This window comes from Lactuca virosa, chromosome 2 (assembly GCF_052849685.1).
Source record: "Lactuca virosa cultivar CGN04683 chromosome 2, Lactuca_virosa_CGN04683_v6, whole genome shotgun sequence".
NCBI classification, from domain to species: Eukaryota; Viridiplantae; Streptophyta; class Magnoliopsida; order Asterales; family Asteraceae; genus Lactuca; species Lactuca virosa.
This window is the reverse complement of record NC_136427.1, coordinates 201,270,498-201,342,586: the sequence shown is the minus strand read 5'-3', so window position 1 is coordinate 201,342,586 and position 72,089 is coordinate 201,270,498. Positions and strand designations below refer to the sequence as shown.

The following is a 72,089-nucleotide window of genomic DNA, read 5'->3' as shown; positions in this document are numbered from 1 at the left end:
CTCAGAGATACGGGCCCCACACACACTCAAGGAGATACGGCCCCACCCACACTCGGCTAACTAGGAGATACGGGCATCGCCCACACTCCGCTAACTATGAGATACGAGACCCACCTATACTCAGCTAAAAATGAGATACGGGCCTCGCCCACACTCAGCTATCTATGAGATACGGGCCTCGCCCACACTCATCTTTCTATAAGGCACATACCAGTATCACACAGACAACAAGTATAATCAAATCTATCAATCCATATCTATACTCACATAATGCTATGAGTTACGGGCCTTGCCCACATTCAGCTACTACTCAACACACATAACATACACAGGTTGGCCTTGGTGCATTCGACCCGTTCAAACCAAGAGGAAACTCACCTCACTGTCGGATGATAGCTGAAATGTCTCTTCCCGGGATCAGCTCTACTCACTCCTTGAATCAAAACAACCCCTTAGACACCATTCCATACTCATAACCCTTAAGGGTCAACGATGGTCAAGTCAAAGTAAAAGTCAAGTCAAATTCAACGCTTCGAGTTGACTCAACTCGTCGAGTTCACCAATCAACTCGTCGAGTTCTCATGAATCACATAATCGTGAAATCGCGATGCAACTCGTCGAGTTTTCCTCCAACTCGCCAGGTTCTTCCCTTTAACAGAATCGAGACTGTTCGACCAAACTCGTCGAGTTCCTCTATGAACTCGCAGAGTTCCTCACATTTCTAGTCTATTCAGCCCTTTCCTCAGATCTAAGGTTCCAGAGTATAGATCTACCTCATTTCCATGGTAATACATCTGGAAAGTCGACAACTTGATGGATTTGCATGCCTCAAATGGACCCAATCTCGAGATATAGCAACCTAATTCTTTGGATATGGTCTTTTCTTGGACATGAACGAGTTTAGGAGCCTTTTTATGAATCTAAGGACCAAATAATACCGAGAAGGGGAGTTTTTAGCATCAGTACAATGAAGGTTTATCATGCTGCAATAATTGGGTCAAAAAGATTTATAAAACAACACTAAGATAGATCTAAGCCATTAGTCATCAAGTTTGAGACTTTTTACCTCAAAAAGTTGCCTAATACAGACGAGATCCCAGATCTAGTGCTTCTCCTCAAGCTCAATGACCTTCTAGTTCTTCCAAGTCCTTCACCAAGCAGAAGAACACACAAAAATCCACTCAAAACCTCTATTTTCTCAACAAGGAGCTCACAATACGATTTAGGGTTTTTGGGAGGATGAAGAGGGGCTGGTGGGGAGATTAAGTCCTTTAAATAGGGTGTAGAACCCTAGAAATTAGGGTATCTCCTCTGCCAACCTACTCGTCGAGTTGAGGCCTCTCAACTCGTCGAGTAGGTTACTTAAATCATGCAGCCCATATGATCTCCACTCGATGAGTTTGGGGCTTCCAAATCGTCGAGTTGCTCTTATAAATTGAATAATTAATAAATTAAATACGTACCACGAACCAGGCGTTACAAGGAGGGGAGTATTCTTTATTCCAAAGCTCTCAAACAGAGGTTAAAAGTATAATTTTCATAGAGATTTGCCTAACACTCTAGAATTCAAGATACAAAATGACTTAGCATGCATCCCTATTTATACTTGAGGGATCAAACCTAAAACCCTAATGGTCCAAGCCCATTGGCCCATAGGCCCATGAAAGGTGTCAACCAATCATAATCTACCATGCAACATCTTCTGGAACATTCATCCTTGCATGAGCATCAGCAACACACATGATGGAGCATCATGATCCATAGTGGCATATAATGATGCAAGAGTGGCATATCAGGATCACCATGGCATACCAACCATCATGGTGGCACATCAAGCAATAATCCTAGAGCATTTTGAACTTCTGAGTTTCCTTGAACAATCCTGAGCAACATAGGGGACTTCATATCATACAGATCATCAAGTGATACCTTGGCATATCAAGGAACCAAGTGGCGCATCCTTGCATCAAGATGGCGCATCAGGCATGAGGATGACACATTTAGATCAAGGGATGACACATCCTCTCCATGGTTGGCATATCTAGACATCCTCTCTATAATGGTGCATCCACCTTATGAATGGCATATCTAGTCACTTGGTGGCATATCCTGTCACTTGATGGCATATCAAGTTAGTTGGTGGCATATCGTATCACTTTATGGTATATCATGTCACTCGGTGGCATATGAAGTCACTTCGTGGCATATCAAGTGCCAATAGTGTCACACCTTGACTTCTAAGTGAGCATCCAAGCATAGGATGCTCCATTCTATTTGTAGGTGCTCTATACCTCCTTTTAGAAGATCTGTTACTTTGTCGCTTAATCTCTTCCTTTGTCAGGAGATCCATCCCTTACTCAAATGATCGGTTCCTTTGTTACATGCTCCATAAACCCCAAGTGCTCCATTGAGTTTCAAGTGCTCCATTGAACTCAAATGCTCTATACGAATGCTCCAAATGCTCAAGTCACATTTAACAAACATAAATTCTAACAATTTTGAGAGAATGACATATTGATTTTTGGGTTTCCCTTTGAGTTATATTTAAAATGAAAAACATTTAAAAAAAAAAGAAATAAACCAGTTTCTATACAAACACCAAGTCCAAACACATTTCTATTCTTTATGCATGCCATGTTTCTGTAACTTTTTAGTCAAAATTTGAAAAACGTGAAAGATTTGCAAATGCAAAATATTTCACAAGTGCTTGAAAACAAAAGTATTTAATCATCTAAGTATTACTATTTAAGTATTTAACAAGGTTCTAAATAATGTTAGGCGTGATTCGTGGCAATGTCAAACGTCAAGATTTTACTAGCTGCGTCGTTTGTAAGGCGTGACTTATGTTATATATAATTATTAATTATATATATATATATATATATATATATATATATATATATATATATATGTGTGTGTGTGTGTGTGTGTGTGTATGTGTGTGTGTGTGTGTGGAAAAGTGACTATGTGGTTGTTATGTACTTAAGCTTAAGTACAAAACCTTTTAAACGACGTACTTTTAAACAAAACAAAACCAATCCAATTTTATTTTCTCTTGAATTTTGTTTTAATATAATATCATTGAATTGAGTTAAATTATGTAATGAAATAGAGAAATTATATATCTTTTTTTTTTTGCAAAAAATCATTGAAGTTTATAGGGATAGTAAAAATCGAATATTTTTTTAACGAATATAACTCAAACGTTTGGTTCTTCAATTGAAAAACAATATCGAATGAATTATAAAAACCTTGATTGAGTTATCTTTATGTTCTTCTTTTAACTTTATTCAATTACTTTTCATTTAAAATTTTGTAGGGTTGAGTAAATAGTCACGTGATTAAGGTGGTATAGTAAACAAAATATCATTATTAGTTTGGATATATATGGATCAAAACTATATAGTTTGGGGGGTTCTATATATAAGCTTAGGTACATAACAACCACGTATTTCCTAACTATATATATATATATATATATATATATATATATATATATATATATATATATATATATATATACACGTTCAATCTTACATAACTATTGTCATTAACACACATATCACTAACTAAATCGTCTATAAGGTTATTATACACTTATTATTTTTATTCTCATTTCTGTCAGAATGTTTATTGGGTCATATTCTGTTAGAATGAAAAATAAGTGAAAAACGATGTGTGAGAACCAAAATAAATAATAATTAGTGAGAATACATGAAAATGACGATATTTTTGTAAGGTTGAACGTATTCACATTGTTAAACAACTTATTCTCTTAGGTGGTGTTTGTTTTTTTTTTGCAGATCTGCGTGGCCTCTTCTGTCTACGCCGCGCAGATCACGCGCAGACATTAGCTTTCGCAGACTGTTTGTTTTTTTGAAGACTGCAGACCTAAAAATGTATGTGCGCCCTCTTCTTGGCGCAGATGTGGACCAAAGTCTTCTAACATCTTCAGACATCTTCTAGCCTAAAAAAACACATATATCTTTATTTTTTTTTAAGTTTTTTTTTTAATTTATATTTTTTCCAACTTTATTAATGATAAACAATTTGAAAAAAAAATTACAAAACTTAAAAAAAACGTTCGACGATACAAACATGATATTTTTGAAAAATTTATAAATAAATATTTATTACAATAATAGACGTTGAAGTTGTTTATATGAATATGGAAAAAAAAATATAATGTATATTCTTATATTTTTTTTGCCAAATTTTGTAAAACATTATTTAATACAGTATCGTCAATTTTCCCGAGAAAATATTTATGGTACATTTTAATCGATTTAATTGAAAAAATCGAAGTTTATTTCCATCCATTTATGTATCAAATTCTTTGATCCCTAATTATAATGTTTATTTATAACTTTGCAACCAAAGTTGTTGGTTTTTTTTATCAAATATATACGTTAATTCATACCATTTTTATTTTTATTTTTTATACAATAGTACATAAAAGTTGATGTAGATTTGTTGATTATTTATAACAAAGTCATAAAAATATTAAAAAATCACTTTGAAGTTTAAAAAAATCAGTTTATTTAGATTTTAGTTTGATTTAGTAGCCCGCAGATGTTAAAAAAACAAACAGTCTTTTTTTTTTCAGACTGTAGACGTTTGGTCCACCTCTTCTACTACAGAGGTCTACAGATGTGGTCCGCAAACTGCAGACATATTGCTTCAGAAAAAACAAACAGCACCTTAGTAATTCTCATAGCATACGATATCCGCACAATAAGACGTCATTTTGTTAAAATATAACGTCAAATACAAACTTTGAAGCCATGACTAACAATAACGGACTTTTTTAGAATCTTGCTTTTCAGCAACAACCGATTTTTGTGAAGACCTTACTATATTTTATTTTTAAACCATTTTCTTAATATAGAAATTTTGTAAAAAATGCATACTGTTTAGTCCGACTATGTTGGCGTCATTAAAGTTTTAATTATTAATCTAGTTTTATTATTATATCTTAGGGAAAATTTTGTTAGTACTATATACTTGGGCTATTATCTTAAAAAGTGCACATGATATGAATCGCACATGGCTCCATTGGTTTAATTGGTAGTGAGGAGCCCAACTCGACCAAAATTTAGTAGTTTACTTGCATATTGAATACACATCATAATGCATAACTATGTTAGGTCCTAATCGACGTGATGCCTAGCCCGGTCGTCCAGCTTGTCTCTAAATGGGCCGGGTCATTTGGTATATGTCATAATAAAATTGTCTTGCAGTTAAAAAATCAAATTTTACCTTTCACTTTTTTCTATTTTCATTCGGTGTTTGACGACTTAAGGTGTGTTTGACAAAGATAGTTGTTAGTTGGAAGCGGGTAGCGGTTAGCTGGTAGCGGGTAGGTGGTAGCGTGTATCAGGTAGCTGGTAGCAGGAAGCTGTAACTTTTATTTGTTATATGAATGTTTGGCAAAAGTAGTTTGAAGCTTTTGAAATGTATAAAATTACATAAAAGGACAATTGATTAAAAATAAATGAATATATAAATATATTTTTAAGAGTAATTATGGAAATTAATTTCAAAAGCTCAGTAGCGTTTTGTTAAACGCTACATGAAGTAGCTTTTAGAATTGGAGTGTTTTATTTAACCTAAAAGTTAAACTCTCGTACTGCCAAATGAAACTTTTTGTTTAAACTTGAGTGTTTTGTCAAAAGCTAAAAGGTAGAAGCTCTCAAACGCTTCCAAAAGCTTTGTGCCAAACACACCCTTAATGGTGAAGTTTTTATACCATCTTTGTCATTTTGCTTGGTTTCGTCATTGTCTTTTTCTCTATGTTTATTTATTTATTTATTTTTTATTTTTTTTAAATAATGGAAAATCATTTTGAGGGTGTTTTGCAAAATTGTAGGAAAATAATTAGTTGCAGTAGAAACAAACATAGAATACAATATTTGGACATGATATATATTGTATGATATATTTCTGTAATAAAATACGAAGAACACAAACTCAACACTTTCCCAACATCATCAATCCATTCATTATGAATTAGATGGTTTACATCAAACATATTACAATAGTCACTACAATCACACTCAATCACTCATTTTACACAAGCTTTACAACAGAAAGGAAGAAACCCTAACCTGAAACCCTAACTCATATATGAAGAACGAGAGAGAAAGAAATAACCGTGAAAGTAAAAATGAGATCTAAATGAGATAATCATCGGCTGCTTTCAATATGTAGTCGTGTCATGAGAATAAAAGATCTAAAGAGTTTGACTTATGAATAAAAACTCCTTTTCCAGGACTCAATTTTAAAAACCTTAATAACCTAAAAGCAATATTTAAATATGTTTTTCTAGGTTTGTGCATATGCTGACTGAGAACTTGAACTGCATAGACAATATCTGGCCTAGTAACAGTTAGATAAATGAGTTTACCGATTAGCTTCTAAAATTCAGTAATGTTAACAAAGTTATCAAAACTATGAAGATCACTATATTTAGGAACAACAAGATTACATGTTTACATGCCCGACCCTAAGGGTGTATAAGAGGTGCAACCGCACATGGCCCCGAAAAAAATAGGGCCCGAGTTGTAATAAAATTATATAGTTAATTAGTCATTATATACTATGTTTTTCAAGAAATTGCACGTTAGTTGATTAACACAACTGGCTTAAGTGCGCCCTTTTCTAGCATCAGCTTAGGTTCCTCGCTTGATAGCAATACTTACTATTTTAATTCATTTTTACATTTTTAGCCATTAGTTTATGCCACATATTTCATAAGCAACCCTTCCTTCCAACCTTTTTAAACAAATCAGTTTGACAGTTTCTAGAGGTTACATGATTAACCCCTGAACTTTTATAAAATTTATAAAAGTTAACAACAATTAGTAATAAATTTATTTTCTTTATATATTTAAAAATTATATTAAGGGGCCCATTTTTGTTTTTCGTATAGGGCCCTTAAAATCAAAGGCCCGACCTTGCATGTTTACAAACAATCATTCCAAACTCATGAAGTAGCTCTAAAGAGTATTTCCTTTGATTCAAAAAAATACCACCATTAACAGATAAAACCTTAATTCCTAGAAAATATTTTAATCATCCTAAGTCTTTTATCAAAGATTGAGATTTAAGAAAATTTTTAACACTACTGATTTCAGAAATACAATTACCTGTTAAAATAAAATCATCGATGTATACTAGCAAGACAACAAAAGTTTCACTTTTTGATCTAACAAATAAAGAATAATCATTTAAGCTTTGAATAAATCCAAAATTTGACAAAGAAGTACATAACTTCTCATTCCATTTCCAAGAGCCTGTTTAAGCCTATATAAAGATTTGATAAGTTTACGAACCTTTTTATCATTATTTGAGTGATATCCCTCAAGCATAGTCATATACGCATCTTCAATTAAATCACCATAAAGATAAAACATTGTTCATATCAAGCTGTTAAAGAGGCCAAAATTTATTAACAGCTAACCCAATAATAATCCTAACAGTAACTATTTTTGCCATGGGAGAAAATGTCTGCTCACAGTCCATTCCTTCTCTTTGACTATACTCTTTAACAACCAATCTTGCTTTATACCTTTCTATTTCGCCATTAGATTTATATTTAATTTTATAAATCCAACGACATCCAATGACATTTCTATCTTTAGGAAGATCGGTAATCTCCCAAGTATCATTCCTATACAATGCCTCCATTTCATCATTCATAACATTTTTACCCAAATAGGATCTAATGTAACCTCATTATAAGTTTTAGGTTCAAGAGTTTTATTAAGATTAGACACAAAAAAAATTCATTATTAAGAGCAGAATAGTTAACAGACCTTTCTATTCCATACTTATGTCTTCCCTCCACAACATAGTCATTAAATCTAACTGGCATGTGAACATCACAACTAGACCTAGTAACCCTGCTAGACTGACCAGAATGATTAGAAATAAGTTGGCCACTTCCTCAGTCAATGTAGATGAACAAGGAACCGTCTCATCAAGAGGAGGCACATGTGCCTCACCAGTCTGGTTGCTGACATCAAAGGGACTAGTCTCATCCAGGTTATAGACTGCACTAGCACCATCGAAATGATGGCCACCTCTCAAGTCACCTAAACTAGAAGTATCATGTAAAGAACTAGACATCAATGTCTCATCATAGGAAAAAGGATCACTAGTATTCTCGGGAACATTGAAAATATCAGTCATAGAGGAAGACTTAAGCTTAAAAGGAAACACAGATTCATAAAATATTACATCCCTTGAAACAAAAACAAGATTTGAATCAAGATTGAGAAACTTATAACCTTTCATATCAGAAGAATAACTAAGACAAATGCATTTATCGGCCCTTTCAGAAAATTTATCAGAATTGTTTAGCTTTGTAGCAAAACACAAATAACCAAACACTCTAAGTTTATCAAATTTTGGAGAAGTTTTGTAAGCAAGTTCATAAGGAGAAGCACATTTAAAATAGAAGTAGGAGTTCTATTAATCAAAAAAACAGAAGTTAACACAGTTTCTCCCCAACATTTAAGAGAGAAACCATACTGAAAAATCTAAGACCTGGTAACATTTTAAATATGTTTGTGTTTTCTCTCCACAACACCATGTTGTTATGGAGTATAAACACAAGAAGTTTGATGCAAAATTCCTTTAGACTCAAACAAATGTTTCATTTTATGATTTAAAAATTCAGTTCCATTGTTTGACCTAACACTCTTAATTTTGACTTCAAACTAATTAAAAAGAATGTTAAAGAAAATAGAAACACAATCAAAAAATCATCTTTGGACCTTAACAAATAAACCCAAGTAGCTCTAGTGTAATCATCCACAATAGTAAAAAAATATCTAAATCCTTCTAAGGTAGTCACTCTATAAGGATACCTAACATCTAGATGGACCAACTCACCAAGTTTAGAAGTTACATGTTGACTTGTGGGAAATGAATATATAGTTTGTTTAGCCTTATGACATATGTCACAAGGATGAAGAACTTCATTTTCTAAGTTTATTTTTTAAAGAAAACAAAGCTTGATGAGAAGGATGACCAACTCTGTTGTGCCAAGTAAGTTTGGAAATACAAAACAGAAAAGAGGAGCTATTATTAACCCTAGATATATTACCGGAAGGCACATTATCTATATAATAGAGACCTCCAGTTTCTGTACCATTCCCCACTATCTCCTTGGATTGTAAACCCCAAATTTTACAACAATGTTCATTAAAGACAACCTCACAATTACTATCTTTACTGGCCTTATGAACAGCCATCATATTTACATTAAAATTAGGCACAACAAATACATCAAACATAGTTAAGGAATTTGATAAATTTATATTTCCAATTTTCTCAATTTTGGCAGAAGTACCATTAGGATGACTAACAAGAAGATCTAACTTAGACACATCCACAATGTCATGAAGAAAAGATTCAGAAGCAATCATATGTTGATTGGCTCCTAAATCCACATTCCATTTTTGAAAATTAACATAAGAATTAAAAACTTTAAATAGGGAAGTACCTGTTATATTAGCACTAGCAGATGCTTCCTCATTAGACTGCTTATCACTGATGAGTTGCAAGAACTTAATGTATTGATCCTTAGTGAGATGATGAAATTCAGAGTCTCTAGAAGACTCAGTCACAAGGAAGTAGTACAACTTCAAGAGGAAGTAGTAACAGAATTCACAAAGAAACTTTTATTAAAGTTGTTTTGAATATTAGGTTCACTTCTTGGTTTTAAATCCTTAGGATACCCAATGATTTTATAACATTTCTCTATGGAATGACCATAAATACCATAGTTTCTACATTGAACAACTTGATTCTTATTCTTATTAGAATTATTGAACTTATTATTAAACCTACTATTAAAAGTAGCAGGTTGAGATTTAGAAGTGACCAGAGAAGACTGAGAAGTGGACAAAGAACCATTTCTTTGAAGTGACTCTTCCCTAGAAACTATAGGAAAAGTAGTTTTGACACGATGTAAAAGTTCCATAAGCAAAATATGACTCTTAACCTGACAATAGGAAGCATGAAGGCCACTAAGAATCTGCATAAGTTTCATGGGATTAGAATAATCCTTGAGTTTAATTGTAACACCTCAAATTTTAGCCCAAATTTTTCATTATTAATTTACCAAAATTAAGGTTTCACAAGCCAAGTTATCAAATACATAATTATCCAAAAGAAACAGTATCATAAATATCAGAGTTCATAAACAGTCCCAGTAGTAAATCTCCCAGTGAGTGTGTACAATCAGACCGTCGCTTTCCTGCAATCCTCAGAAGTACCTGCCACATATAAATCAAGAGTTGTAAGCACAAAGCTTAGTGAGTCACCCAAGAACCACATACAACAAAACATAAATAAATAACTATGGGTTATCAGTAATACTAGGCTATCAGCAGTCCCAGTGGGCTAACAACATGCCCTGGGGGTTATCAGCAACCCTGGAGACTATCAGCAGTCTCAGTCACACAAAAACAACATAACATAATCATAACAGCTAGACCTAGCTGGTCATTACAGATATAACTATTTTACCATGTAGGTAAGGATCAACGATGAGACTCACTTGATACTGACAACAAGTAAATCTTACACACGAACTGCCGGATCTAGACTCAACCTAATGAACATAATAATTATCCCTAATTAATAATTAAGGTCCAAAACTCAACTCGCGAGTCCAAATCCCAAAAATAAATCTTCTAAGGGAAAAAAAGACTATTTTGCCCTTCTCATGGTCCAAAACCCTACATCTTCACCAAAGGTCAAAAGTTACCAAAAGTTAACTGCCCAGCGAGTACGCTGGGCGTACCTTTTCTTATCCGGGACGTACTAGTCGAACAACATATGGTCGGGGTCGGAACCGGCTACGCGGGGCGTAGCCAGGACTACGCTGGGCGAACTCCGTCTTTTCCCACTTTTACCAACTTTGTGTCTTAGGGCCCGTTAGTTTACCTCTTAATTGAAAAATTAAGAGGTAACCTCTTAAAAATTTAGCTTTGGCATGTTTGGTAACCTCTTATTTTCTACCTCTGAATTTGTTAAATGGCTCTTAAAATTTCAGACTTGAAGGCGCGTCTGAAAAAAAAATAAAGACACAAATGCCAGCCCTAGTAGTCTCGCCTTTTCTATTCTTATCAATACCTCGCCTCCTCCGACGTTCCCTCTTATCGACGCACAACAACGACATCGCCTCCAGCTGCGTCTTTTGTCCCCGCCATAACAGTCGGCGACGTCTTCTTCTCCGGTGACAGCTCCGACGTAGTGCCATAGCACTCCGGCTCCACCTTGACAGCGGCGATTTCTGAAACTCCACCTCAGACAACAACGATTTCTGCAGGTAAACCCCTCCATTACTTTCTTCTGAAATCCATGTTGAAATCATTACAAGTTCTCATCATTTTTCTTCTTAAACAACTTATGAAATCAGTTTTTATACAAAGCTTATTGTGAAATCGGGAAACAATTTTTGCTGAAATTAAATGTTATTTTTTTTCCTGAAATCAAACTTGGTTAAATCTGAAATCAAACTCTTGATATGGTGAAATTTGGAATATGATGTTTTAATGTTATGAACGATGATGTTAAATGTGCAGAATTTTGCCATGAAATGTGGTTCTATGAAATCTTATGTTAAATGAAATATCTTGTCAAATGTTGCTGAATTGTGCACTTTTTGTTGAAATTGTTTCTGAATTGCATTTTTTTGTTAAAATTGTTGCTAAATTATGCATTTTTTTTTGTTGAATTTGTTGCTGAATTATGCATTTTTTTGTTGAGTTTGTTGCTGAAAATGTGCCTTTGTGTTGCTTAAATTGTGGCTGAAAATATGCATTTGCAATGCTTAAATTGTTGCTAAAACATGCATTTGTTTGTTGAATTGATCATAGAAATGAGAGAAAAGAATGATAGGATTAGTTGAAAGGTTGAAGGTGTAGAGAAAACGTTTCTAGAAGCTTGTTTACATGAAGTTCCAATCAAAGGACGGGAAGGGAGCAGTTTGAAAGCACTATCTTGGAGGAATGTAGCTGGAAAAATGAAAATTGAACATAACTTCATTGCTGACCAAAAACAAATGAAGAACCGCTATTTGGATTTTATTAAATTTTGTAGGATTTTATTTGGATTTAAGTATGATTTTGTGGATTTAAAAATATTTATGTTTGATTTGGAGTTGTGTTTAATTTTGATTTATGCTAAATTTGGATTTTATATGGTGTTTATATTTTTTTAATACGTATTTAAGTAATTTATTAGGTTATTTTCTAAACAAACACTTGAATTCAATAAAAAATAAAACAGAAGGGTAAAATGGTCATTTTAATAATTCAGCACAACAATTCAGAGGTCCCTACCAAACAACATGTTAAACATTCAACTCTTAAAATTTCAGACCCTCTTAGAAATCCAGATCGCTTAAAAATCCAGATCTTAAAAATTCAGATCCTGCCAAACAGCCCCTTAATCCCTTAAGATAACTATCCAAACCACATATATGACCATTCCAAGATGTCTTAACCCATAAAGTCGTTGGCTTTAAGCCTTTGCATGGCTAAGAAGGACCCAATGCAACAATCTTTAACTTCTAACACACTCTAAGCTACTTTACTCATGCATGAGCCAAAGGGAATGATCAAGCATCCATTTTTATGAATCTATACGTCCTAAAACGGATGAAAGGACATACACAATTCCCTGGAGTGATCCAAACTGAAAAAGGTCCAATCTTGGGGACAAAAGTTCGTGAAACTTCAACCATAAAGATCTAATGAAAAGCTTGTCAATGTATAGAATTTATACCTAAAAATGATGCACAAAGAGGAATGGTTTCTGGATCTACAAGCTTGCTAGCACCTACCCCTTCTTTTCTAGTCTCCTCCTTCCACTATAAGCACTAAGAACACTTAAAAGCTTGCAAAAACTCATACAAGCAACTTAACTCGGGATTAGGGTTTTAAGGAGGGCTTGGTGGTTGATAAGGATGATCAAATAAGGACATCGTGTTCTTTAAATAGGGGCAACCCTTAGAATTATGGTTTGAAGTATGGACTAGTACGCCCGGTGTACCACACGTGTGCCCAATGTACTAGCTGATCATCCGTGATTCTCATGCCGCATGAGTATGATGTGTATACTCTTACGTACGCCCTGCGTATGACCAAAATCGTAAGCCTTTTTCTTCAAGGGACCAAACGTGACACGTTGACAAAGGTACAAGAAAAAATGAAAATAAGAAAACTCAGCCAACGGAAGATATGAGTCCCAACAACCACCAAAATCAATAACACAGGAACACAACATATCATCGACCACAACTGCCTCATCAGCTATACACTTCCTCAGCTGGGAAACATGGAAGGTATCATGAATATGTCTCAGATCCTTTGGTAGCTCTAACCGGTAAGCCATCTCGCCCACATGGGTCAATACTTGGAAAGGGCCAATGAACCTGGGCCCAGCCTGTCCCGCTTCCCGAAGTGGATAACACCCTTCCAGGGTGACACCTTCAGTAGCACTAGATCTCCCACCTGAAACTCTAGCTCAGAGCGATGTCGATCTGCATAACTATTATGGAGGATCTATGTTGTCAGTAATCTCTGTCGAACCTGCTGTATAAGCTTAGTCGTCTTGAGCACTACCTCCATGCTCCCCATGACCCTCTGTCCCACCTCTCCCCAACAAATAGGAGTTTGAAATCTCCTTCCATATAGGAGCTCGAATGGGGGCATACCGATACTGGCATGATGGATGTTGTTATAAGAAAACTCAGCCAACGGAAGATATGAGTCCCAACACCCACCAAAATCAATAACACAGGAACACAACATATCATCGAGCATCTGAATAGTCCGCTCACTCTTCCCGTCTGTATGTGGATGGTATGCGGTGCTGAAGTGTAGCCGGGTACCCAACTGCTCTTGAAATCTCTTCCAGAACCTGGAAGTAAAGCGCACATCCTGGTCCGACACAGTAGACGTCGGCACTCCATGCCGAGCCACCACATCTTGAACATAAATCTCAGCCAACTTATCTACAAAAGAGCTCTCACTAATGGCTAAGAAGTGAGCACTCTTCGTCAAACGATCCATTATAACCCAGATAGTGTCAACACCCCTCACAGTCCTCGGTAACTTTGTAATAAAATCAATGGTGATCTGCTCCCACTTCCATAGGGTAACCTCTAGAGGCTGCAACTTGCCATGATGGCACTGGTGCTCGGCCTTGACCTTCTGAAAGGTCAAACATCGCTCTACAAACCATGCCACGTCTTTCTTCATACATGGCCACCAGTAATTACGCTTCAGGTCAAGATACATCTTGGTAGTCCCTGGGTGGATAGAAAATATCGATTTGTGGGCCTTCTCCATCAAAATGCGTCGGTCCCCACCCGCATATGGTACCCAAAACCGCCCATGAAGGGTCAAAAGTCCTCTACTGTCAATATCAAAAGATTAAATATGGACGATCATCCGCTCACATTTCCGATTTTCCTCTTTTATGGCCTCTGACTGTGCTTCCTTGATGATCTCTAAGACTGGAGTCATCACGGTCATCCTCATGCACACATCGCGTATCGGGGAACTCGCCGCCCTCCGACTCAATGTGTCGGCCACCACATTGGCCTAGCCCAGGTGACACAAGATCTCACAGTCATAGTCTTTCACCACATCCAACCACATCCTTTGCCTCATATTCAGGTTAGGCTGATCCATAAGATGTATCAGGCTCTTATGGTCCTTGTATGTGGTACACCGAACACCTTAGAGATAGTGGCGTCAAATCTCGAGGGCAAAATCTGTTGGGTTTTAGTATACGACAACATCCTATGGTGCACATACAACCCTAAATGCTTTGGATCTATGTTTTCTGTAATTATACATGCAATAAATATCAAAAGCATAAGCCTACAACTAGCATATGATTTGATGCTTGAATCTTAAAATATAGTAAGAATAATTACCTCTTTGTTGTACCTTGATGTATTTGGCCTTTAAGAACTTAGCACCTCAAATGTGATGCCTCAAACGGTTCACAATACACCCTTGAACAATTGGATGACTTAAGAGAGATTACTAGGCACACAAATCGGTTATGAACTCCAAGAACACTTGTTGTAACCGATTTTAGCCATGGGTTTATGTATATATATATGTAGGAATCCAAAAGTCATGGGTAAACCCTAATCCATACACTTGGGGTTATGATCCATATTTTATGTGGGCTAACTCTTCATGGAAACTTACATAAACTTAGACCATTATGGATCATTAGCCCAAACAATATATACATCATTGATTTACATAATCAGTCCCCGTTAATTTAATTAGTCTCTTTTGATCAATAAATTAAATCTTGATCAATACCAATTAAATAATATGAGTTCATATTAATATAGTAGAACTTATAATATATTAATAAATCATAAATAACCTCTTACTCAAATATCCATCCTATCAAATTGTCCTGGTAATATGCAAACCGAAATGGACCATGCTACTCTCGGGTCAAGTACATACCAATTATAGTTATGAGCTTAGACACCTAATCCAACAAATTCTACCAACCCTAACTCCAAATAATGCATAGGATACTTCGCTTCGTGAGGCTTCAGCTGCCTCGAAGCGTATGCTATCACATGCCCTTTATTCATCAACACCACACCCAATCCTACAATGGATGCATCATAGTAGACTATAAATTCCTCAATTCCCTCAGGGAGGGCAAGTACCAACGCCTCACACAATCTTTGGCGAAGTGTCTCAAATGATGCCTGATGCTCAAGCCCCCAACTAAAAGTAACATCCTTCCTTGTCAACCTAGTGAGAGGAACATCAATCTTGGAGAAGTATCTGATTAATCTCCGATAATAATCTGCAGATCCAAGGAAGCTTTGAATCTCAGATCTAGATCTCAGCACTTCCCACTGCATCACCGCCTCTATCTTGGCTAGGTCGACCAAGATAGGTGTCCCAAAAACTAAACCCCACGCAACCAGAATTCACACTTGGAGAACTTGACATATAGCCTCTCCATCCTCAAAACCCCAAGAACCTCTCATAAATGCTCCTCATGCCATTTCCTAGTCATTGAATATACCAGAATGTCATCAATTTAAACAATCACTAATCGATCCAACATAGGCCTATACACCGGATTCATGAGGTCCATGAATGCCGCCGGTGCGTTGGTGAGCCCAAAAGGCATCACCACGAACTCGTGATGCCCATAGCAAGTTTGTAAGGTCGTCTTCTAAATATCCTCTTCTCGCACCCTCACCTGATGATAATCGAACCTCAAATCGATATTGGAAAACCAAGATACCCCCTAATGTGAACTATCCTTATTTCTGACAAAAAGGATCGGTGCTCCCAAAGGAGAACTGCTCGGCCGAATAAACCCCTTTCCTAACAGCTCCTGCAGCTGAGAGGATAACTTCTGCGTCTCAGGAGGTGCAAGTCGGTACGGTGCCTTGGATATCGACGCCACACCCAAAATTAGATTGATCCGGAACTCCACTTGCCTCTCAGGAGGCACACCCGGTAACACCTCGGAACATCCGAAACTCCACCTACCACTGGAACATCCGACATAGAGGTTGATCCTTTCTCCTCAATTTGAGTATCCACTACCTATGCCAGATAACCCATAAACCCATGCTGCAAACTCTTTCTTGCCCTGGCCGCAGAACAGAAGGCTAATTCTGATCTAGTACCCTCGTCGTAGATAGTCAGTACTCCCCCACTAGGGTCTCGAACCGTCACCAACTGACGCTGACAATCAATCAGCATGGTCTTGATAGAACCAAACATCTCCGGAATAGCCTCTCTGATTGGTACGACTACCTCCACGACAACAATCATGTGGATCTCATCATCGCTGGCACTCGGCCTCTCGGGGTCACTGGAGCCTGAACCTCGAGTAACCACCATACTGAAACACATAAGAAATTATCAGAAATCATGCTAAAGCGCATATAACGAAAGTCCCACCCCTACAAGCCCTTCAATTCCTTGAGGTTACTCCTCAAGCCGTGTACAAATCCAGTGTTTCTAGTAGTACGGGCCCAATACTACCTTCCACACCAACCCGTATTTATCTCGAGTCGTCCCCTCAAGACCCCAAGGACTCTATCTCCTCAAATCAACTATGGAATTGCCCTGCTAGTTTCTTAGAACCACAACAAAGCATCTAGACATTGACTCGAGACTGCTCCCAACATTGATTTTCCTCACAAGATCTCCGCTGCCCTCGGGATTTGCTTCGTGTATGCCAATTATACATAATACGAGACTCAGTAGACATTCGAATAAATGATCCTACCTCAGATCCACAACCAAACAAGGAATAGGAAGAAATGCTAAATCAGGCATTTCGAGGCTATAAAATCCTAACTATGTACAACTATGTAGCATACACTAAGAAAATATTAAATACATATTCAATCTCATAAGAATGACCTCCTAGGCTAAGGCATCACAAATTAGGCAGCATTACCACACTTTTCGTGCAAGTTTCCTTAGCCTATCACTAACTAACATGCAATTCTATCGGCTCATAATGTAGATATATCTGCTCTTCACTACTCATAATATAAATTAAGGTATTTTGGGGAACTACCTCTCGAGCGTTGATCGATTGTACACACTGCTTCTCTGGGTTTTTCTCCTGTAAAAGTCTTCATTTCCTTGTTAAGTTCTTAAATTTTTTTCAGATCCTTAGTTTGAGTTTGGAATCACCCAGAGCTTCATCCAAATCCCTCAAACCAGGGCTCTGATACCAAATTGTAAAACCTCAAATTTTAGTCCAAATTTTTCTTTTTTAATTTACCAAAATTAAGGTTTCACAAGCCAAGTTATCAAATACATAATTATCCAAAACAACCATTATCACAAATATCAGAGTTCATAAATTGTCCAAGTAGTAAATCTCCCAACGAGTGTGTACAATCAGACATTCGCCTTCCCACGGTCCTCGGAAGTACCTACCACATATAAATCAACAACTGTAAGCACGAAGCTTAGTGAGTCCCCGAAGATACTGTTGGATTAGTGTCTAAGCCCATAACTATTTTGGTATGTACTTGACCCGATTGCGAGCATGGTCCTTTTGGGTTGCCTTCACCAAAGCAACTTGATAGGATGATTTGTGGAGAAAGAGATTAATTATGATTTATTAATATATTAAATGAATAATATATTAAAGGAGAAATCATATTGTTTAATTAATATTAGTCAAGAATTAATCAGAATTAATTTTGTGGCTAAAAGACATTAATTAAATAGAGGGGACTGGAACTGTCAATTGTGTGATAGTTGGATATTGGGCTAATGGACTCCATAGAGGATGGAGTGGACGAAATCTATGGGGAAACCCATTAGAATTCGTCCAAGGCCTCTAAGGAGGGAGTCCATGGGCTGCTTAGGGCCTAAGCAGTCAAATTAGGGTTTCCTTGTTAGATAACCCTAATAGCCTCACTATTTAAGAATCGCTAGGGCACCAAAAACGTGGCTAAGAGTTTCCTTAGGGTTTCTAGACGTTTTTGGTGCCTCCTTCTCTTCTCCTAAGTCATCCTCTTGCTCTTGGTGTTTGTGAGCCATTAGAGGTGTGACATTTGTGACACTAAGCTTTCAGAAGTCAATTACAAGAAGGAATAGATTGTTATTACTACATAACAATCAAAGGTAAGATCTAAACCCTTTTCATATGTTAATATTGATTATCACATGCTCGATCTAGGGTTTATGGCTTTAGAAGATTATTGCATGTTCATTAGACAAACTAGATCCAAAGCTTTAGGGTTTGCATGTACACCATAGGAATGTTGTAGTGATTAAAATCCATCAGATACCACATACAACACATCATAAGTAAACAATTATGGGTTATCAGCACCTTGGGGACTATCAGCAGTCCCATTGGGCTAACAACACGCCCTGGGGGTTATTAGCAACCCTAGAGACTATCAGCAGTCTCAGTCACACATAACAACATAACATAATCATATAAGCTAGCCCCAACTGGTCATTACAGATACAACTATTCTATCACACAAGTAAGAATCAGTGAGGAGACTCACCTGATACTGACGACAAGTAAATCTCGCACCCGAACTGCCGGATTTAGACTCCGCCTAATCAACAAAATAATTAACCCTAATTAATAATTAAGGTCCAAAACTCAACTCGCGAGTCCAAATCCCACAACTAAATCTTCTAAAGGCAAAAAGACTATTTTGCCCTTCTCATGGTCGAAAACCCTACATCTTGACCAAAGTTCAAAAGTCAACAAAATTCAGCTACCCAGTGAGTATGCTTGGCGTGCCTCTTCTTACGTGGGGTGTACTACTCGAACAATGTATGTGTTAAAACCACTGTCGTGCACGGTTTAAACGAATAAAGATGCTCTATTGCACTAACATGTAGTATATGTAAGCAGGGTCGGATCCTTAGGGACACGTCCTAAAGTTTACACCTCTTTGCATAAGGCGTGAACTAATTCTTGATGAGTGCAATAAACATAAAAATGGGAGGGGGTTATTTCTTAAAATTGAACTAATAAAAATCGAAAATGTCAAAAGAATATCTAAGTTTAAAGTGATGAAAATTCAAATAAGAGAAAGCAATTCCAGTTTCACGGTGACTCCCTTGATCATATAATTAACCTTCAACACAATATTTGACTGTGCACTTGTTCAAACTGGTACTGAAGTTCATTAACAAGCTCTAATGACCTCTATTACAAAAATTATTTAATCAAAATAAGTTCTTTGAATTAAACCTAACTTTTTACCCAATTAACCAAACAAGCTCTTGATTAACAAAGAAAAGTTGCATTAAACACAATGTAATTTCCCAGTAAAGTTCAACGGATAACAAACAATAGAAAATAGAGTCTAAACGACAAATCTTACTAAACAATGAAAAGAAATTGAATCGTATCCTTTAGATCTGCATTCTTCACTTGAAACCCTCTGAAAATCGCCTGGGAATTGCCAATTAGGGTTACTGGATGAGTATGGGGCTCTATTTATACGTCTGGCTGTAAAAATGTCGTACCTACGATCGCATAGAGCTATACCTGTGATCGCATGTATCGCCCAAAACGTACCACGGGCCTTTTAAATGAAGTACATTAGCATTTCGAAGCATTTTGGCCAACCTGCGATCGCAAAGGCACAACCTGCGATCGCATGTATCTCTTTTTCCAAGACTAATGAATTTTTGGCACGAAAAAACTACGGAGTGAAGCTGCGACCCAACCTGCGATCGCAGGTTTTCATTTTTCGGCTCTTTTGATCGTCGTTCCTCCTTCCAAGCAGTTCTTGATCATTTGTCGGCATCCTTCCTCGGTCTAGACTCTAGTTAAGCTCCAAAGCATCCACTAACGCATCCCGAACTCGCGCAATCATCCATGTGCTCCAAGTACCCTGAAAAGTCATAACAAAAGTGAGCATTACGGGCATTCTACAAAATAATCACGAAGCACGAAATACATATGAATAATCAGGAGTTAGTTAGCTCTTTATAACGAAATACCAAGGAAATTGTGCTAAAAGATGCATATAAAATGCATCTAACAAACCTCCCCAAGCTTAGACCTTACTTGCCCTCGAGTAAGGAAATGGTAACTTTGGAAATGGAATATAGGCTAAGGGCAATAATGAAATATCTAAACACATTAACAACTTAAAAACGAAAACCTAACTAAAAAGAATTACAGATGGTAAACATAACAAAGAATAAAATATGCATGCAAAAATAAAGAAAATGAATAATGAACAAAAATAATATAAAAAGGAGAAACGAACAACTAAAATTAAACACGCTTCTTTTTTTATATTTTTTATTATACGATCAGACTTTACATCGAAAATGGGCTCCAATCACTAACACCAAAGCAGCCATCCTGCTACCTTTCATGTATCACAGACTCCCAAAGTGAGGAAGACCACAAAACGGTGTAACCCAATAATCCAACTCTAGTTTTATTTAAACTTTATACCTTAATTATCTTTATCAGCGAAAATAACACAGTCTGAATCTCATGTCCTTAAGACTAGATGGTCAAGAATTAGAATCGACGCATCCTTAAGAACCCGCATGACCAAATCAACTTTTGCCGAAGGAGCAAGGGCCAACCCCCGTAGGAGCCCGAGCTCTATGCTTTCACTTTTTCGAGAGCCACAAGTATCATATCACACAGTTCTTTATTCGCCAGATGTAACTTTGAAACGGCTTGTAACTTGATTGAACTTTGATTTGTACTTCGTTTTGAGCTTGAATTCTTCTATATATATATATATATATATATATATATATATATATATATATATTCTCCTTTTTTTCTTTTCTTTTTTTCTTGGAATTTCTCGAAATATCTTCAATTGAGCACTTGAAATTCTCGATTTGGGCACTAAATATAACGTTGTACCCTTTCTTCTTTCTTGACTGTGTGGGTCTGATACTTAAGCTCTCTGTTACCGCAGGGGTAACGCGTGTCGACAAATAGGGCCATGTTCTGTGGGTTCAGAGTTTCCTATAAAGATTATTTTTAAACATTCAGAAGCAAATCATCCTAAAGCTGTTATTACCGCCCACAAAACGTTTCAGTACGCCATTTTTTTATTATCTAAGGATGGGGTCTCGAATCACGGTGTATTGGGTCCCCTAGTTATGACAGCTGATTCTACACTTCCAATAAAAATCAGGTAGCTTCGGATATTTTCATATTTAATTCTCAATATCCACTTCATGGAGCTATAGTATGTAAAGAGTGTCATCATCTCGAATATTTTGTTTAATGAAAAATGACAAATAAAAACTTTTTACAAAAGGATATCCCCTCCCCAAGCGTAAAATTAAGCATTGTCCTCAATGCTTAGGGAGGAGTGGAAGACGACTACTCTGGCGAGGATGGAAAGCGACGGAAGAACTCGTCGCGGAAATCGGTAAAGTCCTCGCGATAACCAAAGACCTCGTCACAATACCCGAAAACCTGAGTGCTATAAAGCTGATAATCGAGGCGGAGACCAGTCATAGTCTGCTGAAGAGTAGCAATATCCTGACGGAGGTCAAGATATTGCTGGTAAGTAAAGGGGGAGTTGGGGTCAGGGTGAGGTGGGTGGGTGGGCTGAGGCTGATCTAGAAAGTCAGTCTGCATGGGATCAGGCTGGCTATAGGAGATCGGTGTGGCGTCCGTGGAATCTGGGTGCATAGTGGACGAAGATGGTCGATCAGAATGCGGTCGCGGGGCCTGTTGTGACCTACGTGGGCGAAGAGGTGGTGGAAGGTTTGACGGAAGAAGCCACACAGTCTCGCTAATGGGGTCAGCAAGGGCAATGTCATCAGGACTAGTGACCTTGAAATAAGTGGATCGGCCCTGCATCCAAACATACATACCCGGGGCGGAACGTAACATGTGCAAAGCCGGAAGGTTCTGCAGGGTCAAACAGAAGGATTCACCCGTTAAGAAGGTGTACTCCGGGGGAGACTGCTCTACGAGGGTACGAAAAATGACGGTGATCAGACCACCACAATGAATGACACCACCCGAGCGAAGGTTTAAAACTCTGTGTAATCTTTTGATGATTAAATCACCAAAATAAGGGTGGTATGATCCAGTGACCATGAACCATAAGATAAAAAGCTCGGCTTTGCCGGCTTTGGTAGTCTCAACCTGCGCGTAAATAATATTGCAAATAATTTACAAAGAGATTTTCAGGACAGGATGGACAATGCTGGTCTGAACAGATTGGGATGAATCGTAAAATTCCATTCCGGTAATGGAGTGCCAATAATCTTTCACGTCGAAAGCAGGGGAAGACTGAGATAAGTTGGTGGCGGGGGTATGGAAAAAGGTGCACAATTGGTAAACATGGATAGAGTGAGGGGTGCTATAAATGCAAAAAAGCGAAGTTTCTCTCCTGGTTGACCTCACTTAGTGTAGCTAGGAACTCTTGGGTCAATAAAGGACAAGTACCAAAATCTACACCTAAAAGACGTTCCCAACCAATGTTGGCGAAGAGTGCACGGACACCATCATAAATATGGAGTTCCCGCAGTAATGTGCGGCTGGGGGACCAGACCTGCGGTAGAATTTCTTGTTCCAGAAGCTGCTAAAAACAGTCTAAGGCAGCCTGGGAGCCTAAATCCAAGGTCACATTATCCACTTGGACGGTGTATGACGGGTATGAAGGGTCAACATTTCTGCGTGAACGGGAAGGTCTAAGAGGCGTTTTTTAGGTAAAAATCTGGGACAAATTTGGCACAATTTCCAAATAATTAATTATCAAGCAAAAATAAATTTTCTAACTACTCCCACAGCGGATACGCAAGCCCGCACAAATATACGACAAAAAAAAAATAAAAGAGTTCAGTTTCAGAACGAATATACCTGACTGCGCGCTGAGCAGCAATATATTTTTCGCGTCTGAAAAATGTTTGATTTTTGAAATTCCATCCGGATGAACCTCTTCTGAATTGCGTCCCGGGAAAACGTTTCAAATTTTCGTGACCTGCGAAGTGCTAACGGAGCGTAGATCTGAAAAAGAAACTCACAAAAATTCAAATTTCAAAATGAAGAAAAATAGATTTTTCGAGAATTTCAATCGTTAAAACATGATTTCGTTATCGTAGAGATGTTGTAGAAGTAAAAAAGAAGAGATTGATACCTTATTTGCTTGATTTGGATGAAAAATGAGTGATTTGAGTGATTTTTGGTAAAAGAACTCGGAAATAGATGGAATCCAGAGAGAATTTTGGAGTTGTGGTGGTTACAAATGAGGCATGCTACCAGTATATATAGGAAAAGGCCAACCTGCGACCGAATAGGGAGGACCTGCGATCACAGGTTTTTAAATTTATAGCTAATGTCTAGATGCAAGAAAAGTGATACATGCGATCGCATGTACACAACCTGCGATCGCAGGTTTAAAAAAAACACCTGATTTCATTCATTTAAGGGTCGAAGGTATAACTGTAATAAAAACTTGATACATTCGATTGCATAGGCTAATCATGCGATCGCATGGACTTTTTTTTCGTCAAAAATCGTTCCAAAAAAACCTCGACGACCTTCTGCGCCCCCAAAATGCATACTCTGCGGTCGCCTGGACTAAGCCTGCGATCGCATGGACTGGGCCTGCGATCGCATGGACCACCAAAACTGATTTTTTTCAACATTTTTCAAATTCTCTCCGTTCCTTTTTGTATTAAAACACGATTCAGTTAAAAAGAGACGACCTAAGTAACAAAAAACACACAAAAAATGAAAAGAAGTTGCAAAAACGAAAACCAAAACAAACGCCCGGGTTGCCTCCCAGTAAGCTGCCCGTTTTTACTGTCGTTGGCTCGAAATTGTTACTTGGTTTCCTCAATTGCGGTAATTCGGGACCTCGACTACCTCCACTTCTTAATTTGTAACTTGAAACCCTTCATAAAATGGTTTGAGATGATAACCATTTACCTTAAAAACCTTTCCTGTTTGTTCACTCTTAATTTCTATGGCACCATGATCAAACGCGTTAGTAACAACAAAAGGTCCCACCCAACGAGACCTCAATTTACCGGAAATAAGTTTGAAACGATAGTGATATAAGAGTACCTTTTGACTAATAGTGAATACCTTTCGCGAGATCATCTTGTCGTGAAAAGCTTTTGTCTTCTCGTTATAGATCGCTTCGTTCTCGTAAGCATCGTTCCGAATTTCTTCTAACTCTTGGATATCGAATCTTCTTTTCTTACCAGCTTCATCCATGCTCATATTCAACTTTTTGACAGCCCAATATGCTTGATGCTCCAATTCAACCGGTAATCGACACGATTTGCCAAAAACAATTTGATATGGTGACATACCGATAGAAGTTTTTTATGCTGTCCGGTGAGCCCATAACGCGTCATCCAATCGAATACTCCAATCTTTATTGACATGATTGATGGTTTTCTCTATAATTCCTTTAATCTGTCTGTTTGAAGCTTCAGCTTGCCCGTTGTTTTGCGGGTGATATGTTGTGGATACCTGGTGTGTGACACCATATTTCTTGAGGACTGCTTCGAGGGTGCGGTTGCAAAAATGCGTACCTCGATCACTAATAATGGCTTTTGGTGTTCCAAACCTAGCAAATATATTTGTCTTGAGCAAATCAACTACAACCTTGGCATCGGCTATTCGTGTAGCTTTTTCCTCGACCCATTTGGACACGTAATCCACAGCAAGTAAGATGTACACAAACCCGAAAGATGGCAGAAACGGACCCATGAAATCTATACCCCAAACGTCAAAGATTTCGCATACTAAGATTGGAGTAAGGGGCATCTGATTACGAGATGTCAAAGACCCAATCATTTGGCACCTTTCACATGTTTTGCAAAATAGAAAAGAGTCACGAAAAATATGAGGCCAATAAAGACCGCTGTCCAAGACCTTGTGTGCGGTTCGTTGTGGACCATAATGCCCTCCACAAGGTTCTGAATGGCAGAAATTCAGAATTGACTTGACTTTATCTTGAGGCACACATCTTCTAATCACCTGATCAAGATAGTGTTTCCATAGATACGACTCATCCCAAACATATCTTTTTGCCTCCTTCTTTATTTTATCCTTCTGGGCTCGGGTAAGATCTAACGGGAGTTCTCTGGAGACAAAGTAGTTTACTATATCAGCAAACCAAGGAGGGTTATGAACCGAGAATAGATGCTCGTCAAGAAATGTTTCGCGAATCGGTGTCGGGTCTACGGGTGGAGTGAGTCAGCTCAAATGATCAGCTACCAAGTTTTCTCTCCCGCTTTTATCCCTGATCTCTATATCAAATTCATGTAGCAGCAAAATCCATCTGATCAACCTTGGCTTTGAGTCTTTTTTGGCAAGAAGGTACCAGATAGCTGCGTGATCAGAAAAGATTACAACTTTTGTGCCCAACAGATATTTTTTGAATTTTTCCAATGCAAACACAATTGACAACAACTCTTTTTCTTTGGTGGAGTAATTTGCTTGGGTGTTGTCCAAAGCTTTTGATGCGTAGTATATAACGTGGGGAACCCAGTCCTTTCTTTGTCCTAAAACAGCTCCAACAACAGTGTTACTGGCGTCACACATTATCTCAAATGGTAAACTCCAATCTGGTGGCTGAATAATGGGGGCTGAAGTAAGAAGATTTTTCAGCACATCAAAAGCTTTCTTGCAGTCTTCATTGAAGTCAAACTCAACATCTTGTTGCAACAAGTGGCACATGGGGACTGATATCTTCGAAAAATCTTTTATAAACCTCCTATAAAATCCTGCATGACCAAGAAAGGAATGCACTTCCCGAACATTCTTTGGGGTAAGCTCTTTATAACATCTATTTTTGCTTTATCGACTTCTAAACATCTTTTTGAAACAATATGACCAAGAATCAGACCTTGGTCAACCATAAAGTGACATTTTTCAAAATTTTAGACCAAGTCTGTTTCAATACATCTTTGTAAAAATTTTGTGAGGTTTTTCAAAAAAATATCAAAGGAGTCACCATAGACGATAAAATCATCCATGAAGACTTCTATGTTATTCTCGACATACTCAGAAAAGATACTAACCATACACCTCTGAAAGGTAGCGGGTGCGTTGCAGAGTCCAAAGGGCATACGCCTGTACGTGAATGCCCCGAAAGGGCAGGTGAAGGTCGTTTTCTCCTGGTCTTCTGGAGCGACTGGAATCTGATGGAAACCTGAGAATCCATCCAAACAGCAGTAATGGGATTTTCCAGCAAGCCTCTCTAGCATCTGATCTATGAATGGGAGAGGAAAATGATATTTCCGGGTGGCTGCGTTTAATTTTCTGTAATCGATACAAACACGCCATCCATTCTGAACCCGAGTTGGAACCAACTCTCCTTCCTTGTTCTTTACCACTGTCACCCTAGCCTTCTTGGGTAGAACTTGAACTGGGCTAACCCATTTGCAGTCAGATATTGGGTATATCATCCCAACATCCAATAACTTCATAACTTCTTTTTTAACCACCTCCATCATTGGTGGGTTTAATCTGCGTTGGGCTTCCCGCAATGGCTTATAATCTTCTTCCATCAAGATTTTATGCATGCAGAGAGATGGGCTGAGTCGTTTGATGTCTATAATGGTCCACCCAATTGCGCCTCTACACTCCTTCAAAATTCTGATCAGCTCCAACTCTACTTTTTCTAACAACTTGTTGGATATGATAACTGGTAATGTTTCTTTTTCTCCAAGATATGCATATTTCAGGTGCTCTGGAAGTGTCTTCAGCTCCAAGATGGGAGCTTGCACTACAGAAGGAAAAAGTTTGGAGTTAGAAACTGGTAATTTAAGAGTTTGGGTACCATAGCTCAACTTTCTCTGCTGGTCCATATGGGCTGCCACCTCTTGAAATTCTCTGTCAACCACATAATTTTCTGATAAAACCTGAGCTGCATTAATAGACAAATTTATGTGGAGTACTAATGCTATTGACTCACGGTTAGCAATCTCAAAATATTCTGCAGATATTGGTTCAATTACATCATTAAAATTAAGGGTTGAAACATCATCAGGATAACGCATGGCGTCATAAATATTGAAGTTGATAACTTCACCATCAAATTCCATTGAAAAGGTACCATCATATACATCTATTTTGGTTCTAGCAGTTTTAAAAAATGCTCTCCCCAAAAGAATGGACCCTGAATTTGGTGAGTCATCATCTCCCATATCTAAAACATAGAAATCAGCTGGGAATATAAGTTTATTCACTTGAACCAAAACGTCTTCCAACACACCTTTTGGGTGCACCAGAGAACGATCAGCTAATTGAATGATGACTCCAGTTCTTTTTAATGGCCCTACCCCGATAGTTTTAAAAAGTGAATATGGCAAAAAATTTATAGGAGCTCCTAAGTGCAACATAGCTCGTGGCACTGAAAGGTTCCCCAACTTGCAAGGAACAGTAAATACTCCTGGATCCTTACACATAGGGGGTAGCCTTTTCTATAAAACAACTAAAAAATTCTTGCTTACTTTAACTGTTTTGTTTCCATTTAATTTTCTTTTTGAAGTACAAAACTCTTTTAAAAATTTAGCATATCGGGGTAGTTGTTTAAGTGCATCAAGAAGGGGAATATTTACCTCAACCTTTCTGAAGAAATCCATAATGTCTTTGTCTTCCTTTTCATTTTTCATGTTTTTTAGTCTTGAGGGAAAAGGAGGAGGGGTAATTTTCACTTCAGCTTCAGCAGGTCTATCTTTTTTCTACACCTCTTCAGTTGCCTCGGATTCTTGGTCAACCACAATCTCTTCTTCCTCATCTTCTTGCTGATCTGGTCCTTTGTAGTTTTTACCACTTCTGAGGGTGACAACACAAGCATTGTGCTTCGGGATTTTCTCAGTCTGAGATGGGAATTTTCCTTGTGTTTGTGCTTCTAGTTTGCTCATAGAGTTCGCGAGTTGTGATACCTGTTGCTCCAGATTTTTGATGCTAGACTTTGTTTCATTATGGAAAGCTTGGGTACTGGTAGCAAGACTTTTAACTATGTCTTCCAAAGACATGCTGGAACTACTAGTTTGTGACTGAACAGGTGGTTGCTGAAAGTTGCTTTGGTGCTTATTTTGATGGAAAGGTTGCTGAAACCCAGGTGGAGCTTGGTATTGGTTTCTTTGCTGAAAGTTCTGTTGAGGTCTTGGCTGGAAATTGTTATTTTGAGGCCCTCCCCAAGCTTGGTTGTTGCGATGCTGATCAAATCGACTTTGCTGAAATCCTCCCATAGCTTGCACAGATTCATTATCTTCTTGAAGTAGCAGGCACATATCAGTTGGGTGCCCGGTTTTGCAGCAGATCCCGAAAGGTTTGACTTTTTCTTCAATACCTTTTTCTTTTGTCAAATAAAAGGACAACCTTTGTCAATTTTGAAATATGAGATTCCAGGTGGGCATTACTTATTTCTTTGACTCCTCTTGGCTGGTCCGGGTATCATTCTTCTTCAGTTGCTGAATGCTTATATTCATTTGTCAGCTTTTCAGTCAAGGTCCAGATCTCTATTGGTGTCATATCTGAAAATGACCCTCCACTTGATGAATTTATGTGTCGCCTCTCCATGGGTATCAAGCCTTCACAAAAACACTGGTACAACTGATAATCAATAATGCCATGTTGAGGGCATCGGACCAACAACTTCTTGAAACGCTCCCAATAAGTGTGGAGAGCCTCTCTTTTGCCTTGCTTTATACCAAGAATCTCTCTGCGCAGTTTTGACACTTTAGCCTCAGGAAAATATTTCTCTAGAAAAAGTTTGGCGAGTTCGTTCCAACTTGTTATTGAACCAGACGGGAGGTCATATAACCACTATTTTGCTGCATCTTGAACTGAAAAAGGAAACACCCTTAGTTTGATCTGGTCTTCGGTAACTGCGTGGGGTTTCATTCTAGAACAGACGACATGGAATTCCTTGATAAATTTGTGAGGGTCTTCATTCTCAACGCCTCGGAACGGGGGAAACAGATGGATTAACCCAGATTTGAGCTCAAAGTTCTGAGCTTCTGGAAACGTGATACACAGAGGTTGCCGGGTAACCTCTTGTGTTGCCCATTCACGGAGAGTGTTTTCAGCATCGTCTCCGTTTTCGCTCATGATGGATTCTGTTTCGGTTTTAGAAGAATCTGTGAGTTCGGGTTTTTCTGAAGATGATGATGAGTATGTTTTGAATGGGCTGTTAATGGGTGAAGTAGGTGGTGCTTTTGGAAAAGGTTGAAATGAGGCTTCAGATTCGTTCCACAAGGGAGTGCCTTGTGGTGTGGGTATTTTGGAATGTGAGGAGGGGCTGGAGGCTGAGGTTCCTTCTTGTTGCTTCCGAAGTTTTGCCCCCTTCTTTAGCTTCCTAGCAGCCTTCTCAATCTCTGGATCAAAAATTAGATCACTTGTACGGGAAGATCTTGGCATAAAACTATTAGTGTTTACCGTGTCCCCGACAACGACGCCAATTTGTTAAAATCGTTGTCGTGCATGATTTAAACAAATAAAAATATAAATAAAACTGCTCTATTGCACTAACATGTAGTACAGGTAACCAAGGTCGGATCCTCAGGGACACGTCCTAAAGTTTACACCTCCTTGCGTAAGGCGTGAACTAATTCTTGATGAGTGCAATAAACATAAAAGGGGGGGGGGGGTTATTTCTGAAAATTGGACTAATAAAAACCAAAAATATCAAAAGAATAACTAAGTTTAAAGTGATGAAAATTCAAATAAGAGAAAGCAGTTCCAGTTTCGCGGTCACTCCCCTGATAATATAATTAACCTTCAACACAATATTTGACTATGCACTTGTTCCAACTGGTACTGAAGTTCATTAACAAGCTCTAATGACCTCTATTACAAAAATTATTTAATCAAAATAAGTTCTTTGAATTAAACCTAACTTTTTACGCAATTAACCAAACAAGCTCTTGATTAACAAAAAAAAGTTGCATATAACAAAGTGTAATTTCCCAGTAAAGTTCAATAACTCTCCTAAGCTCGGAGGCGTAAAAACTAGTTTGATCAATCCATATTAGAGTTAACCCTAAACACATAATTAATCTAATATATGTCACTTTTTACCAACTAATATAGACAATTACGGATCTAAACAATTGGATGACTAGAATGATTCGCAAACAATTTAAGTGGCCAATAGAAATTGTAATCAAAATCGAACACTCAATTAAACACAGAATTGATCAAACTAAACAGTAATCACAGTCAAACATAGTGCCTAATGATTAATCATACGAAAAGTTTATGTATTGCGAAACTGAAATTTGAGTTTTTAGCGTGACATGGCTAAAAACGGATTACAAACAGTAGAAAATAGAGTCTAAACGACAAATCTTACTAAACAATGAAAAGAAATTGAATCGTCTCCTTTAGATCTACGTTCTTCACTTGAAACCCTCTGAAAATCACGTTAGAATCGCCAGAAATTGCCAATTAGGGTTACTGGATGAGTATGGGGCTCTATTTATACGCATGGCTGTAAAAACGTTGTACATGCTATCGCATAGAGCTATACCTGCGATCACATGTATCACCCAAAACGTACAACGGGCCTTTTAAATGAAGTACATTATCATTTCGAAGCATTTTAGCCAACCTGTGATCGCAAAGGCACAACATGCGATCACATGTATCTCTTTTTCCAAGTCTAATGAATTTTTGGCACGAAAAAACTACGAAGTGAAGCTGCGACCCAACCTGCGATCGCATGTTTTCATTTTTCAGCTCTTTTGATCGCCGTTCCTCCTTCCAAGCAGTTCTTGATCATTTGCCGGCATCCTTCCTCGGTCTAGACTCTAGTTAAGCTCCAAAGCATCCACTAACGCATCCCGAACTCGCACAATCATCCATGTGCTCCAAGTACCCTGAAAAGTCATAACAAAAGTGAGCAGTACGGGCATTCTACAAAATAATCACGAAACACGAAATACATAAGAATAATAGGGAGTTAGTTAGCTCTTTATAACGAAATACCAAGGAAATTGTGCTAAAAGATGCATATAAAATGCATCTAATAATATGGTTGGGGTCGGAACTGGCTATGCGGGATGTAGTCAGGACTACGTTGGGCATACTCCTTCTTTTCCTACTTTTACCAACTTTGTGTCTTAATCCCTTAAGAAAACTATCCCAACCATAGATCTGACCATTCCAAGATATATTAACCCATAAAGTCGTTGGCTTTAAGCCTTTGCATGGCTAAGAAGGACCCAATGCAACAATCTTTAACTTCTAACACACTCTAAGCTACTTTACTCATGCATGAGCTAAAGGGAATGATCAAGCATCCGTTTTTATGAATCTATAGGTCCTAAACTGCGTGAAAGGACATTCACAATTCACTGGAGTGCTCCAAACTCAAAAGGTCCAATCTTGGGGACAAAAGTTCATGAAACTTCAACCATAAAGATCTAATTAAAATCTTGCCAAGGTATAGACTTTATACTTGAAAATGATGCACAAAGAGGAAAGGTTTATGGATCTACAAGCTTGCTAGCACCCACCCCTTCTTCTCTAGTCTCCTCCTTCCCCTACAAGCACGAAGAACACTTAAAAGCTTGCAAAAACTCACAAAAGCAACTCACCTTGGGATTTTGGTTTTAGGGAGGGTTTGGTGGCTGATAAGGATGATCAAATAAGGACATCGTGTTCTTTCAATAGGGGGAAATCCTTAAGATTAGGGTTTGAAGTATGGGCTAGTACGCCCGGTGTACCACACGTACGTCCAACGTACTCGCTGATCATACGCGATTCTCATGCCGCATGAGTACGCTGCGTGTACTCTTGCATACGCCCTGCATACGACTAAAATCGCAAGCCTTTTTCTTCAAGGGACTAAACATGCCAGTTTGAAGGTACAAGAAATAATGAAAATATCTGATGTCGGGATGTTACATTAATAGCAACCTCACATGTACACTCACTTAAACTAGGTAAGCCATCAAACTCTTTCCAAAGAGCTTCAAGCTTATTGAAGTAATCAGATAAAGAAATATCATTTTGGTTAAGATAATTAATTTGTTTTTGAATATTAAAAACCACAAAACCATAAGTTTTATTATAAGTTTCAAAAATATTTTGCCAAATATCCTCAAAAACTTCATAATACACATGAATAGCATAGATGGAATTAGAAATGGATGAAAGAATCCAAGAACAAACAACAACATTAGCTCTATCCCATTTTGAGTGTTTAGTCTGATCGACACTACTCTTTTTTAAAGTACCATTAAGTAGCCCAAATTTGTTTCAAGCCTTGAGGGCCCTAGACATAGAGCTCCTCTACAACCTAAAGTTTTCATTACCAGTCAATTTCATTGTAACAATAGTAGTCATATCATTATCAAACGGATAAATGTCGATAAGATCATCAAAGTTAACTTGATTATCCTTTCAAATTCCTCTAGGGTATCAGTAGGACCATCCATGTAAACAGATTAACACAAATAGCAGCCAAGAAACACAAATAACAGCAAAGTAAACCAAGAAATCAGACAACTATATCAATCTTAAAGTCTAGATGGTCACCACATTTATCGGGGCCCAGGACGATAAACACAGAGTCAAGGACAACAAAACAAATGCACATAATAACTGGTGTACACAAGACAACCATGATCTCCTAATAGCAAAAAATATAAAAAGGGAACAGAGAAACCCTCACTGTGCAGATGAGAACACAAGACGACGAGTCGACTCCCTTGTCTGTTCCAAACTAGGGTTTATCGGTGATAAACTCTTACCCCTAGAGAGTTATTTTAGACTAAGATATTAATCGATAGGAACAACCGTAAAAGCAACATAAGCCGACGTCAAATCACCAGAGGATGATGACAAAGCATCAAAGACTGTGAAACACACCACATATCACAATCGATCGACCTACAAGAACACACAAGATCTCGTAGTACCAGGATCTTAAAGAGAACTGATAGTTGTTTCGATTTAGGAAAAAAATTTGCGAAAACCCTAGATCGAAACAATGAACCAATATTTTCACAATTTATGTATGAAATCTAGAAATCTCAAGGAGATAACACCAGATTCAACATGAGCTGTGATGATCTAACAGAAAATAACCAAAAAAAGGTCAGAAAATACTTTTGAATTGAAGATCGGAGAAGAAATCCTCAATCGAGTGTAGAAGTCGAGGAATCAAATTCTATAGCTCTAATACCATGTAAGAAATATGAAGAACACAAACTCAACACTTTCCCAACATCATCAATCCATTCACTATAAATCAGATGGTTTACATCAAACAGATTACAACAGAGAACCTCACTACAATCACACTCAATCACTCAGTTCTACACAAGATTTACAACACAAAGGAAGAAACCCTAATCTAAAACCCTAACTGAGATATGAAAAACAAGAGTGAAAGAAATAACTCTGAAAGTAAAAATGAGATCTAAATGAGAGAATCGTCAGCTGCTTTCAATATATAGTCGGGTCATGAGAATGACCCGTTTAACCGACAAACCCGCATCTCATTCTCATAACTTACACAATGACCCATGTAGAATAAATAAGATAACAAAAAATACCCACTAACCAAACATTCAAATATTAAGTTTGAAAGTAATAAATATATATATTTTTAACAATTTCTTACTCATTTTGTAATTTAGTGTTAACAAACATTAATAATTATTTAGTAATTAAGTTGTGGCACTAATGATCGATGAGTATTTTCAAATTTCACCTATGTGAATTCTTCTATCAACATCAATGAAGGTAGGCCGAGATATCTGTCGTTGCCCCAATGTTGGCCCATTGGATAACATTACAAAAACTTCAGACATCGTCTGTCTTAAAGAAGCTGGTGACTGTGTGCACATTAGAGCAATCTCCACAATCTTCATCACTTTCTCTTATTCATATTCATTTGGATATAAGGCTTCAACAATCAATTTAATATGTACGCCTTCCTCATATAACTTCCAAGCCTATCATCATAATAAAATGAAAAAAAATTGCACATTAGAGCAATCTCCACAATCTTTACGATTAGTATGACTTTTGTCTAGACTTTTTAGAATAATAACCAACCTATCTCCAGTTCACTATTTACGATGCGCATAGTTGTTGGTTTAATCGTGAAACATTGAAGAAACATAACTTGTTCATACGAAGTCAGATTTTAGAGTTCTGTATATGTATGAAATTCTTGTCACATATACCATAACTTTGGTTAAGATTATTTATCGTAAATAACCTTCCATCAAAAGTATCATTTTTATCGCTTAACGATAAATTCCTTAAATGACTTATAACATCTTTTATGCAACGTGCAAGACTAGCAATCTCCCTATGAAGGCTCAAATTATAAAATTATCATTTATTATATCTTAATTGTCTAGCCCGAAACCGATTGGCTATACAAAGGCATGTGGACTAAACTAGGCTAAACAGTATATTACTACACAATACATAAATGGTCTGCTAAAAAGAGTGTTGTCAGATTCGTGTGCATGGTTATATCTTTTTTATGGGTGGTTTGGCTTCGCCGGTGTATCTATTCTTTATCAACCTAATATGTATACTAAGGATTGTGTTGTGACTACTTATCTTTGGTAATCCAATTTGTATCTTGCCGCTTGTGTTGTCTTTATGGATACTTGTTTTTTTTGTTTCGTAAATTGTAAGGGTCAAATTAAGGATAGTCAATACTTAGTTACCAGGTCTCACGAAGAGGGGTTCTACAAAGGCGATTTGATAGGTTATTCTGGTAGAAAACATGATGTATCAAAGTAAGGTACTAAGTTGATTCAATATAAGATGTATGGGAGGTCTGGTAATATATTAAAACTGATATGAAGAAGAACAAAAAAACCAAAAAAAGGAAATTTTTTGTTGCAACGTTAAGTATTTGCATCAACACGAGTATTAGCGGTGATGGTGATTATTACCAGCGTTTGTTTTGATCAATAGCAACAGAACAATAGCGCCGATATTTGTCGTCGGTAACAGTGGCGGAGGGCTATAGAGGCCTAGGGGGGCCATGGCCCCCCAGCTTTTTCATATTCCTATTGTATATATATTGAAATAAAAATTAAATTGTGATGTTTAACACTTATCACTATGAAAATAAAATGTGACAGTACTCCAACGCTTTCCTTCTCTCGCCAAGTAACACCTTTAAAACATATTTTATTTACTCTGATGCATATTATAAATTATAAATTTTAATATATGTTGTATATTTATTCTTGACGTCAATCTTTTTTTAATGTTTCAAAATTAAATGTTATTATCTACATAAAATTACGTAATATTAGTTCTACTCGCAAACAAACTTCTGTATTACACTTTTTCACCTAAAATTATATATATTAGCATTCTAAACTTTAATTTAATTTTATAATACATACAAACTTAACTTTAGTGTTTATTTAAATCCTTAATAGATTATAAGTGTACAAAAAAAGTTAATTTTTTTTATCAAAATAAGCTAATTAACAATGGAGCAAAAAAATAATTTTTAGAATATAAAATTCTATAAGTTATCAGTATAACACCGTACTATTGGTTTTGTCTTTTCAAAACAAAATTTGTCGAAAAAGATTAACTTAGACACAATCATACAAGGTTTCAAAAAAATTCGTCGATATGAAAGATTTACTAATAATTCATGTTAATGGTTTTGAATAGATCTTTGATATTTCATAATTTTGAATCAAATTAAAACTGTTTATATTGTTTTGTTTCGAAGTTTGATCCGGCCCCCCTAAATCTAATGCTCGTGTTCCGGCCGACCTTTGTACTCTCTTTGCCCAGAGCTCCTGTTGGGCCCTCTTTTTTTTTTTAATGAAAAAATGTTGTTAAAAAAAACCTCTCCTTATTTTGCGCCTGTCTTTTACTTTATACAATGGTTATTAAAAAGAAACATTTATTCAAGTTAAATAGTCAGTTATTAATCAAATAATTCAAATATTTCATATAATTTTATTATTTTAATATTATCAAGTTCACAATTCCATTGCTTAATTTATTTCTGTTGCCTTTTAACTGTATTTGTCCACATTGGTAAGTTGCTGTTTCTATCATGGGCATTTTTAAAATCCACCTATGTGAATTCTCCTATCGGAATCAATGAAGGTAGGCCGAGAAATTTGTCTTTGCCCCAAAGTTGGCCCACTGGACAACATTAAAACAACTTCAGACATGGTGGGTCTTAAAGAAGCTGGTGACTGAGTGCACATTAGAGCTATCTCCACGATCTTCATAACGTTTTCTTCATTATATTCATTTGGATATAAGGTTTCATCAATCAATTTGATATGTAAGCCTTCCTCGTATAACTGCCAAGCCTATCATCCAGAAGACCATGAAGAAAAAAAGTGGTAAGTCACAACTAGACAAAATAGCAAACGTGTGAAGGCCATCACTACTTGACATTTACACAAGTTTATAATAGAAGAGAGCACATATCTATCATGAACCTATTATAAAAATAAGTTGTAAAATATGATGCTTCTTCCTTTTCAAGAGGAAAGCTTTAAATAAAAGTCCATGTAGTTATGTATAATTTCATACACTATTTCGACTAAAATCCATATGCTTTTGCAAAGTAGTAGGTATATAGTAATGCCGAATTTCCAAATAGGAGAGTTGGAAGGTTATATATTACATGATCAAGAAGGTATTTCATTTGAGGCCCACTATGGTTCACGTCGCAGCACCTCCAACCACTAATGACTTCAAGGGCCACAATTCCAAAGCTGTAAGTGTCTACTTTCTCAGATAAATGTCCACGGGTTGCATATTCTGGTGCTGTGTAGCCCCTATGATATAATTTAGTATGAAATATATTATAATCAACTGGATCTATAGAAATTGAACTTAAATAGAAACTTACATAGTACCAGCAAACCGGGTGCTAACATGGGTTTCATCCTCTGGTTGGAACCTAGCCAACCCAAAATCTGCAATTTTTGGTTGGAATTCGTGGTCAAGGAGAATGTTGCTTGACTTTATATCTCTATGAATGATCTTGACATGGAATTCTCCATGTAGATGGGCGAGACCTCTTGCAATCCCGAAGATAATGTCAGACCGTTGTTTCCAATTTAGAGATCCCTTTTTTTCACCTGTCCATGATAATTTATAAGTGATGCATTTTTTTCACCATCATGTTAATAATTATATCCATATGTCAACATAATAAACGTACCCCATAAGAACTTATCTAGACTTCCATGGGGCATGTATTCTAGCACAAGGAGTAGTTCAGGCCCATCAATACACCATCCTAGTTGTAGAATAAGATTTCGGTGACGAACATTACTTATAAGCTTAACTTCATTTTCAAATTCTTTCTTTGCACTTTGCCCCACATGGAGTTTCTTGACAGCCACTACAACCCCGGTATCTACAGTGGCCTGGAGACGATTATTTTCACATTGTACTACGTTAATTATCCCATGTCCACAAATTAAAAAGAAAAAAATTATGTATCCCTAAGAGATAATACACCTAAAATTATAAACGCTTGATGCGTAATTCAAGAGTTCCGTTACCTTGAATACTTCGGCAAAACCACCTTTTCCTATTAAACACTCTTCACTAAAATTATTAGTTGCCTTTTTCAAATCTTGGTAACTATAACTTCTTGCGCCTTTCAACTCCAATGTATCTAAAGAATCACATGTATAGGAGCAGATCTGATTAGTGGGGGCAATCAAAGAAACAAAACAAGATATAAATTAAGGATATATCTAATAAAACAATTTCTCTTAATTTACCCCTTCTCAATATTCACAAATATATACAAAATTTCGATGATAATTAACGCCAAACATACAATATACAAATATACGACCGATAGATATATCCTAAGCCTTATACAAATAATCATACTCCCCACACAAGAGCAAAATGAAATGAAGGACTTTGGCGAAAATAATAGTATATTGTGAAGAGTACGGGTGGTACCACTTTCACCTGCACAAAGTGAATGTTTATGTCAATATGGTTGATGCGTTGATGCTGAACCGAATTATTTGACAAGTAAACTTCACTAACATTATCACAACATATAATAGTCACCCTATTAGTCGGGTGGTAGAACTCACGAAGTAAGTTTTGAAGCCAACATGTTTTCGCCAGTGAATTTGCTAACATCCTTGTATTCTCCATCATAACTTCAGTGAGAAATGGTACCTGATGCTTCGAAGACCATAAGAAAAGGTTGTGAATAAGAAAGGCATATTACCCAGACATGGAGCATCATGTGGTGAAGTAGCTAGCCTAATCCACATATGATAAATAGTGAAGCCGCAAGTGGGAAGCATAAAGATGTAGGTCACGAGTAATGGTTCCACGAATGTACATGAAGAACTCTTTTGCGAGTAGTGTAGTGGCACTCTCGTGTCATACACGTAAAGATATATTTGTTGCATACCGTAAGTGATATCGGGCATAGTAAAAGTCAGGCACTAAAGGGCCCCAACAAGATTGTTATAATGATTTGGATTTAGTATAGAGGACATTTGTTATCTAGTTTGGTCGATGCATCAGTCGAGGTGAAGAGTTGGTTTATAATTAACCATACTTGCTCATTATAGAATCTCCAAGGCATATTATGGTGAAGATAAGAACATGTGTCAGCGATCATGCGAAACTACAATACCAAGAAAGTAACTTAGATACCTAAAATAATTGATGTAGACCTCGCCAGCTAGGGATTTGAATGCCTATTAGTACATACATGGAATAGGACATAAGGGCTCGATATTGAGATTAAGTTTTTATATTAGTTTATGGATACCGCCACGAGAACATGAAGCCATGGGTGTGTAGAAGATATATATATATATATATATATATATATATATATATATATATATATATATATATATTCGTCCTTAACCACATATTTCTCACTTGTCGTTCTAATGCTCCACCATACCCGCACGACAGGAGGTTATAATCATAAATGATTATTCAGCGCCGTCCGTCCCTTTTTCCTCCTGCACCTTCCCCATCACCATAACCGCTACCGCCACAAGCACTACCACCACCAATGTCACCGCCTGACCACACCACAGGCACCTCCATCACCTATACTGTAACACCCCAGTTTTCAGGTATTTTCAAATCCCTCCTTTGGTTTTGAATTATGTCATTTTGGTCCTTGGATTGAAAGGAAGTGGCCTTGGGAAGCACTAGGGAAAGATTGTAATTTTGGGGCAGGAGGTGTAGGCTAAGCGTACATGTGGGTACGCTAAGCGTACTAGGGTGCGCCCTAGTACGCTGGGCATACTAATGTCCGAAGGAGAACCCTACTTTTTAGGGTTTGTGGAGTATTTAAGCATCTTTATGGACCATTTACCCCCCATGTTTTCAACTTCCTAGCCCTTGAGTCGTTTTTGGCAAACCCGAACCCCATAAGAGTGCATTTTGATAAAAGTGTGTCCTTTGTGTGATTAAGGAAGAAGGAGTTTCACCGAGGAGCTTAGAAGTTGAAGCAAGTTTGTGGATCTTGGATCATCACCTTCGTGGGAAGCTCCATAAGGTAAAAAAAATCTTCACCTTGATGCTTTGTTTGCTTGGATGTCGTTTTGGTAGCTTTTTGTGCCTCTTCTTGTCCCAAGAGTGTCATTTCTATGCATGTTTGGTTTTGACCGATTTGGTCTGTTCTTTCATACCCTAAGAAGGGTCCCAAGCCATAAAAATAAGGTTCCTTTAGCTAGTTTGGCTCCATGTTTCTTGTAGAACGTTTTAATGGATTAAGACCTTGCATTAAGGACTTTATGGATGTGCAAAGTCGTAAAGTTAGAGACTTTATGACTTTAGAGTACATTTGGACCGTGGATCTGAAATATAGGCTTAAGTGCTTAAGCCATTAAGCACTTAATGAAGATTTGAGGGTTGCGAAGTTATGGCCAGCGTAGGTAGGAGTACGCCCCGTGTACTCGGCCAGCCACCCCATAAGCTGGTCAATGAGAGGTTCCTTGTACGCTCAGTTTACCTCCGTAGTACGCCCCATGTACTCGCATGGGTCAACCCATGTTGAGTTAACCCGGTTAGGTTGAATCAGCTAGGTTGACTCAGTGAGTTTATGGACTTTGACCAGTTGACTTTGAATTTGACCAAGTTTGACCATTTTTGAACACATTTGACTTGTGAGGGTATTTTGGGTATTATTGGGATTTTGATGGAATGGGTAACTTGGTGGATGTAGGCATTAATTAGAGAGCTGGGATTCAGAGTCGGGCCTTATCAGTTCGGTTTAGCTTGTGAGGTGAGTTTTCTGCACTGTACTTTTGGGTCGAAGGCACCAAGGGCGGCCCATTGGTTTGATAACCTAATATTTGTTGATGTGATGAGTATGGAATAGATATGCATGCTAGTTTTGATATGCTAGTATGGTAGATCTGTAGGACTACCTGTGATACTGTCTGTTTATCTGTATATGATAGTATTTGTTATATGTCGACATATTATGTTCGTTGGGTTGAGGTTGTACTGCTCCGTGTTGTAGCCAACAAACCCTAGAGCATACCAGATATGAGCTAAGGGACGGGAGGGCATGCTAGACTCATACTAAGGGCTCATGAGCATTCCAGATACAAGTTGGCGGTCGGGAATGGCATGCCACACTCGTACTGAGGGCTTAGTGGTATTAAGTCTGAGGACTGATCGGGCCAAGGAGCAAGCCACACATAAGCTGTGGGCCAAGGACAAGCCAGACTTATGCTTTGGGCTCAGGGGTAATCCAGTATGTTAGTTGTGGACCCATTGCATGTTGTTATTATATTTGTGCTATTTTTTTCTGTATTGGTATTTTGGGGGAAATCACTAAGCATCGGGCTTACAGTTTTGGATTGTGTTTCAGGCACCTCAGATGAGCGTGGGAAGGCAAAGGCTTGATCGTGCACCTCCTCATGTTGTGTTTTGTGATTTTGGAAACTCTTTGATGTTAAACATGTTTTGAAAACTACAATGTAAACAAATATGAAAAAGTTTAAATTTCTATGAATTTTTATGGATGTTACACACCACCTCTGCCAACACCACATCCTCTTCCACCAACCACCATAATCATATATGATTACTCAATATGTTATATATATATATATATATATATATATATATATATATATATACATATATATATATATATATATATATATATATATATATATATATATATATATATATATATATATATATATTCATTTATGATTAGGCATACTCCGCTGTTGCAAGTACGCTGGAGCGTTAGAGTGACAAATGAGAAATATATATATATATATATATATATATATATATATATATATATATATATAGAGAGAGAGAGAGAGAGAGAGAGGTGTGAATAAGTGGAAAGAGGGAGGCGATGTCATGGCAGTATATGTGGCGATACTGTTGTCAGAGGGACATAAGTGGTAAGGGGTTGGTTATGAAACACGTTGCAGCTACTGGAACATTAAAGGATTTGTCTAGATGGGTGGTGGCAAAATTTGATGTCGATGGTGTGGCTATGGATAAGGTTTTCACATGGGTTATAAGTTGGAGAAGATGGTTAAGGCCGGGTAGCGGTGGGTAGTGGTTAATCGGAGGAGTGGGAGATGGAGGGATAGTGTAAGAATCGAGTGGAGTATAGATTTGGGTCTTGAGAAATCTCTAGGAAGTTTTGGGAAGGAGGGTTATTTTGTTTCATTGATCCAAATGGATAGATTGTTTCTTTGAATGTGATTTATCGGGATAAAATAATTTTATTGGTTTGAATGTTAAGACAACAGTATCTCTTATGATGGAGTTGGAAGCCCTGAAATATGCACAGGGTGGAGTGAGGTCAAAGTTTGTGTGGTGGAGTAGGATGTGGGTAGCACTACCATCCAAATACTCGAAGGTGAGTGTAGATGGGTTTTTTGGATTGCAGTTTCATTTTGTAAATTGGTAGATAAGAGTTTGTTGAACATGTAAGTTTCCATGTGGAGATCATTAACCCAATAAATGGGTGGTAAGATTCAATGGAATAGTAAGGTGCGTATAGCATTATTAATTATTCGAAGCAACCATTTAGATTTTGGTTTGGTTGGGAAGTGTAAGGATATAACAACCAAATGTGTGTATGGTTTATATCACATGAATGGTGGAACTTGGAGCCGTTAAGCTCTCCACCATTATCACGTTGAAAGGCTTGAACATGAAAGAGGAATTGGTTTTTAAGATAAGCACAGACCGAAGGAATTTGGAAAAAAAAAGTCAGATCTTGCGTCTAACATATTAACCCAAGGAATATATGAATAATGATAAAGAAAAATAATGTAATATTTATTTCCACTAACACTTCAAATAGGAGAGGTCTATATACTATAATAAAATAAATGAAATGGAACAGACACAATAAAATTTGATAGACTAAAGGCGAATGAACATGTTTGCCTAATCTACACACTTGAGATAAATGAGCCCGATTGGTTGTATAAGGAATTAATTACTATATGCTAAAAGTGAAACACGTGTTCATCGGGGTGACCGAGACATTATGCCAAAGAGACGATGCCTAGGAGATGAGAGCTTGACGTGGAAGTTAGTAGATAAAGGCCGCATGTATTGAGAGCTAAAAGTGAAACACTTGTTGATCGGGGGTGACCGAGACATCATATTTGATGGGTCTAAAAAAGATGTATTAACTTCACTACGACATTAATTATCACACATAAGTTGACATAAAAAATTAAGATTTTTTATAATATTATGAGTGATGAGGGCATGATTAGAGTAAGAGTGCAAAAAGAATAGGCATTTAATGCCCTGGCCCGAATCGTTCCCTTTTGGGTGTGGGTGATGTAATTTAGATGATGCGGGTGTTCGGTTGTGTTTTGGAGCCAAAGGGTATTTTGGTAATATGACAGCTCGGTCTTTTATAGAAATTGGATGTTTGTTCGGGAAATTGTAAGGCAAGTATGAGTTGATTAAAGCGTAGAGCTTCTTGTGACCTTTTCATGGATATAAGAATCGCCGAAATTGGATTTATTGCCAAGAAGTTATGGCCTTCGGAGTTTTTAGGGTGTGAGAAGAAACCCTAGTATGCGGGGCGTACATAGGGCGTACTAGAGCGAGGGGTAGTACGCTGGGCGTACATTGGTGTACGCTTAGTGTACCCCGACGAAAGGATCGCGAACCTTGGCCTCGTACGATGGGCGTACGAGGGGTGCATTAACCCTAATTTTTGATCATGTGTACCTTGTTTAAACATCCTTATTCCTTAGGGTTGGCCTCCTTTTCAGCCTCTAAAGCCCCAAAACCCTAAAAAAAAGATTCTTAGTCTCCCTTATTGGGTGTTTCAGCCTTTGGTGAGAATTTGGTGTTCATTTTGTAGATCTAGAAGAAGAAGGAGAAGCTTGAAGACTTGTTCTTTGAAGGAAAGCTTTGAGATCTAGCATTTACATCTCCTTTTGGTAGCCTGGATGGTACAAAGTCCAAACCTTGACTTTTCATTTTAGGGCTCTTCGTCTTGGTTCATTTTTGGTCATTTTGACCCTTTTGGTTGATAATTGGGAGTTGAAGTTGTTTTGAAGCTTGTAGATTGTATATTTAAATATATCATGGGTTCCTTGGGCATAAAGGTGCAAACTTTAAGGTGGTTTTGGTTCCATGCATGTATTAATTCAAGTCTTAAGCTCTTTTGAGCTCTAGAGTCCCATTTAGCCATGCATACACATAAAGTTGGAAACTTTATGTGATTAACCACCTTGGAGATGATAGATCTGAGTTTGGAACCAAGTCTTAATGGATTAAGTGCTAAATTGGAAAGATGGCTATGGATGGTGAGTACGTTGGGCGTACAAGTATGTACGTAGCGCGTATAAGCCTTCCATGTTGTACGCTGAGCATAGAGGCTGAGTACGCCACGCATACTCGACAGACTTGGGCTCTCTCCTTTTAGGCTTCGGTTTTGGGCCTGGTTGTGTTGGACCAAAATGGGCCATCTAGATTTTTATGGTTGGGCTGTTGTGTCTTGTTGGACCTTCTTGGGAGCCGGCCCACAAAAGGAATTGGGTCAAATTTGGGTAATTAGGCCATATTTGGTCCTTAGATCTTTATTTTGGATTTGGGCATTTGGTCATCTAGTTTGGGCCTTGGCTTTGGGCCAAGCTTGAGAAAGGTTAAAAAGGTCTTTTACCGTAATTTGGACTCATAATGTGAGTCAGGGGCTAGATGTTGTTGGGTTGTCATTGTGGTATCTGATAGTACGTGGATTTTAGCGGATCTATAGTCAGAAATTATTCGTGGGATTAGATGATGATGAGGGTGTTGTCTTGATTTTGACGGTTTAGGGATCTGTCAGCCATCATCCAGGGATTGTCTGTATGATTCGGTAGTGCGATGTGAGTTTTCCTCACTATACTTTTGGGTCGAAGGCTCCAAGTTCGGCCCATTGGTTTGATAACCTGATATTGTCGATATGTTGAGTGTGGAATAGATATGCATGCTAGTCTTGATATGCTAGTCTGGTAGATCAATAAGACTACCCTTGTTTCTGTCTGCATGATTACCTGTACATGTTTGTTAGCTGTCGGCTGTGTGGCTTGAGGTTATACTACTTCGAGTTGTAGCCAACAAACCCTAGAGCATTCAAGATATGAGTTGAGGGCCGGGTAGGGCATGCCAGACTCATATTGAGGGCTTAGGGCCATTCCAGATATGAGCTGAGGACCCAGTTGGTATGCCATACTCGTATTGATGGAGATGAGGGTATTGGAGCAACCTAGATATGAGTTGATGGCCGGGTAGGGCATGCCAGACTCATATTGAGGGCTCAGTAGCATTCCAGATACGAGCTGGGGACCGGTTTGTATACCAGACTCGTAATGTGGGCTGAACATTGGTATTCCATTCCGAAGACTGATTGGGTTGGGAGCAAGCCAGACATAAGCTGTGGGCCTCGGGGCAAGCCAGACTTATGATGTGCGCTCAAGAGCAGGCCAAATATGAGTTGTGTGCCCGATAGGCAAGCCAGAATCATACTGTGGGCTCAGGGGTAATCCAGTCTTTTAGTTGTGGACCCGGTACATGCTGTTGTTATTTATGTGCTATTTGTTTATGTGTTGGTACTTTTGGGGAAGTCACTAAGCTTTGTGCTTACAGTGTTGTTTATGGTTTTAGGTTCTTCAGATGATTCGTGGCAAGGCGAAGGCGTGACCATACACATCCTTCGTTTCTCAACAGATTGGATTTGGGGAGACTCTGATTTTAAATCATGATTCGGAGACAATGTTTTTGTAAACACTTTTGTTAATAAATGGGTTGTTTTGAAAAGTTTAAATTTGTTGAAAATTTTGGGATGCTACAAGATGGTATTAGTGCCTTGGTTTGAGTGAATTGGAGGAACACTCGTGTGAATCCAGTCTCAAACTAAGGAGAAATGGTTTTTAAAATGATTTTCAACGTAAATTTTTTAAAAATAACTTTCAAAGTTGCTTTCAAAATAACCAAAAAAGGATGTGATGTGAACGATCAGCCGGAGCCAGTAAGTTGACCCCAAATTACCACACTGTGCTTTGATATTGTGATATGTTAGAACAACATGCTAGTGATAGGTTAGGGATCTTCAGGAATTGCATGATAGAATTGCCTGATTATAGGATGCCTCATAGCATAGGGCTCTTCTTTATATGAAATTAAGATCATTACTTTAGTTGCTTGGTGTATGCATCATAGTTGTACATAACTAAGATTCTATAGCCTGAGAATGTTTGTTTTGGCCTTGATTCCTATTCTTTTTTGATGAAGGGCTTAGGGTAGGATCAAGTATTCGACTGTCTATAGGATCCAGTGTTATGTATGGCCAACATACACGTATGTTGCGGGGTTGGTGTAAGTTTTTTGGAGTGGGTGCAGTGCATAGCGGGTCAGCGCGTGGAATGATTGGCCACTCTCGGGAGATTGAGAGCGGGGCAAAGGTGCACCCGTGGTGCGGGAGTTTGAGATCGAGGATTTCGTATGGGGATCTGTCTGATTTTATTGCGTTTTAGTGCCATTCGGCTTCTCTGCTCGAATCCTGCTTGTTTTGTGCTTTGTGGGACCCTTGTTGATGAGAGTTAACCATCAAATGAATACAATAAAATTACATGTTATGAAGGTTAAATAATCTTAGAATGAAGGACTCGGACCTATTGCGCAGTTCTTGTTTGAGTCCAACCGTTGTAGGGATGAGCCCTTTAGTCAAAGGATTATTTAGGCTTGGTTGCATGTAATTGTATTCGTGAAGTGATTAGATGGCGTTGGTAGGGGTTCTTCAGCAGCTGATGGCAGAGGGGGTATAGGTGAAACCCAAGGAGAGCCAAGGAAGTATTTTTGGTGTAGTTGTTTCTCTTTAGAGTAGGTATTGAGAGTATTTTCATGATTAGGTCTTAGCGGACCCGAGATGATTCTTGAGGAAAGTATGGATAGGTTTGGAAGGTAGTATTGGGACCGTACTACTGGAAGCACATGATCTCTACTCAAATCGAGGAGGATTTCGGGGATTCTAAGTGTTGGTCGGGGAAGATAACATGGTTAGATACTATTATTCGCAGCAGTGCTTCTATTCCTGTCAATCTTTTTGGTTGTGGCTGTTCAAGCATGAAGTTGGATCTGGTAAGTGTTTTGAGCCCCAATGGCGTTATTGATTTGGGTTGTTTGGTGAAGACCTAGTGAGTTTTGGTTTGAGGCCTCAAAAATTTTGCTCGAGGCCGGGTATTCGAGCCTCGGGACTCAAGAAGGGGGATGATGATTATGATCGGCTTTGGGTTTTTCAGCTGGAAGTGGGATGGTTGATTGATGGATTGGAATGTCGTTATTTGTGGCAAGGGTTATGCCCTTTCAGTTTTTCCGAGTTTGGAGAAGTAGTGATCAAGCTCGTAATTTCCAGAGTTAGAAAGGGTAGTACATGCTTAAACTGGTTTGAGTTATGATTGGTTCCAACGCCAGTGGGTGGTAGTTCGAGCCCTAAGTGGGGGAGAACTGGGATTTTCAGGTTGAGTATTTTAGCTGTTGAGGGATTTTCCAGTTCGTTGTTTGGATTGTTGTTTTCGGTTTAGTTGGGCAGATGTTGATCAGTGAATCTTTTCCAGAAGCGGGTATGTTCAGTTCCATGTGAGTCTTGATTCTCTGAATTAAGTGTCAATGTGTCCTTGACCACTGGTATGGGGTTCATCGTTCAACGGAGGTTCTCTTGGAAGTTTAATTTTGTCAGCCGAAATTCAGTGGGCGGGCCAATCTGTCGTCAAGTTCAGTATGTTGGATGTTCCTTTGGTCTTCGGGTATTTTTACCCTCAATGGTGGAGTGGGAACTTGGTTCATAGCAGACTCAGGTTTTGGGAACCTTCGGGATCATCTTGGAAGTCTTCTCGAGCTAGTGACGCAGTGGTGGAATCCATTCAGTCTCAATCAAGTATGGGATCTTGTTTCGATCGATCGTGAGGATGTTTTCTGTTATTGATTGGGGGTATTATTTCAATTATCTATGGTATTTCTTCTCACTGTGCATGGGATTATGGGTGTGGTGGTATTTCATGTGAGCTGGGCAAGATAGCATTGGAGCCCTTGGCTCGAATTATGTGCATGGTTCTTTTGGGTTATAGCCTTCAAATTGGACCAAGAGCGTAACTGTTATCCTATTCTCAGGTCGTGTGTAACCATGTTTTCATAAGGTTTTACTTTGATAGCAACATTGTTGTACTCAGTCGGCATTGTAAGGGAGTTGATTAGGTCCCTTCAAGGCAATGGAATGAGTTGAGTACCTTTAGTCCCGGAGTGTTGGGAAGATGATGCGATGACGACAAGGTCGGTGTGATTTCAGGAGCATTCCAGACATGGGCTGAGGGGTAGGGAGGGCATTGAAGACTCATGTTGTGGGCTCGGAGGCAATCCAGACCTATACCGAGGACCTGACAGCGGTATTCCAGTCATTGGCTCTGGGCCTAGTGAACAAGATTTTTCATTTCTTCTACTTGTGATACATTCGATGTTGACGCATTGATTGGATTCGGGAGACTCACAAATCAGATGGTTTGGATAAGGGAAGCAACATGGGTTGTAGGGAGTATGAGTCAGGTATCAAAAAGTCTATTTGGGTTATGCATTGTAATTCTGGTTGTTCGCAACCTGTTGTTAGGATTTTGATTTTCAAGTTGGAAATTGGTTATGAGGTCACAAGTCATAAAGTTCTTTATGAATGTCCCGTGTGGTTATCCAGGTGGGGGTACACCTGAGCCGATAAGGGGTTGGATGTATCGCGAGAATTTTTGGTTTGATCATCTTTTCTCGTCGAAGCAGTGGTTGGTAATGGCATAGCAGAGAGTCAAGGGTTATTAAGGTTTTGGTACATCATATGGTTTTGTTTTGGGTGAAGTTCGCGATCGGTAGGTTTCGAGGATCATATCTGCATGTTTCTGGTAGTGTCTCCAGTTAGGGACTGGGGGTAGATTCATAAAATGATGCTCATCAGTTTTAGGAAAGGGTCTACAAGAAGATATTATGAGTCGCCATTTCTGAGTGGGCTTTTGGTGTAAACTCGTGTTTGGAATCGTGAGTGTATCCGCGCAAGGTCTGTAGTCAGAGACATATGGGTTAAGAAATATGTATATCAAGGCCTTAGATGGAGGGTTCATGATTTAGCTTATGTGTCTGTACCTGTGTGAAGGTCAGGCAAGTGATGAGGTTTCAGCATTATAGCAGCAGTGTGTCGGTCCGGCAGTTAAGGAAATCTATATCTCGTATCTCATTATGTTCATGGAATTGTTATCATTAGGAATTGAATAGATAGTTTGATGGATAAGTGTCATGGATTTAGCATTGGTTTAGGATGGGCGGTCTGTCAAGGAGTCAGACCAGTTCGAGACTTACAGTTTCAGATAAAGTAGGTTGGGTTTCTACATGGGATTGTGGATTCAACTTATTCGGGTGGAAGTTCTGTTGGGTTTAGTTGCCTTAGGAAGGTTATGGTATATTCAATGTTGTGGTTGTGTCCCTTAGGCTGTTCGACATGTCTGAGATGGTAAGGACTGATTTCGAGGACAAAATGTAATTAAAGTGGGGGAGAGTTGTAACATCCTGTCCTGAATCGTTCCCTTTTGGGTGCGGGTGATGTAATTTAGATGATCTGAGTGTCTGGTTGTGTTTTGGAGCCAAAGGGTATTTTGGTAATATGTCAGCTCGGACTTTTATGAGAATTAGATGTTTGTTCCGGAAATTGTAAGGCAAGTATGAGTTGATTAAAGCGTAGAGCTTCTTGTTACCTTTTTATGGATCTAAGAATCTCCAAAATTGGATTTATAGCGAAGAAGTTATGGCCTTCGGAGTTTTCAGGGTGTAAGAAGAAACCCTAGTACGCGGGGCGTACATAGGGAGTACTCATGGCGTACTAGTGCGAGGGCAGTACGTTGGGCGTACATTGGTGTACGCTTAGCGTAATCCGAAGGAAGGATCGCGAACCTCGGCCTCGTACGCTGGTTAACCCTAATTTTGATCATGTGTACCCTATTTAAACATCCTTATTCCTTAGGGTTGGTCTCCTTTTCAGCCTCTAAAGCCCCAAAAGCCTATAAAATGAGTCTTAGTCTCCATTGTTGGATGTTTGAGCCTTTGGTGAGAATTTGGTGTTCATTTTGTGGAAATAGAAGAAGAAGGAGAAGCTAGAAGACTTGTTCTTTGAAGGAAAGCTTTGAGATCTAACATTTGCATATCCTTTTGGTAGCCTGGGAGGTATAAAGTCCAAACCTTGCCTTTTCGTTTCATGGATCTTCTTCTTGGTTTATTTTTGGTCATTTTGACCCTTTTGGTTGTTGAGTGGGCGTTAAAATTGTTTTGAAGCTTGTAGATTGTAGATCTGAATATATCATGCGTTCCTCGGGCATAAAGGTGCAAAGTTTATGGTGGTTTTGGTTGCATGCATGTATTAAGTCAAGTATTAAGCTCTTTTGAGCTCTAGAGTCCCATTTAGCCATGCATGCACATAAAGTTGGCAACTTTATGTGATTAACCACCTTGGAGTAGTCAGATCTGAGTTTGGAATCAAGTCTTAATGGATTAAGTGCTAAATTGGAAAGATGGCTATGGATGGTGAATACGATGGGCGTACAAGTATGTACGCTGCGCGTACAAGCCTTCCATGTTGTACGTTGAGCGTAGAGGCTGAGTACGCCCCACGTACTCGGCAGACTTGGGCTCTCTTGTTTTGGGCTTCGATTTTGGGCCTTGTTGTGTTGGAGCATATTGGGTCATCTGGATTTTTATGGTTAGGTTGTTGTGTCTTGTTGAACCTTCTTAGGAGCAGGCCCACAGAAGGATTTGGGCCTAATTTGGAAAATTGGACCATATTTGGTCCTTAGATGTTTACTTTGGATTTAGGCCTTTGGTCATCTAGTTTGGGCCTTGGCTTTGGGCCAAGCTTGAGGAAGGATAAAAAGGTCTTTTACCCTAATTTGGACTCATAGTGTGAGTCAAAGGCTAGATGTTGAAGGGTTTTCATTGTGGTATCTGATAGCCCGTGGATTTTAGCGGATTTGCAGTAAAAAATTATCCTTGGCATCAGCTGTTGATGGGGTGTTGTCATAATATTGGCGGTTCGGGGATCTGTCAGCCAAAAGCCAGGGATCGTCTATATGATTCGACAGTGCGAGGTGAATTTTCTTCACTATAATTTCGGGTAGAAGGAACCAAGGTTGGACCATTGCTTTGATAACCTGATATTGTCGATATGCTGATTGTGGAATAGATATGCATGCTTGTCTTGATATGCTAGTCTGGTAGATCAATAGGACTACCCATGTTTCTATCTGCATGATTACCTGTATATGTTTGTTAGTTGTCGGCATATTGTGTTGGGTTGAGGTTGTACTGCTTCGTGCTGTAGCCAACAAACCCTGAATCATTCCAGATATGAGCTGAGGGACGGGTAGGGCATGCGAAACTCATACTAGGGCTCAGGTGCATTCCAGATACGAGCTGAGGACTCGTTTAGTATGCCAGACTCGTACTGAGGGCGATGAGGGTATTGGAGCAATCTAGATATGAGCTGAAGGCCGGGTAGGGAATGCCAGACTCATACTAAGGGCTCAGTAGCATTCCAGATACGAGCTAAGGGCCGGTTGGTATACCAAATTCGTATTAAGGGCTGAACATTGGTTTTCCAGTCCGATGATTGATTGGGTTGGGAGCGAGCCAGACAAAAACTGTGGGCCTCGGGGGCAAGCCTGACTTATGTTGTGGGGTCAAGTGCAGGCCATATATGAGTTGTGGGCCTGATTGGCAAGCTAAACTCATACTGTGGCTCAGGGGTAATCCAGTCTTTTAGCTATGGATCCTGTACATGCTGTTGTTTTTTTATGTGTTGGTACTTTGGGGGAACTCACTAAGTTGTTTTGAAAAGTTTAAATTAGCTGAAATTTTTGGGTTGTTACGGGGTATGTGAAAGAATAGTGTCTCCGATGGTACTAATAGAAACCAGTTATACATGCATCAGTGTGAAGATGTGATGCGACACCCAAATCCATGTATCAATTGCTATTATGTGGGTCATTTAAAGACATGACATTAAACATCGATGAAAAGAAGTTGCTTGATCTTGGGAGTTACTAAACCAAGCCCAGGGTGGAGGAGATCATGTCAACCGGGCCAAGAGATGTACTTGTTATTGAGAGCTTGCTGATTGGGTTGAACTATTTTGTTGGAAGGGTGAAGTCCCAAAAAATGGTTGATATTGGGGGTGAATCTAGTTACCATTGAATTGTTGTTGCGTACGAGGCATAGTGAGGTTTTGGTGTAGACATGCAAGACCCCTTGGTAAAGATGTGTTAGCCTAGTAGCGAGTAGCGGTGGGTTCAACATGCAGAGGATGAGCACATGGGTACCATTCGTACCCCTGAATTTGTTGACCAGAGGCTACTATCAACGAATTTGGTCGCCATGGACGTTGTCAAAATATATACTACCGCCACCACTTTGTTCTACTCCATGAGATATATGATGTTAGTTTTCAACAACTAGAATAATAGGAGAGTGTTGAGTTGTCTGAATGAGTTGCATGGAGATTTCAACTCTACAGTTGGTTTATTCTTTTGCACTTCAAGTAGCCTCATTGACCTAGCTTCCAAGAACGTGGATAGAGGTGAAAAGGGGTGGATAAGATTGGAGATGTGGTCAAACTTTGGAGAGAGTGCATTGATGGTATAGGACACTAAAATGTTTTTGGGTATGATGCATCAATATTATCAAGTAGGTCAATAATAGTCTTGATATTACGGTAGCATTCGGTAATGATTGAGTCTTCAGTGACAATGTTGCAAAGTTCATTGTCATTTGGTATTTTTTCTGGCATATTTGTCTCTAAACAAGGTTTCAAGGTTTCTACAAACTTGTCCGTTAGTTACATTTTTCTTCTGATTCATCTGTATGAGAGAATGTGAGATAGTATCGTAGATCCAAATCTTTACAATAGAATCAATGTGATTCCATTCAGATTTAGCAGAGTTTTATGGAGCTTTGTTGTCCGGCTCAGCGAGAGGACCGGAGACACCAAATCCATTGCAATGGATTTCATACCGTTCTCACCATGCATCACTATTTAGATGATCTTGATCTAGAATGAGAAGAATGTACAATTTAATGTTCGTAATTCTGTAGGCTTTTGTAAGTAGACATAGTGTAGGAGAAGATAAGGGATCAAAGGAAAGCAAGAAGGAGGTCACATTGGTTAAAAGGGAGGCCAATAGCTAGGTCAGAAACTTGATACCATGCTAATAATAATATTTCTCCTAATTAATCCCTTCTCATTAATCAAGAATATGTACAAGATTAGAGATATTTTAGGGCCGCATAAACCATATACATACAGTAAAATCTAATAACATGGTTAATACTTAATAGTCTACCAAATTATCCCTAACATCCTCCCACATAGACACACATAGATACCCAGATGTGAGAGAGAGTATGTGTATGTGAATGCATTAGGATAGTAATTGAACCATGATATTAATGTGAAGGTTCAAACTAGAGATCTAATCACACAAAACTATTATAAGATTCACTAAATGACTCATATATAGTAAGTTTTATAGGAAAATATATGTTAAAAATACTACCTTCTCTAAAAGCCTTGAACTTTTTCCATCGCCGATACCAGAAGGATAAAGCAATTATTATCAGAAGAAGAGCTACACTGCTACTTACTCCAATGATAATGCCAAATATGTTTGACCGCTCTGTGACACAAATTGACGGAATACAATTCTCAATATTGTTATAGAGATAAAAAAGATTGTAAACATGGAGATTTTTAAACAAAGCAACATATAATTAAGAAAGTGCTCACCTTCATCTAGTAAAGGTATGAGGTTAATTGTCTGGTTATCTTGAAAAAATGGAAACTCGGAATACCTCATAAAGCATCCAACATTAATAGCTCTTCCTTCAGCAGCAGGAAGACAATTGTATAAGCTATTATATGATGTACTCAAGCAGTCTTTGCAAATTACCTGGCTCACATTCTCAACACATTGTCCAATTGCATATAGTGTAGTATTACTGTCACGAACTTGCCTTTTGGATGCTGTGTAGAAATCAGAAGTTCTTGGGGTAGCAACTCGAATGTCTGATAATAAGTCCTCTACTGCTTGATTGAAGGTTGTTATTGACTGAGATGTTGACTCATTACCACATATTCCTAGTGGGGCGATAGAAGCATCTAAACTACCTTCTGGGTCATCATAAAATTGGTCGTAGTTCTCAAATCTTAATCAACATAAAAGATGTATCAATAAAAATATACAAAAACATGGGAATGTTCTGTCAAACTAATTTATAAAATATAAAAGTCTGAATTTATTAGCGATAAATACAATTTATAATTAATTTTTATTGATAACAGATTGAACTTGTTACCTCTCCATGAAAGACATATCTTACTATTAATATATGTATTATATTTACAGTTAGGACGAGTCTCTTTGTATATGTATGTCGGGTCAAGGCCTGTTGTATTGTATTTATATCATTTGATGAGCAGTTTTTCAGTTATGGTAAAAATAGTAAATCTATAATGCTTTACCCATGGCCAGTGTTGCAATATGCCATCACAAGACCCCACTTTTATAACTAACCACTAGTCTTCGGTTTCCTATCGGTTCCCTATAATCTCCTTTAAATTGTTTAATAACAAAACACTAGTCTAGATATATCGTAAATACTTTTTAATTTTTAAAGATGGAAAAAATGATCAGGAGACATATTTTAAATCTCCATAAAGATTTACATTTATGTATAAGGAAATTTATAAGTGCATCCTTCTTTTACTTGCTATTACACCACCAAGAGAAAGGTTCTTAATTTACTATATATGTTTGTTCATAACTTAATGGCTGAAAGAGACGTATAATACGACTAGAATTTTATATTGATAACCTCTCTTCACATATAACTATTTTGAGAATCAATAATGACGGCTGGTGAATTTAATGACTATTTGAACGTTGACCAATATATAATTCACCATATTCGTCGATTTCGTGTACACTGATTGATACGTGCGCATGTCAACTTTACCGTTAGAGATTTTTATATAATAAACAATATATGTAGTATGTACAACGCGTGGACATAATAATTAAGAACTGTATTATATCCTTCTAAATTTCTTACACATTTGATTAACATTGCATTTTTTAGTACAATAACTTAGCATTATCCGTTATGTATGACAACTGAAAAAAATGATTATGGATAAACAAATCTCAAACAGAACCTCGTAAAGTTAAAGCAATTTTATTTTATTTAATAATTTGGAAAGAACTGAAAGAAAAGTACTCACCTGAGAAAGCAGTTATCGAGATAGACAGTAGCACCATTAGCAGAACCACATGTTTCAACTACAGATACGGATACATCAAAGCAATCCAAACAGCGGGCCGCTGAGAGATAGTTCCGGCACTGGGCGAGTGCATATACAGCATCCCCGTTTTCCAAGTTCTGGGCTCTGGCATAATAAACACCAGCTTTCGACAACTGGCTTCTGAGTTGAGAAAACGAAGAGTGAAGATTCCTAGAAAAACTTGTAGGAGACATCGCATCATTGCTGCCACAGTAAAATCTAAGGGGCGTGTTAGTATTGCTATCGTTGGTGCTGGATTGTGCAACTCCTACCTTCACAACCACTACTAATACAATTAGAACGGCCACAACTAAAGCTGGCATCCTCTTTCTCCCCTCTTAATTTGCTCTCCTGTGACCGTGTCTGCTAGATTATATGGAAAATAATACCGCAGAGAGAAGATAGGTATAGCTCCATAAATAGTCAATTTAAGGGAAAATGTGAAATATTTAAGTCACCACCGCTGTATCACATTTTATGTTTTTAACTTGACAAAAACTGCGCTGCCAAATTACGATTTGTGAAAGAAAAAGATGGAAAATAATCATAAAACCAATTGATGTTGTTAATTCATTGTGACAAAAGGTTGATAATACACTAGTACAAAAACAATTTGGTGATGCGGTTAAAATGATTAATTGATACGAGTATTGAACCGCATTAACAAATATCACATCAAAAAAATACCCTCATTTAATGGTGCGTTTATAAAACTGCATAAAAAAATAGCCAAAACTATAAAACATAGAGCAATATTTCTAATATTGTGTATATTCATCTTCTTGGGAAAAAAACCCAATTTATACACAAAGTTAAAGTGAAAAAAAGGAAACAATCCTATAACAGGAAGAAAAATAATTACAAGAAAATATAAGATATGAGAGAATCAATGTGAATAAATCCCATATTTATCTTTATAGGGAAGCTCTCAAACAACATTCCCCCTCAAGCTGAATCATTCCCAGCTTGCTAAGAGAGCTTTGAAAAACTCTCCCACATATGACTTTAGTAAGCATCTCAGGAAGTTGGTCTTTTGACGCAACAAGAGGGAGACAAATTGTTTTCTTTTCAATGTGATCCTTGATGAAGTGGCGATCAAGTTCGGTCACTTTGAACAATTCCAATATCTCTCAAAATTCGTTTAATCCACAGTAGTTCACACACTCCGTGAACCATCCCTATGTATTCAGCTTCAGCACTTGATCGAGCAACCACTTTTAGTTTTTTAATTCTCCAGGTGACTAGATTTCGCTCTACGAATGTCAAGTAGCCTGATGTAGAATTCCCATTTGCTCTATATTCAAACTAGTCTGCATCAGTATAACCACTACTTATTCCTTGAAATTGATTTTTATTGAACTATAAACCTTTTCCTGGGGAGCCTTTCAGATATCGTAATATTCTAAGAAATGCATTCATATGATCTTCGCTTGGAGAATGCATGAACCGACTCACTACACTAACAACATAAGCAATGTCGGCTCGAGTGTGAGAGATATATATCAGTTTTCCCACTAACCTTTGATATCGTTTCTTGTTTGTTGGTGTTTGGTCTGGATACATATTTAGTATGTGGTTCATTTCGATAAGAGTGTCTGAGGGCCGACAGTCCAACATTCCAGTTTATGTGAATAGGTCTAGAACATATTTCCCTTGACACATAGAAATCCCATGTTTTGATCCAACTACCTCAATACCTAAAAAATACTTTAGGTATCCAAGATCTTTCAATTCAAGTTCTGCTTCAAGGATCTTTTGGAGGTTTGTCATTTCGTCTGGATTGTTACCTGTGACTACCATATCATTGGTGTATGTGTTCCTATCCATGTGAATTTGTCAAAACCATAATCACAAGACAAGGTTAGTGACAAACTCAAACTCATATGAATCGAACTTGTTCAATCTTGATTTCTTGCCTCTTGGTAGCACAAGGGCCCACCATTGCTTCCAAGTTGTTATGCACACAATTGAGAACTCACAGAACTCACATACATAGTCAACTTTAGAGGAATAGGCACAAAAACAAGAATTATGTCAACACGATAGGTTACAAACCTCAAGTCGTGTGCTAGCGATAAACAATAGGTTTTATCCTTGATTAGTTCTTGAAACTTTCAAGACCTTTAAGACTCCCACTGTCATCTTGACATATAAGTTTCTCTTTGTCAAGAACCATTCCTTGACAAACAAACAAATATTCAAGAGTTAGTGCGGATTTTTATCAAGATAAACACTTCACACAATTGGTCTCAGTTGGTCTTTGTTTTATCCAAGACAGCACAACTTACCAATTTCAAATGTTCAAGAGTAGAAAACATTTTACTCTACATTTGATAAGTGTTTTAAACCCTTCTTTATGTCACTCAAGGTTACCATCTTGGAGTATAACTCCAAGAATTGTTTTGGAATGGAGTATGATTCATCTTCTTGATTTTAACCATTCCAACAATTCATGAATCCTCTTCTTAGCCATACAAATGCACTAAGATGTCCTTAGAGAATCAAATTGTGATATGGTTCCATAATCATTAAGATGATCATAAAACATGTTACTAAAGTACTCTCCCTTCTTTTCAGATTTGAGAAACTTTTATCTTTCTGCCTAATTTGATTATTCTCATTCGCCCTGCCATACATTGAAACTTTTCCAATGTTTCAAAATTGTACTTAAACTTGTAGGTACAACCATATTTACTAAACTTTAGTAAATCATGACGAATAGTCTTATCGATCTTTGTGTTGGACTATGACCTGCACACACCTAGTGTACCCGATCCTTTAGTCTTTCACCTGCCTCACATATACATGTGGTCAGGGAATTAGTCTTAACTTTCCAAAAATGAAAATTCTCATTCATCATGCAATACAACTTGCATGATTCCAAGTTTCGGTCCAATTGAAACTTGGGTGATGAGAATATTTCCTTATTTGGTAAATTTAGACACTACCACAGATAAAAGAATCAAATTCATTATTGCTAGAAACATACAAACATTAACTTTCCATAAATGCCATTGCAAGGAGATATAAAATAAAGTAAAACAAAAATTTTATTTATATATAAAATGCGGAAAAAACGTTTTCCTTACAATGCAAGTTTAAATGGAAACTATGCTATTACATATTTCCTAGCAATCTATCATAACTCCTAAGTAGTAGCTCAAGAATCCGATCTTCGAACCATGCGATTGAAATCCATCTTCGCGATTAGATTCAGCATACTCTTCTTTTAAGCTTCCTTCCCTTTGCTTGATCCTGCAAAACATTAAAATTCAACCCAATCACATCATGTATTAAGAATCAACAATTAGGAACTTAACAGAGTTAGATAGTGGACTTACCTGAAGCAGAACCGTACATTCTGACTAAAGATCTCAGGTAGTCAGGGCAGCTTCGATTCCAATGTCCCTTTCCTTGGCAATAGAAACACACAGGCTCATCTGAGCCATCACATAGAGCAGTCTCAGAAATGGCCTTTCTCTTATGATCATCACTTTTGACCATGACCAATTCCTTCCCTTTAGGAGAAGGAATCATTTCTGGGATGTCCATGTCAGCTTGGGAGGCAGACCTTCCAATAAAAGTTGCTTGACCATTGCGCCAAATCATTGCTGATTCAGCATCAATTAACAAATAGGTAAGATCTATTAGGGTCATGTCGAGATCTGTCACATAGTAGTCTTTAACAAACTCACTATATGACTCAGGAAGTGACTGAAGAACCCAGTCAATGGCCAACTTTCTTGGGAACCCGACACCCATCATCCTTAGCCTGTCAATGTGTGCCTTCATCTCCAATCCATGTGCACACACTGGCTTTCCATCCTTGTGTTTACTATCCAATAGGACTTGAGTGAGTTTGAACTTTTCACGTCTTCGAGCTTGTGAGTCGGGGAGAATAATTGGAGGAGGTGGAGGAAGTGAAGCATGATATTGTGGGACATCCTCTTCAAGAGGAAAGCTTGTTCCAAGAGATTTGGGAAGATCATACTTTTCTGAACCAGACATCTACAATGGGAGATATTCAAGTTAGTTGATTTAAAATCCTTAATATAACACCCAATATGAAATATTAAGGCTAGGACCCAACACAATATTTTATAACTTGGAAGAGGGATGTCGTAATCCAAGCTATATAATATTTGAAGGTAGGTGAATGACGATTCACCAATTTCCACCATGAAAAACGAAATAAAATTAGGTTTTAATTGGTTTGAAACTCCTAGATCTTTTGATATTCACTGAATTTTTCAATGGCATGTTTCAATCTCGATTGTGCCCTTCAGATTTTGTGACTGGGATGCCGAGGATCACAAAACAAGGTGTGAATAACCATGCAAATTCACTTGGTACCCTTAATATTATCACCTAATCAATGTGTCGGTTAACCACACGCGCTCGACCGATCTATGATAAACATTAAGTCACCCTTTGCCATCCTTACTAGTCCAAGTTAGTGTGCCGGTTAACCACACACGCTCCACCAACGACTTGGTAAGGTACAAAGTGTAAATTTCATGGGTTAGCACCAAATTCATATTTTCCTAAAGTAACTAAGATTGGGATTTATAAAAGATTTATTTACTTTATATTCATCATTATACTTTTAATGAGAATTATAGTCCTTGTCCTACCTGTTCGGCTAACGACCATCCACCAGTCAAGGAAGTGGTGGGTGAGAGTGGACATCCATTAAGCTGCCATTTTATAGGCAACAACCTTGTACCCCCTTATAGACCAGCTTCGTGAATGAGGCCTACTAACGGTAAAACTGACTTGCTCTTATACATATATATATATATATATATATATATATATATATATATATATATATATATATATTATTAACTTATTATACTATAAAGTATAAGGGTTGAATTTTAACTTTTAAAACTCTAAGGGTTGGAACTAAAGTGTGTGTGAGACTTTACAAATTCCAAAACTTGAGGGCAAGTTTTAAACAATTCAATAACTTTTGGATTTTCATAACTTATGAGTTTAATTAAGGTTTAAAAAACACTTTTAATGAAGAGACTCTTGGACATCCATAACTTGAGGACAAGTTATGGGGTCCATAAAACTATTTATGATGAATAAGACTCTTCAACTTGTGTAACCTACGGTTTTTAATGGACTTTAAAAGAAAAGACTTTTGGTAATCCATAACTTGAGGACAAATTATGGATTCCATTAAAACACATCAAGATCAAGAATTAACTAACAAACAATTTGCAAATAATTCCTATGATCTAACAAAACTTATAAGTTCATGAACATCCATATCAACAATTTTAAGAATCATATGAACACATACAAAACTTGAAATTTTGATAATAGCCTTAGAAATTGGATTAGCATAATCATTACAACATCAAAAACAAGTTTTATAAGTCCAAAACAGATTAGTGTAATGATTTTATTCCAATTCCAGCTTAAAAACTCGAAAAACTACACTCTGGGCCTCCTACTCGTCGAGTGCATGAACCTACTCGACGAGTAGGATGAAGATATGCTTGGACTCGTCGAGTCCCCCCATGGACTCGGCTAGTCCACTGTCCAGACAGACAGATTTTTCGATTTTTTCAACAGTTTGCATCAAGTATTCAAGAAAACAAACCTGGCTCTGATACCACTGTTGGGTTTTGAGCATTCTAACACTCCTATGGTGTACATGCAACCCTATAAACCTTGCATCTATGTTTTCTCTAAAATACATGCAAATAAGAATTTCCAAGGTTTACATCCTAACTAGCATGACATGGGGAACTTGAATCATAAAATTACAAGTAGAATGACATACCTTTTAGTAGTGGTTGATTGCTTGGAGTTTGAGAGCCTAGAACCAATAGTGTGGATGCCTCAAATGGAAATCACAAATCACCACAAACTTTGGAAAACTCTTGAGAGAATAATGCACACTCTTGAAATCGGCCACCACTCTTGTTCACACACAACTAGTGCCAAATCAAGTGCCAAAGACTCCTTTATATAGTGTGGAGGATTAGGGTAACATCCATGTAAACCCTAATACCCATGACTCTTCCTTTCCAAGGATCCATGGGTTAAAAGCTCCATGGACCATCCATGGACTCCCATGCAAGCCTAGCCCATACTAAATAAGCATTAGCCCACACTATATAAATACAAGAGCCCATATTTAATTAGTCACCTTTTTTATCACTAAATTAATTCTTAATTAATTTAAGATCAATACTAATTAAATAATATGATTTCATATTAATATATTATACCTTATAATACATTAATAAATCATAAACATACTATTCTCAAAAGATTATCCATACAAATTGTTCGGGTGAAGTGCAACCCAAATGGACCATGTCGGGTCGGTTCAAGTGCATCTCAAATATTGTTATGGACTTAGACACCTTATCCAACAGTCTCCCACTTGGATAAGTCTAATAACTATATTTGCAGATATGACTTCAGGAACCAACCGACAATCGTAGCTCTCAAAACTCTGTTGAACTATGAAGCGCCATTTTAGAAGATAATTCTATTTTTGCCAAGTATAAACGATATTACTAGAAGATAATTCTATTTTTGGTAGATAGTTTCAATCTTCCTATTATTTAGGATCTATTATTATATTCCTATTAATTAGCGTTATTTGTTTCCCTTCCTTCGTGTATATATTTTGTATCATTTTTCTCTTTGGTAACAAGGTTTGATACTTTCATATCGTGTCAGAGCATCATCGATCTCTCTAAGATCTTCGCTTCCCCATTTTACCAATCTACTCATCTGTCTATCTCTTGAATCATGACCATCACACAAGAAAACTCAAATTGTTCTTCATCTACTCCGATCAATGTTAATCTTTCCGGAAACAACATAACCCTCATTTCTTTTCCTGCTACCTTCAAGCTTACCTCCACCAATTATTTGGGTTGACAAACATAGGTAGAAGCTCATCTTCATGGCCTTCATGGCCTCGATCTTTAAAAATTCATTGATGGCACTCATCTTGTGCCTCCATCAACCACTACGGCAAATGGATATGTCATACCACACAAGGATTTCTCACTCTTGTTCCGCCAAGATAAATTGTTATTTTGAGCTTTAGTTGGAAGCCTATCACCACTGATCATTCCTTTGGTTAGCAATGTCACATCATCTTTTGAAGCCTGGAATATTTTGGGTAATACTTATGCTTCACCATCAAGACGACATATCAAATAGTTGCAACATTGTATAGCGCAATGCAACAAAGGCTCTAACCAGTCCACTACTAATTATATGCGACAAATGAAAACCATTGTTGATGAACTGGCAATTCTTGGGAAGAAATTGGATCCTAAAGATGCCACGAATACCATCCTAGCAGGTCTCGATAAAAAAAAACTTATAATCTGATCCTTGATGCAATCTGTGCACGTGACACTCCTATTGTAACATCCTATTTCGGGAAGTTTCTTATTCCAGGATTTTGGACAATAAATGGATCAAATAAAGGCCTTCAGCTTCAAGGGAATGGGTTTTAGACCTTATTGAATGATGATAATGTTGGCTAACCGGTTAAAGGTTTGGTTTGTGTCTTGGAATTAAAGGGTAAAATGGGAAAAGTGATGTTTCAAATTTATTTTATGAACTAAGGAATTTAGTTTAATGTGTTTTAAGTCAAAAGTAATTAGATAAGGTTGTGGGGCGCGTCAGTACCTTTCTGTGTATATAAAGAACACCGAAAACGTAGTTGAAACGGAGAAGTTATGATTGTTTGAAGTTGGAGTGAAATTAGGTGAAAACCCATTCTCATGAGGTGAAAAGTAATTCTCATGACGTGAGAGTCCTCACAAGGTGAGAATATATTCTCACGACATAAGAACAATGCAGTCCAAGACCCACGGTATTTGTAGGGTTTTCAAGGTATTTAAAGGTAAAGATTCATGTTTTAGGGCATTTTCTTAGCCTCCATCATACTAGAACTTCTTGGAAGAAACCCTAGCCTCTATTTTCAAAATTTGAGCATCCCCTCTCCTATCTCATACATTTTTGGAGTTGTAAGTGGTTTTGGAGAAATGTTTTCATGTAAGACTGATCCTTGAAGCATGGAAATTGAAGCTTTAAACTTTCACATACCATCTAGACCTTTGTAAGTTATAAAGTTCCAAACTTTATTACATTTCATCTTTGGATCTAAGTGTATTTAGTATTTTGGTCCATTTTAATGAGTTTTGAGTGAGAGTTGGGAATAAAGTTTGCAACTTTATTACCCTCCAAGGTCCCAAGAACATTGTATGTTTCAGATCTGGACTCCAGCACCTTTTGATCAGTTTAGAATGTTTTCTTGGACCTCATGGACTAGGAAATTTTAGATATTTTTCCTTCCCTTTCAACCATGCAAGTTATTTCAGTCATTTAGGCCATTTTGGTGTATTAACATTTAGATTTTTAAAGCATGATGTAACATCCCAAAAATCAAGGGTAAAAATTTCATTTTTAATATATAGATTCAAACATCCATTTACATTTATTCGAACATTAAGGTATTCCAAATTAAAACAATTATCAGAATGATTCCTAAAATCATAAGTTGCGGAAAAACATAGGTGTGTGCACTCCGATCAAGTCGGGCCTTCCCTTTCAAACCGGAAGTACCTGAAACCATAAACCACAAACTCTAAGCACAAAGCTTAGTGAGTTCCACAAATACCACATACCAAACATATCAAATGATCCATACATATCAGACATATTCAATCAATCAATAAAAGTGTTATGCGCCAACTATAGTCTTGCCATTATGCCACCAGTCGTAGCGTGGTCTTCCTTGCCAAGCCGGGGGCCAAAACTCTAGGTCTTACAGACAAGTGCCAGGAGCCACCTAAGGTTTTTCCATGCAAGCATCACAAAGACAACTAGCATACTATCTACAATACTTAACTAATTAACTGGCAGAGTTCAGACTCTGGTCTTGCATACAGTTTGCCAGGAGCCGCCTCCTGTTCTTTCATACAACTGCCAACGGTCACCCCTGGGTCTTCCTACAATACATAAACCAAATAGGTCGGCATTGGTGCCTTCGACCCATAGAACAGTGATGAGACCCACCTCGAATGCAGAAGCTCACGGAAAGAAATCCCTAACTACTGCCCTGACGACCTCCCCACCTATTGTGACATCCCCAATTTCACGGCCAGAAAAGACCGATTTGTTTATGCTTTATTTTAAAATCAGAGTAATCATTTAAAGAAAACTATTGCGGAATTTGTTCCCAAAACGAAATATGATAAGAATTTATCAAAAGCATTTCTTAAAGAAATGTATTTTCATTATATAACAAAATCTTGAGATGTCATGTTCCGATACAGACCAAAAGCATAAACAGATCAAAATAGACCTTACAACTGTTATTTATAACTACTGGCCTATAATCCATTATCTCTCGTCATGTCAACCAACTTATGATCTTGAGCCACTTCCTGTAATACAAAGAAAACTGAGTGGGTCAAGGCTTGGGAGTCTGGTGAGCATATAGGGTTTTCAACCCACAATAATACAATTATTATATTCGATCATCAAACAATCAACCCAATTACCCATCCCCATTATCTTCTTTATTTCTTAAGGTTTTACCCTAAGAATCAACTATACTTCATTCATTCATTCCTAAGGATTGATCTAAGGAATTGGCACAAAATTCATTACTACATAAGGTGCATCTGCCAACTTTATGTTGGATATAGTGTCTAAGTCCATAACTTTATTTGGTATGTACTTGACCCAACCCGGCATGGTCCATTTGGGTTGCATGGCATTGCAATACTTGGATAGACTAGATGAGAGAATAAGGCACTTATGATTATTAATATATTATAAGTTCTAATATATTAATAATAGTATTATTTAATTAGTATTGATCAAGTATTAATCTAGTATTAATTTGGTGATCAAAGTGAGACTAATTAAATATATAGGGTTGATTATGACAATCATCAATTCTTTTATGGTGGATTAATGATCCATGGTTTATGGGTTTGGTTATAACCATATGGAGCTCCATGGATAGTCCATGGGAGTTACAAACCCATGGGTCATGAGAAATCAAGAGTCATGACAATTAAGGGAATTCATATGTAAACCCTAATTGTGACAACACTATAAAAGGAACCCTATGGCTAGCAAAATGGTGACCTAGTTTTTTCTAGTGAGGGCATAACCGATTTTCAAGTGTAAGAAGTATTCTCTCAAGTTATTCCAAGTCTTGTGGTGTTGTGTGAAACATTTGAGGCACAACATTTGGGGTGCTAGGCTCACAAAGTCTTGAAGGAATCCAAGCAACAACAAGGTATGTATTTCTACTAGTTTTATGTTCTATGTAATCCCCATGCTATGCTAGTTAGGAAATAACCTTGAAAAGAAATTTGCATGTATATAGAGAAAACATAGATTCAAGGTTATTAGGGTTGCATTTACACTTAGGAAGTGTTAGAATGCTCAAAACCCATCAGTGGTATCAGAGCCTAGGATTGTTTTCTGTATACTTGATGCAAAACTGCTTAAAAATCGAAAATTCTGCACTCTGACGACTGGACTCGCCGAGTCCATGGGGAGGACTCGCCGAGTCCATGAACAAATTCAACCTACTCGACGAGTAGAATAATGCACTCGACGAGTAGGAGCGTGCTGGGCAGTTTTTTTCGAGTTTTGTTGCTGAAAATGGATTAAGATCATTATCCCAATCTGTTTTGGACTTGTAAAATCTGTTTTTCAAAATGATAATGATTATGTTAACCCATTTTACATGACTTTTATCAATTTTCAAGTATTGTATATGTTTATATGATTTTCTTGAAATTGCTTGACATGAATTTGTGTTCATATGAGTTTAGAAGATCATAGGAATTATGTGTAACCTCCATGTGTGTTTAATTCATGATCTTAATGGCTATGATGGTGTCCATAACTTGTCCTCAAGTTATGGATAACCAAAAGTCACTTCTTTTAATTATGATTAAAGAACTAAAGAGGTTTCATAAAATGAAGAGTCTTCATTTTTTATGAACCATTAAAACTCATAAGTTACAAATTGAAGAGATTGAAGAGACTTGGAATAGTTTCAAATCTTGCCCTTAAGTTTTGGAATTTGAAAAGTCTTACACTTTAATACTTTAATTCCAAATTAAACCTTAGATTTTTAAAAAGTTTAAAAATCAACACTTATACTATTATTATAATTTTATTATATAGATATGTATAAGAATATGTCATTCTTACCGTTAGTAGGCCTCATTCACGAAGCCGGTCTATAAGGGGGGTATAAGGTTGTTGCCTATAAAATGGTGACTTAATGGGTGTCCACTCTCACCCACCGCTTCCTTGATCGGTGGAGGGTCGTTAGCCGAACGGGTAGGATACGACTTTAAATACTCGTTAAAAGTATAATGAATTATAAAGTAACTATACATTATAATTTCCCAATCTTAGTTACTTTAGGAAAATGTGAAATTGGTGCTAGCCCATAAAATTACACTTTGTACCTTACCAAGTCGTTAGTGGAGCGTGTGTGGTTAACCGGCACACTAACATGGACTAGTAAGAGTGGCAAAGGGTAACTTGACCTTATTATAGATCGGTGGAGCGTGTGTGGTTAACCGGCACATCGATTAGGTAATATTGTTGAGGGTACCAAGTCAATTTGTATGGTTATTCACACCTTGTTTGTGATCCTCGGCATCCCAGTCACAAACTTAAGAGGGCACAATCGAGATTCAAACATGCCATTGAAAAGTTCAATGTATCTCAAAAGATATAGGAGTTTCAAAACCAATAAAACCTAATAATAAAATATTTCGTTCTTATGGTGGAAATTGGTAAATCGTCATTTACCTACCTTCAAATATTTTATAGTATGGATTACGGCATCCCTCTTCCAACTATAAATAGTTTGTTGGATCCTAGCCTTAATATTTCATTTGGGTGAATTATTAAGGATTCCTAATCTAATGAAACTTGTCTTTCTTTCCTTTCAGATGTCTTCCAACAATGTTTCTGGCTCAAACCCAACAGGCTCCTTTTCCCTTATGAACTTGTATGGTAAGGTCATCTTTGATGGATCCAATTTCAATGAGTGGATCAGAAACATCAGAATGATTACCCGCTATGAGGACAAAGAATATGTCCTCGATAGGGAGCTTAAGGTTGTGAATGAAGCCACTGCTACTCCTGAAGAGTTTGCGGAGTTTGTTGCACATGAAAAGGATGCTACTAAAGTAGCATGCATCATGATGGTCACCATGACTCCTGAACTTCAAAAATCCTATGAAGATTTCTACCCCTATGAGATGCACCTGGATCTGATGGAAAGGTACCATCAGAGCGCGCGTCAGGAGAGGTATGAAATCATCTCCTCCATGATAACCGCAAGGATGAAGGATGGTGAACCCATCACCGGTCACTTGCAGAAGATGCAAAGGTTCGTTGACCGGTTGCTGAAGCTAAATGTTGACTTTCCTGAGGAAATGGCGATTGACATCATTCTCCATTCCTTACCTCCAAGTTATGATCAGTTTCGTATGACTTATCATATGAACAAGGAGGAAGTCACACTTAGCAAACTTCAAGGACTCTTAAGGACAGCTGAAAATGGCCTTAAGGGTAAAGCGGTTGCTACTTCTACTCCTTCAACAGCCCCTGTTCTGGCTATTAGGCAGGGAAAGGGTAAGAAGAGGAAAAGCCCTTCGAAGGGTACCAAGGGTAAGACTCTTGATGGTTCCTCTTCAAGTGGGACAAAGAAAGGTCCCATTACTCCTTCTTCAAACCCAAAGGAAGCACAGTGCTTCTATTGCCAGGACAAGGGACACTTCAAGCGAAGCTGTCCTAAATATCTGCAAGATGTAAAGGATGGGAAGGTTAAACCCACCCATGCAGGTATTTACACAATATTGTCTAATAACTCATCTAATACTAATTCTTGGGTGCTTGATACAGGTTGTGGTATTCACATTTGTACTGATTTGCAGGCACTAAGAAGAAGTGAGCAAGTGGAGCACGGGAAGATAAACTTAGTCATGGGCAACAGGAAATCATCACCTGTTACCAAGATAGGAGTTTATTCTTTATTGCTTAAAAATGGGTTAATTTTAGATTTGAATAAGTGTTGTTACTCGCCCGAAATGGCGAGAAATATTATTTCTTTTCATGGCTTGTACAAACAAGGTTTTTCATTTTCATTTGATAATAAAAATGGTGCTATTAATGTTTATTACAATGATGTATTTTACTTTAAAGCATTACCTTGTGATGGTGTATATGAAGCCGTGAATGTTGTAGACAATCTAGGAAATAATGTGTTGTATATTGAATCTTCAGATAGCTTAGATAAAGCATCCTTGTGGCATTGTCGTCTTGGACATGTTAACAAGAAGCGCATAGGCCAACTCCAAAAGGCTGGAGTCTTGGAATCATTTGACCTCAAGTCAGATGATAGTTGCGAGTCTTGTTTACTTGGAAAAATGACAAAGTCACCCTTCACAGGTACTTGTGATAGGGGTGAAGGTTTGTTGGACCTTGTACACACGGATGTGTGTGGGCCCTTCAGAGTTGCTACAAGGGATGCTAATCGCTATTATGTGACTTTTACTGATGATTACAGTAGATATGGATATATTTACTTAATCAAGCATAAGTCAGAAACCTTTGAAAAGTTCAAAGAGTTTAAGCAGGAAGTGGAGAATCAATTGGGCAGGAACATCAAGATGCTCCGATCCGATCGGGGAGGAGAGTATCTTAGCATTGAGTTCCTTGACTATCTTAAGGAATGTGGGATTGTCTCACAATTGACACCTCCCAGAACACCACAGTTGAATGGTGTAGCTGAGAGGCGCAATCGAACCTTGTTGGATATGGTTCGTTCCATGATGAGTCGAGCTTCGTTACCAATCTCTTTCTGGGGGTATGCCTTAGAGACTGTCGCCCATATCCTTAATCTAGTCCCTACTAAAAAGGTTGCCAAAACACCTCACGAGATGTGGACTGGGAAAGTTCCCAATTTGGACCACATCAAGATTTGGGGTTGTGAAGCTTTCGTGAGGCGTGAGACTCATGATAAGCTTGAACCTCGAAGTGAGAGGTGTATTTTCATCGGCTACCCACAGAGATCCTTTGGTTACCTCTTCTACAGACCCAGTGATAATGTGGTTTTTGTAGCAAGAAGAGGAGTCTTTCGTGAGAGAGAATTCATAAGCCAAGGGGACAGTGGGAGGCAAATTGACCTTGAAGAGCTTCAAGAGTCAAGTGGTGAAGGAACCTCAAATGCTATCGACCAACCTGAGGAGGAAACTCATGTTGATCCGATAGATGAGTCTGTACCTCCAAGACGTTCCACTAGGGTGAGGAACACACCTGATTTTTATTATGGTTATCACATCACCACTGACGGTGATACATTTATTAATGATAGTACACTAATAGATTTGGATGAACCTAATAATTACAGGGAAGCCATGGCAGGCCCTGAGTCTGCTAAATGGAAGGAGGCTATGGACAGCAAGATTCAGTCCATGTATGACAATCAAGTTTGGAACTTGGTTGACAATGTACCAGGTCGTAAGACAGTTGGGTGCAAATGGATCTTCAAGAAGAAGACCGACATGGATGGGAAGGTACATACTTACAAAGCGCGACTGGTTGCAAAGGGCTTTACTCAAACTCCGGGAGTTGACTATGATGAGACCTTCTCACCAGTAGCTAAGATTAAGTCTATTAGAGTATTGTTAGCCATAGCTGCATTTCATGATTATGAAATATGGCAAATGGATGTCAAAACCGCTTTCCTTAATGGAAAGTTGGCTGAGGATGTTTACATGGCTCAACCAGAGGGTTTTGTCGATACAAGATACCCTAATAGAGTGTGTAAGCTTGATAAATCCATTTATGGATTGAAACAAGCATCTCGCAGATGGAATCTTTGCTTTGATGAGAAAGTCAAAGAGTTTGGCTTTTCTAGGAGTGAGGATGAGTCTTGTGTGTATGTCAGGGCTAGTGGGAGCATAGTTAGCTTCTTGGTGTTGTATGTGGATGACATACTTCTCATAGGAAACGACTTCCCAACCTTACAGGAGGTTAAGTCCTGGCTTGGGAAGTGTTTCGCTATGAAGGACCTTGGGGAAGCTGCCTATATCCTAGGGATAAGGATATTGAGAGATAGGAGTAAGAGACTAATTGGACTTAGTCAAAGTACTTACTTGGATAAGGTGCTAAAGAGGTTCAGCATGCAAGAATCCAAGAAAGGGGAATTACCCATCCAGGGAGATCTAGGCACATTGACAGAAAATACCATTTCATCAGACATCGAATAGAAGAAGGACTCCTCGTGGCTAAGAGGGTATCATCAGATGAGAACCCGGCAGATCCCCTCACGAAGGGACTGAGCAGGGTTAAGCATTTACAGCATGCGAGGCGCATTGGGCTGAAGGATGATATTAGTTTCAATAATTAGATTCCTGAAACTTGTAAAATGTAATTGACATTTGATGATAAATAAAAATTGTTATTTATTTATGAGTAAGGTGTTACTATCTTGTGTTGATTGTTTACTATGTTTCAATTTTGCATGTTTTTACTTCCAGAATAATTATGTTATTATTCAAACCATCCACAGTCAGTCAAACTTTGGAAGTAAGTATTGATTTAAGACTGTCATTAGTTTGGCTTGTATGATTTGTCTAAAAGTGCTTTGGACAATGCAATGGTTGCTACAACATTCATGAGTACTCATAAGGGCTGAGTATTGGATCCAACCCACGCTCACTTGCATCACTTCATGGAATTTATCTCGAGTGATCGTGAGACGGTAATATCATATAAATCTTCAAACCTAGAGATATGAGTTGTTGACTATGAGTTGGTTATTCATTGATTGCACGAAAACGCATTGGTAACTCGATGTCATAAAACGTGCCTTTGTGAATAATTCAACAAGTAGTTAGTACAAGCATATCAGTCGAAGTTTATCTGTTCCTTCTAGAAATAGAAGCGATATCTGGGCCCCTCGATGATTTGGTTTTGACCTATGTACCGGGCCCGGTCAGAACCTAATTGATGTGTTCAATTTAGTTCTATGTCGAAACAAATCAGAGATCGAGAAACAAATGCTGGACAATAAGTAAGACCATGTTCCATGTGTTTGTCCGGCTGATGTCATGAGAACAGAGGATTATATGATCACTTACCTTAAATGGCGTATCATCATCATCTCAGTTCCGAGAGACTTTGAAAGAGCTACGATTGCTAGTCGGATTTTGAAGTCATATTTGCAAATATAGTTATTAGACTTATCCAAGTGGGAGACTGTTGGATATAGTGTCTAAGTCCATAACTTTATTTGGTATGTACTTGACCCGACCCGACATGGTCCATTTGGGTTGCATGGCATTGCAATACTTGGATAGACTAGATGAGAGAATAAGGCACTTATGATTATTAATATATTATAAGTTCTAATATATTAATAATAGTATTATTTAATTAGTATTGATCAAGTATTAATCTAGTATTAATTTGGTGATCAAAGTGAGACTAATTAAATATATAGGGTTGATTATGACAATCATCAATTCTTTTATGGTGGATTAATGATCCATGGTTTATGGGTTTGGTTATAACCATATGGAGCTCCATGGATAGTCTATGGGAGTTACAAACCCATGGGTCATGAGAAATCAAGAGTCATGAC

General features: G+C 37.8%; 2 protein-coding genes across 3 annotated transcripts; both read right to left on the bottom strand.

The window, feature by feature from the left end:
• Positions 1–24,870: 24,870 nt before the first annotated feature.
• Positions 24,871–28,172, bottom strand: LOC145158138 (uncharacterized). Its single transcript, XM_079077073.1, has 4 exons — positions 28,119–28,172; positions 26,708–27,980; positions 25,877–26,279; positions 24,871–25,354 (listed from the first exon to the last, which is right to left on the bottom strand). Exons 1-4 carry the CDS (start codon positions 28,170–28,172, stop codon positions 24,871–24,873), a joined length of 2,214 nt encoding a protein of 737 aa, XP_078933199.1.
• Positions 28,173–36,495: 8,323 nt separating this feature from the next.
• Positions 36,496–55,820, bottom strand: LOC145160013 (cysteine-rich receptor-like protein kinase 2). 2 transcript variants are annotated; one of them, XM_079079070.1, is made up of 8 exons: positions 55,334–55,820; positions 53,840–54,258; positions 53,610–53,729; positions 38,046–38,161; positions 37,700–37,907; positions 37,385–37,616; positions 37,157–37,310; positions 36,496–36,836 (listed from the first exon to the last, which is right to left on the bottom strand). In XM_079079070.1, the coding sequence occupies exons 1-8, from the start codon at positions 55,714–55,716 to the stop codon at positions 36,582–36,584; spliced, it is 1,887 nt and encodes a 628-aa protein (XP_078935196.1). In that variant the 5' UTR covers positions 55,717–55,820; the 3' UTR covers positions 36,496–36,581. The 2 variants fall into 2 exon arrangements, 1 of the variants encoding a protein (XP_078935196.1); XR_013737982.1 differs by having other exon boundaries at positions 36,734–36,836; positions 37,157–37,299.
• Positions 55,821–72,089: the final 16,269 nt, after the last annotated feature.

Excerpts from the sequence above, each read along its gene's own strand:
- LOC145158138 (XM_079077073.1), bottom strand. The coding sequence starts at position 28,172 with ATGAAAAATGAAAAGGAAGACAAAGACATTATGGATTTCTTCAGAAAG. Across the intron at positions 26,280-26,707 it reads CTGTTTGGATGGATTCTCAG|GATTTTATAGGAGGTTTATA; the intron begins GTTTCCATCAGA and ends TTGGTCATGCAG. Across the intron at positions 25,355-25,876 it reads TCTGATCACGCAGCTATCTG|GTGCCAAATGATTGGGTCTT; the intron begins GTACCTTCTTGC and ends AACATGTGAAAG.
- LOC145160013 (XM_079079070.1), bottom strand. The coding sequence starts at position 55,716 with ATGCCAGCTTTAGTTGTGGCCGTTCTAATTGTATTAGTAGTGGTTGTG. Across the intron at positions 53,730-53,839 it reads CATACCTTTACTAGATGAAG|AGCGGTCAAACATATTTGGC; the intron begins GTGAGCACTTTC and ends TTTGTGTCACAG. Across the intron at positions 37,311-37,384 it reads ACCCGGTTTGCTGGTACTAT|GGGCTACACAGCACCAGAAT; the intron begins GTAAGTTTCTAT and ends ATTATATCATAG.